The sequence below is a fragment of the Diceros bicornis genome, chromosome 26 (assembly GCF_020826845.1).
Source record: "Diceros bicornis minor isolate mBicDic1 chromosome 26, mDicBic1.mat.cur, whole genome shotgun sequence".
NCBI lineage: Eukaryota > Metazoa > Chordata > Mammalia > Perissodactyla > Rhinocerotidae > Diceros > Diceros bicornis.
Window position 1 is genome coordinate 2,405,481 of NC_080765.1, and position 65,718 is coordinate 2,471,198.

General features: G+C 56.4%; 3 protein-coding genes and 1 long non-coding RNA gene across 4 annotated transcripts; 1 reads left to right on the forward strand and 3 right to left on the reverse strand.

Annotated features, from left to right (window-relative positions):
- Positions 1-31,492: 31,492 nt before the first annotated feature.
- TMEM270 (transmembrane protein 270) lies at positions 31,493-34,117 on the reverse strand. Its single transcript, XM_058570547.1, has 3 exons — positions 34,046-34,117; positions 31,935-32,372; positions 31,493-31,828 (listed from the first exon to the last, which is right to left on the reverse strand). Exons 1-3 carry the CDS (start codon positions 34,115-34,117, stop codon positions 31,493-31,495), a joined length of 846 nt encoding a protein of 281 aa, XP_058426530.1.
- A 4,822-nt stretch (positions 34,118-38,939) lies between these two features.
- LOC131422923 (uncharacterized) lies at positions 38,940-43,021 on the reverse strand. The gene is made up of 4 exons (XR_009224152.1): positions 42,706-43,021; positions 42,018-42,087; positions 40,828-40,991; positions 38,940-40,018 (listed from the first exon to the last, which is right to left on the reverse strand). It is a non-coding gene; the product is annotated as an uncharacterized LOC131422923 (long non-coding RNA).
- Positions 43,022-47,800: 4,779 nt separating this feature from the next.
- Positions 47,801-53,022, forward strand: METTL27 (methyltransferase like 27). Its single transcript, XM_058568974.1, is given in 7 exon segments — positions 47,801-47,902; positions 48,200-48,326; positions 48,828-48,956; positions 49,161-49,296; positions 49,653-49,745; positions 51,525-51,645; positions 51,647-53,022. Coding segments are annotated over 6 exon segments (924 nt in total). The 5' UTR covers positions 47,801-47,902; positions 48,200-48,203; the 3' UTR covers positions 51,969-53,022.
- On the reverse strand, positions 52,799-54,591 carry CLDN4 (claudin 4). Its single transcript, XM_058568975.1, has one exon. The coding sequence runs from the start codon at positions 54,359-54,361 to the stop codon at positions 53,732-53,734; it is 630 nt and encodes a 209-aa protein (XP_058424958.1). The 5' UTR covers positions 54,362-54,591; the 3' UTR covers positions 52,799-53,731.
- Between the last annotated feature and the right edge of the window lie 11,127 nt (positions 54,592-65,718).

The following is a 65,718-nucleotide window of genomic DNA, read 5'->3' on the forward strand; positions in this document are numbered from 1 at the left end:
AAGCAGAAGGAGACCCTCTACCACCTACACCCCTCAACGCTCCCACCCTCTCCATCACCCAGGAGCACATGGACATGTTGGGAGGGGCTGGAACAGACACTGTGTGCTGTATGGAGCAGGGCAGCAGCATGTGGGGCTGAAAGGGCCTCAGACCAAAGGCAGGAGGCCTGGGTTCAGCCCGGCCCTAGCGCTGACTCCACATGTGACCTGGCGTAGACCCCTCTGCCCTCTTGGAGCCTCCACTTCCCCACCTGCAGATGGGGCCTTAGTGTCAAGGTGCCGTCAGAGGGGTGCAACGTGGCATTCTATGAATCTTGCCTTTCAGACCTGTGGAATTCCAAGAAATCAATACTGTATGATTCCAGGCTCCTAAAATTCTATCATATAATTTCTGTGTTGTCACCAGGGATGGGTCAAGCAGACATCTCTCCCCTCAAAATTGCTCTGTCTGCCCATCCCCGCTGGCGGTTCTCCTTCCCTCCTTTCTCCCCATCAACTCTGGGCACAGCCAGCCTCGAACACGAACACATCCCAAGTGAGCACTTGGCAGGCAGGGGCCGTGATTCATGCCCCTCCAGCAGGCTTCGTGGCTAGCCCGGCCGCCAGAGTATGCAAGACATTCTTGGCCTCGCTCTTTGCTGGGGATTATTAGCAGGGCGGGGGTGGCTGGGGCTGGGGGAGGCCAGACTGTGTTCTCCGTCCTTGCATCCTTGCGAGGTGGGGGGCATCCAGGCACGAGCATGTCTGAAGTGCCTGCCAAGCTGGCCAGGGAGGAACCTCGTCCCATAAACTGAGGCCACGTCTGGGACCCAGACAGCAGGGCCGGGGCGGGGACATTCGAGGAAGCCTGCCACCTGCTCCGTGTCCAGGGACTGAAGACGGGCCAGGAGTCCAGGGCAAGCGAGGCTGCTTGCCCCAACCCCCTGCGCCTATTTCCCTCCATGATCCCCTTCCTGCCCCCACGCCCCTTCCTCCCAGGGGCAGCCTGGCCCACCCCATCCCCACTGCCCAGATCCCAGGCTTGGCTGAGAGCATGAAGCCTGCTCCTGGACAGTCAAGGAGCAGACAAGCTCGGCTGCCTCCCGTCTCTCTCCCTGCGCCCGCTTCAGGCCCCAGGGCCTTGCCTTCACCCTCAGATCATCATTTCAGAGCAAGATTATGTCTCCCTAAAAGCAAGTCTCCAACATCAGGGCTGTGTACAAACACACACATACACACACACACGTTGAGACCAGCGTCCCAGGACACGGCCTTACCCCGCCGGACCATTATCCCAGACCAGGGCTATACCTCCCCCATCAGACCAGAAACCCCAGGTCTCGTCTCTCCCTCAGGGGTGACAGGAGAGGGTGGGATCGGGGACCATGGGCAGCCCAGAGAAGAGAGATGGAGGAGGGTGCCAGGTCACAACCCACCTGTGAGCTCAGCTGGTTCCCGGAGGAATTGCTGTGCCAAGGACAGGTATAAACAGTCCCAGCCTCGGGACAGGAGGCCTGAGCTGGACCGGTCAGAGAGGGGACGCTTCCCTGGGCGGTGACTGAAGCAGAGTGTGTGGGCGGGGAGGGCCGAGCTGGGGCAGCTGGCAGCGGTTTTGTCTGGTGAGGGGCAGTCCTCTAGCCCCTCCCCCCAGGCTGTGGGTGATGCCCCGTGAAAATGCCTTCTCCACCTCCTCCAGGGCTCAACAGTGCTGGCCCTGAGGCGGTCCTCACCCCAGACCCGGGCTCTGAGGCTCTGTGGGGGCAGAGGAAAGGGCTCGAACTTTGGGTCAGACCCATGGAATTTAACCTCTGACCCCAACCTAACACTACTCGACCTTTCTGAAGGCAATTATGCTTGTCTGGAAAACGGAGGCAGTAACCCTACATCAGGGGTCCTCGTGGTCATTGGGCAACATTTGTGAAGACCCCTGGCAAACACACTGTTGGCCTGACCCACAGTGTGTTCTTTCCCTAGATTGTCACAGGTAACCCCAGGTGACAACAGGGCCAAGGCACAGGAAACAACTAATGCGAGTCCAGCCTCTCCCTCCATCCCACATCCAGCGCCAGGTACTCCAGGAAGTCGCTGAGACAAGCAGAGTGGTGGGGCAGGGAGAGAGCTGGCTCGCTCAGGAGGGATGGCATCAGTGGCCCGTGGGGGAGGACGGGGCCCCTCCAGCAGAACTGGAATCCCTGGCACCTTGAGTCTCCCTCAGGAGTCCATCCTCTCCCCAGGCTCTGGCTGAGCTCCTGGCCAAGGCCTCCCTGTAGAGGACAACAGCACGGACCCAGGATGACCCAGACACGGCCATGCCCTTCCAGAGCCCCGGGGCCTTGGGGAAGTCAGACCCCACAATGCAGTGGGGCAGAACTGGGCAGTGGAGGGTCCGAAGGTCTGAAAGTCACTCGTGGGAGCCAGGGACCCATTACCAGCCCACAAGGGATGGGAGCAGGGGAGGCCATTCCCAGACTCTGGGGAAAGGCAGGGCGGGTGGAGGATGGGAGGCCCAAGGTTTGGGCACAAGGCCCCGAGTATCACAATGATGCTGGCCAGAGCCTCTGGACCTAGGGGACACAAGCATGTGGCTCAGGAGCCATGTGCACAGGTGGGCAAGGAGCCACCCAATGGCCCAAGGGTGGGTGGAGTCACCCAAAACTGCAGACAAAAGAGAAAGACCACAGGGGACACAGAAGCGAGGTGTCACTCTACCTCTGCCTCATCTCCTGTCCCCCGAGACTGGGAGACAAAGGACTGTGTCTACATCCTGGCTGTAAGGCATTGGACAAGGTACTTCGTCTCTCTGAGCGTCAGTTTTCTCATCCATAAAATGGGAATGACAATAAAACTCAGGGCCCTTGAGAATGACGTGGGCTGAGTCAGGAAAGGGCTGGGCACCACCGCGAACGGTGGCTGTGGTCATGGGCACCCTCGTGGTCATCATCTCCAGGCCCCCTGAGAAGCACCCAGAGGCCCCAGCTCAGTGTGGGCAGTCCAAACCAGAGGCCCCGAGGTCCAGGCCTGGAGCCCCTACCAGAGAGGGGCAGGGGTCCTCAGCCACCCGAGTGGGGACAAAAGAGGGACAGAGGCCCAGTCAGACGCAGCATGCATCCAGCCCCGGTTCGTTCCTGATCTCAGCGCTGAGACCTCTCCCCACCAGGGCCCCCAGCCAAGCCCCTCCAAGCTGTGGCCAGATCTGGAGGACAGCTCAGCCAGGCCAGGGATGGAGCTCGCTCCCTGTTCAGTCCTTAAAAGTCCACTGGACTGAGCTCCTCTCCGTGGCGGAGGGGCCTGCCTGTGCAGGGGCTGCATTCCTGGCGTGCCATGGAGGGGAGCCGGCCATAGGGCTCCCCAGAAAACGCCTAGCTCCAGGCCAGACCCTGGAGGAGGCCACAGCGCCAGGACCTGGAGCTGCTTGCTGCTCAGCAACTCGGGCAGGGAGGAGCTTGCGGAGAGAGGGTGCAGTTAGGACGGGACTTAATAAGAGGGGGGAGGATTGCATCTTAGACGTGACAGGGAACAGACAGAGGGGCACAGGCAGAGGGGGGACTGCCTGGGAGAGGGTCCCCAACACTGACATTCTCCCTGAGGAGTAGGAGAAGGAAGCTGTCCACCCCAGGGTTGCCCCTTTGCCTCCTCAGGCCGAGGGAACTTCTGGACTCTGTGCCCCCCACACACATGTGGGCACACACACAGTTTGTTCATGGAGGATGCGTTCATAAGGGGAGGGCGGAGTGGTTCATGCAGTATCCTCAGGCTCTGTCCAAGATCAAGGGTGAGACAGGCTCCCAGGCCCCAAGTCCCATAAACCCAGAGGGGCCGTAGGTCACGGGGGCGTCACAGTGGGACCTGTTCCTCCCCCATCCTTCTCCCCACCCACCCCCTAGGAATGCAAGTTGCCCTGGAAATACTGTTTAGGTACAAACACTTCTTCAGGAGATATCCTGAGGGAAAGAGGGGGGAGGAGCAGGCCAGCTGGGGAGAGGCCAGGAGGTGGGAGGCCTGGAGAGACCCCTCCTGGTCACCAAGTGGCTCTGGTCCCTGAGGCAGCGCAGGGCAGGACTGAAGCTGCCTTTCCCACGGCCCAAAGGGAGAGCTAGGGGTGGAAGGAAGAGTTACGGCAGATGGAGGAAGGGGCAGAGGAGAGTTTTGCATCAGCGTCCCAAGGGCTGGATTCTACACCCTGCTCTGCTACTGGCTCTGCACCTTGATTTCTCCATCTGTGAAATGGATGGGTTGTCCCAATGGCTCTTTTGACCCTGGTTTTCTGGCTCTCTTGTTCTCTGCCGCTGTCAGGGCCTCCCCTGCGGGGAGAGGAATCTGGAGGCCTTTCCTGCTCAGCCCCTTGCAGAAGCCCCCTCTGTCCACCATCACTTCCCCACTCGGTGTGGCCAGTGTGAGAAGGAGCAGCTGGTCATGTCTACAGGGGTGCTGCCAGGGCACAGAGCTGGGGAAACAGCGTGGAAGGACAGGGTGGGGAGGAATTTGGAAATTTTTAGAACCTTGACAGCTGGAGTCCTGTGAGTCAGTGGGGCAGATGGAAGCGATTAGGCGCTGGCAGGAGGCACAACGGGGCGGAGACAGGAACCAAGCATGGGGAGCTCAGAGCTAGGACCCCGGTGGGCAGCTTCCTCCCAGCCACGCGGCCACCAGGGGCCCGGGCTGCTGTGCGTGTTTGGAGGCACCAAGCCAGGCTTGCAAATAGGTTCACATGCTGGGGGCCCAGGAGGCTAGAAGCAGGATACCCAGGGAAGAGAGAGGACCCCAGGGCAGGAGAGAGGCATGGGATACAAGGTGGGGGGCCTCCTGCTACTGGACCCATAATGCTTGCTGTCTAGAGGAGGAAAGGTTCTCAGAGCTGGGCCCCTCATATCCACTACCCCCTCCCAGAAGGTCCTAGGACCGCCCCTAGTGAGAATGCAAACACCCCCCAAAATCCAATCGTACACTCCCCCTCGAGAGGCTGCTTTGTGTCCCTCAAACAATATCTCATCTCTGGGCAAGAGGAAAGTAGAGAGTAAGTCATTTTCCAAATAATCCATTTTAAACCATTTATCAAGCCCATCCTGGGCCAGGCCCGTGCTAGATTCTGAGGATGCTGAGAAAGCCCACTGAGCCCCTGCCCTGGAGAAGTGGCCAGTCAGGCAGGGGAGACTGCTTGTTGCATATGGCCATGGGGAGTCAGAGTGCCTGAGAAGGATCCAGCACGCAGGACGAGGAGGCTGTGAGGTAGGGGCCTGGTCCTGGGGAGCTGCTGAGGAGGAAGGTTGGAGAGGTGGGAGGGAAGCCAGGAGGAGGCAGGAGGGGCACTGTGCCACGCAGCTCAGCTGCTCAGATTGATGAGCGGGGAGGCCCCTGTCTCCACGGAGCAGTGGGGTGGGAGCCAAATTGGAGTGGACAGAGGGGCAAGGACAAGGAGAGGAAGTGAGGTGACCAGAGCCCGGCAGCAGGGGTAAGGGGTGACTGACAGAGGTAAGTCCTGAGGGAGAGGGGTTGGGAGGGTCTAGGACATACATGCACAGCCTCTCCCAGGGCCCGGGGTCCTCTCGGGGCAGCCAGAGCCTTGTCAGCCATCCGCAGGCTCTCCCCACAGACCCACCAGCGACCCCTCAGATCACCACGGCGCTCAAACATGAGCCTGACTGCGGGGCACCAGACCAGCCTTTTCCAAAGCATCTCATGGCTCCATTCCTCCCCAGCCACCTCACCCTCCTCTCAGCGGTCAGCAAACATTTGCCGATGGCCACTCTGTTCCAGGCTCCTTCCAGCTCTGTGACACGCAGGAAAGCCAAGCATGGTCCTGGCAATAGGGAGGAGACAGGCAGAGTGTCCCACATGCCATGGCTGACACCTGGAAGGAGGGATCACTCCATCTGGAAGGCGGAGATGCCAAGGTACAGAGGTGGCTCTGGAGGCGAGTCTGGCACAGGGAGCAGGAGTTTGCCCACTTGAGGAGCTGTCCTGGGCATGGAGATGGGGGATCTGGATGGGACCTCACAGAAGGTGCAAGGCAGGCCCAAGGAGAGGGCAGAGGTGGGCAAGGTCAGAAGGTCAGCACCTCGGACCTGTCCCTGGACACCGTGGGGGGTTAACAAAAGGTTTTAAGCAGGGAGGATCTATGTTATAGAAAGGTCACTCCAACTTAGTGGCCATCCCTGAAGAAGAGGGGACAGACACGAGAGGGCTGAGGAGGTGAAATCTGTAGGATTTGGTAACAGGGTGTAGGGAGTTGAGGGAGGGAGAAGGAGGCATCTGGAAAGCGAGGAGGATGGAGATGCTGTGGGTGGAGACAGAAACGGCGGAGGAGGAGCTGCTCTGGTAGCATTGCAGAGCCTCCTGTGATCTGACGGCTTTGCAGCATCTCAGACATCTCAGTGAGGATGTCCACAGGGCATCAGCACAGAGCTGGCAACAGCGGTTCTTAATGAGGAGGAAAGGTCTTAAACAGAAGGCCAAAGAGCTCACAATTTTCTCATGGATACAATGGGGAGCCACTGGAGGTTTTAAGCAGGGAAGTGACACAGTCCGATTTATAAGAATCATTTGGGCAGCAGGGAGGAGGCTGGATAAGCAGAGAAAGTAGAGGCAGGGAGACCTAGGATGAGGATGAACTGTCCCCCTACAGGCCAGGCCCCCAGCAGTGGGTCATAGAGCAGGCCCTGGGAAGGGACTGACCTAGGCTTGAGGGTCACAGGTGGATCTTATGTTTACATAAGTGGGGTCTTGACAAGTTGGGTCAAAACTCATGCTTAGGGTGATGCTTTATGCCAACTCCAGTTTTAAATGACTCAATCCAAACATGAAATTAAGAAAACAATTCTATTTACATAGCATCTTAGGAATAAATTTAACAAAAGAAGCACAAGCCTTCTACACCAAAAACTATACAACATCACTGAAAGAAATTAAAGATCTCAATAAATGGAAAGACATTCCATGTTCATGGATTGGAAGACTTAATATTGTTAAGACGGCAATACAGTAGTCCCCCTTATCCATGGTTTCACTTTCCTTGGTTTCAGTTACCTGCAGTCAACAGAGGTCTGAAAATAATTAAATGAAAAATTCCAGAAATAAACAATTCGTGAGTTTTAAACTGGGCCCTGTTCTGAGTAGCGTGATGAAATCTCACACCGTCCCGCTCCATCCCACCTGGGACTTGACTCATCCTTTTGTCCAGGGGATCCATGCTGTATACCCTCCCCTCCCATTAGTCACTCAGTAGCCGTCTCGGTTATCAGATCGACTGTCAAGGTACTGCAGTACTTGTGTTCAAGTCACCCTTCTTTTACTCAATAATGGCTCCAAAGCACATGAGTAGTGATGCTGGCAATTTGGAAACGCCAAAGAGAAGCCACAAAGTGCTTCCTTTAAGTGAAAAGGTGAAAGTTCTCGACTTAATAAGGAAAGAAAAAAATTGTATGCTGAGGTTGCTAAGATCTATGGTAACTTTTATTACAGTATATTGTTATAATTGTTCTGTTTTATTATCAGTTCTTGTTGTTAATCTCTTACTGTGCCTAATTAATTTATAAATTAAGCTTTATCATAGGTATGTATGTATAGGAAAAAACATAGTCTATATAGGATTCGGTACTATCTGTGGTTTCAGGCATCCACCGGGGGTCTCGGAACATATCCCCCTACGGATAAGGGGGGACTACTGTACTACCAAAAACAGATTCAATACAATCACTACCAAAATCCCAATAGTGTTTTTTGCAGAAATGGAAAAACTCATCCTAAATTCATATGGTATTTCAAGGGACCACAAATAGCCAAAACAATCTTGAAAGAGAAAAACAAAGTTGTAGGACTCACATTTCCTGATTTCAAAACTTACTATAAAGCTACAGTCATCAAGATCTTGTGGTACTCCCATAAGGATATACAGATAGACCAATGGAATAGACTTGAGAAATAAACCATCACATTTATGGTCAATTGATTTTTGACAAGGGTACCAAGACCGTTCAATGGGGAAAGAATAGTCTTTCCAACAAATGGTGCTGGGACAACTGAATAGCCACTTGCAAAAGAATGAAGCTGTATCCCTACCTCACACCATATACAAAAATTAATTCAAAATAGATTGAAGACCTAAATGTAAGAGCTAAAACCGTAAAACTCTCAGAAGAAAACATAGGCATAAATCTTCATGACCTTGGATTTGTCAATGGTTTCTTAGATATGACACCAAGAGCACAGGGAAAAGATAGATAAATTGGACTCCATCAAAGTTAAGAACGTTTGTGCTTCAAGGGACATTATCAAGAAAGTGAAAAGACAACTCACAGAATGGGGGAAATATTTGCTAATCATATTTCAAATGACTTAAGAGAATATGTTGTATAAAAGGCTCCTCTCAGAAACTTCTCCCTGGTAGGGACGGAGGGGAAGACCCCTCCCCAATGTACAGAGTTCAGGCACCCTGCCCTGCCCTTCATGGAGTGAGTTTGCCCACAGACAGGAGATCTGCCCATATAGAAAAGTAGAAAAATGAGAGGTGGGGGAGGGTGGGAAGAAGCAGGGGCTCTTGCCCCCGGGACAGCCACAGTTCCCTGGGAACTTGCTTACAAATTCCCCGAATTCCCCCATATTAATTTTAGAACAAGTCCTCGAAACCCCGAGGAGTCCGGGGCACGGCCCGGCGCCAGTGCAGGCAGCTCTCAGAAATGGGGACAGCGTGAGGGAGAGGCTGTCTGGCCTGGCCTCCACTCCCAGCCCTGCCTCGTCCATGGGAAGGTTACGAGAGGCACGAGCCAGGGCCAAGCCCCGTGCAGGGCGCGGACCCAGGCAACAGGCCAGATGGTCCTGGGGCCTGAGGCCCCTATTCCCACTGACATCAGTGCAAGGTGTCAGGGGGCCTGACTCATCAGGCCAGGGCCAGCCCCCTCCCAGGGAGAGAGCATAGCAGAGGTATGAGGCAGCCCCAGCCAGGCAGGCGGCCCCGGGTTAGGCTGGACACGGTGACTGTTTTATAGAATTAGCAAGTGGGACTCGCCGCAGGGGGAGGTGGAGATGTCATCGTCCTGGATTCCAACAGGCTGCCCCCCCCTCCCTTCTGATTCACAAAATTAATTTCAACAGCTAGAGAGAGAAGCCTGTCAGCAGGGCCAGGGGGTCATAAACAAGAAGAGTATTAATAGCTCCAGCCAGGCTGCCTAGGGGGCTGGGGGGCCTGCCAGAGGGACTGACTTATTTAGTCTCTTCATTAATGATGTGGGAAGAGGAGAGTCTGCGGGCGCCTGGGCCAGTGCTGACCTACATCAGGGCAGGGATTGCCCAAGCTGAGGACAGACCACTGGGGTCCAGCCGGGGTTCCGCTTCCCCCAGGGAGGGTTCCTCCTTGCACTACCGGGGGACCCTGGTCCCACAACCCAGCCAGGCGGGAGCGAGGTGCACCAGGAGTACTGGCTAGGTAAGAATGAATCTCCTTCCTGAACTGGAGGCTCAGGAATGACTCAGGTGTGTGAACGCGTACCAACACCCACACCTTTGCACATTTCTGACCATAGGACTAGCTGTACCTCCCCTCTCTCCAGCCAGGTGGGCCCAGCCTGGGCACATGGGAGCAAGCAGGGTACAGAGGGTCCAGCCACTCCAGAGGTACATGCGGGCCAGGTGAGGATGGCCCCCCCCAGGACTGGACCCCTGACCGCCCGAGCCCTCTCCCAGCCTTGTCCTGCAATTAACCAAGTCTAGGGATATGTAAGACTGGGGACTCAAGAAAACCCCATGCACGTGCACACACACACACACACACATCTATCTACATCTCTGACACCCACTCCTCCACACACTTAGCAGAGCCCATTCTGTGCACAGCCCATCCCACTAAGGGGAACAGAAATCAGGGCAGTTGGCATACTCTGCCCCCACCCAAGTCCCTTAGGTCCTGAGAACATCATTTTGAACAGACCTCAGGGTCCCAGGGCAAAGGAGTTTGTGAAGAGAGACAGCCGGGAAAGGGTTTGCAGAGAACCAGTTGGGAGGCCTGCCCAGGGCCCCCTGCAGACGGGCTGGGAGGACCCCCCCGGGAAGCCCCTCAGCTCCCAGCTGCATGGCCTCTGGCTGCCAACGCTGGGACAGACACAGACGAACTGGGACTGGCAGCAGCTGGGGCTGGGAGCCTGCCGAGTCTCGAGCTGGAATGAAGGAGAAACCTGTCCAGCAATGAGATCAAGGAGATGGCACCAATATCTCCCCAGGGAGCCGAGCTCTGCGTCCCAGGACATTCCAAACTCTGCGAACAAAACATGGGGTGGGAGGCCAGCCAGGCTGGGCCAGTGCCAGGTGGCCCCCCACCCTTCCCATCAGCAGGGGGGCTTGCCCAGCAGTGGGACTGGCTGGGAACGTAGCGGGAGCTGCCGGGAATGCTGCCTGCACAAGTCTCCTGGGGACGCAGCGTCCAGACACCTGCCACGTTCCCTCGGCCGTGCGCCACGTGTGGTCATCGCCCGGCCTCCGCTGAGCTGGGCCCTGTGTGGAGCCTGCACATCCACCTGCAAGATGCTGTTCAACTCAGCAAACACCTTCAAAGCCACGATCGCACTGAATCACCCCTGGAGGAAGCCAGGCCTGGCGGGTTTCCCTCATTTTGCAGGAAACTGGGGCCCAGAGCGGAATTTGCTTGAGGTCACAGAGCGATTAAGAGGCTGGTGCAGATTCCCACCCAGAGCTGCTGCCGCCCACTCCCGGTTCTTTCAACTACACTTTGTGCTAGCAGCAGCGGGCCACCAACACTCTGGGCTTGACTCCATGATCAAACCCTAATTCCACAGCAGAGCCTCAAAAATCAGCAAGATCAATGCCTTCATTCTGTAAATAAACTGGGACCAAAAAAAAAAAAAAACGACATGGGCTTTCCCAAGTTCAGAGGGCACCAGAGGTGAAGGTAGATTCTGACAATGGTGCTCACAGGTACCATGCCAAGAAGCTGATGCCAAGACAGCTGGACAGCAGCCAGTGTCCATGGCTCAGAGGGTAGGAGAATAGGGGGGAAATCATGGTGGCTTCCTGGAAGAGGTGTTCTCCCCAACAGCCCAATCCTCTGTGAAGCCCACTCAGATGACCCTAGATAGAGACAGTGATCGATCAACAAAAGGAAACTTGCAGAGGAGAATCAGAGGCTATTGCGGTGCACTGTAACTGCCTGTGTGAGCTTGGGACTGTCCCTTCCCGTCTCCAGGCCTCATCAGTACAATGAGGGCAAAGGAGGTTAGCTCCCGCCAGACCACACAGTGACTCACCAGCTCAGACACACAGGATGCAGTGCTCTGAGGGCTAGCCCAGGGCTGCCCAGACACTGACCACCACTTGGGAGACCTCAGGTTCCAGTGGGGTGCCGGGGGAGCGCAGGGGGCAGGTTGCCCCCCGCTTGGCCAGGATGTGAGGCCTGAGGAGGAGCTGGATGAAGGCGCAGAGATGTGCGTGGCACTGGCCGGAGCTGGAGGAGCCACGAAGGGATAGGGGATGGAAAGCATGTGCGTGGGGGCTGGCGTCAGCAGCTTGGACCATATTCCATAAATGATAAGAAACCGAGGGGATTAAGCAAGGCAAGGTCATGGTCAGATTGACCATGGTGTGCAGGACACTGGCCCAGGAAAGGGGTCATCCGTACAGCCTGGCAGTGGCCACGAGGCTGCAGCAGAAGTCGAGAAGGCTCAGGGTGAGAATCAGAGGTTGAGTCTTTTTCTCCTCATCCATCCTGGATCATGGCCGCTCGAAGACAAGAGAGGGGCTCTGGTGTCCAGGGCAGGCCTCGGGAGGTAGGACATGCCTGATGACCGTGTGCTGACCCCAAGGGAGCCTGGCCATCACAGCCGTCTGCACGGAGGGGCCACCCCTGGGCTGGAGCAGGTCAGGCTGACCGAGGGCACCATCCACATCTGGATCCCCAGGCTCCTCCCAGCAGCCGCAGCCTGCAGTGCAGAATGGTTCCCAGAAATCAGTGGTTTAAATGTCGCATGAGGGAAGACAGAGCTTCAGGAAGGAATGCATCCACTTGACCCAGCAAAGGCTCGGGAGCACCTACTGTGTGCCAGGCTCAGGGCTGGTGTGGGGGCACAGAGATTAGGAAGACAGGGCCTGAGACTGGGGGGTGGGGGCACCCAGAGATCCATGAACCACAAAGACCCTGGGGGACTGAGCTGTGGGCACTCGCCTGGGGAAGGACCCTGAAGATCAGGGCCTTGGTCAATGGAAAGGAGATGGGGTAAGGAGAAGGGGGCGGAGGGCCGGGGGGCAGGAGCCTCCAGGGACAGCAGAACACGGGTTCCAGGGTCTGCAAGGGACTGGGAGGCAGAGGAGAGGGGAGGGGACCTCAATGAGGGGAGGGGCTCAGCAGTCCAGTCCGACTTTGGACTAGGACCAGGACCCCAGAGCCCACCTTCTCCTAAACCGCCCATCCTGCCAGGTTTCGGGCGGGGAGACACAGAAGCAGAACTATGGGCCATTTTCACCTTTTAAAAACCACAGACATCTGACGCTGGACACCAGAGACAAATTTCTACAAGAGACAGAGGCCCTGCGGGCGCTTCGCCTGACGTCAATCCGGGCTTCACTCTTGTGTCTGCGGCTTTGACAGGAGGAGGCCAGAGTAGGGGCTGAGCTGAGAGAGGAGAGGAACTGGAGGCCAAGTGCAGCCCCCATTCTTCTGACCTGCCCTCCCGTGGGCAAATCCCTGGTCGGGGTTTTCGGGGGACACTGCTGATGAGCAGGACAGGCGTCAGTTACCAGACAGGGGCTGGGGGCGTCTGCAGTCAGGCGCCAGGATCAGGACCCCTCATCTGGCTCCCGGTTAAAGCCACACCCCACGTGGTCTGGGAGGATTCATGCTGGGGAAGCAGGCCCTTTGACTACAGAAGTGGCACCATTGGTGTCTCCTTGGCTGCAGACCCTCAGCCAGTGGGCTCCCAGGAAAGTCTGTCCTGCCCGCCCCTCCACCCTCCCCTGCCCAGTCCAGTCCCTCCCTCTAGGCCAGAGCTCCTGCAGGGGCCCCCAACTGCCCTCCCCCTTCCGATCTTCTTGACACAGCTCCCCATGCTGCCAGGTCTAGGGTTCTGCAGCACAGCACAGCTCCCCAACACCGAGCTTCTCAGATGGAAACTGAGGCCTGGACAGGGCTGAGGGGCTATCTGGCACATCCAGTGTCCCCAGGCCCAGCACAGGCATCACGACACATTTTGCTGAAGAGAGAACCAGACTAAAGCCCAGCCCCAGCCCTCATTCTGCCTCTGGGCCCCTTACAAGGCTTGAGGAGTCGGGGACCAGCTGGTTGTGGCGGTGGGGGAGGGGAGACAGAGAGGAGGGGACAGGCCACAGATCACCTTTAAACATACCTGCCTCAGTCAGCTCCACACAAGGGTCCTGTCCCCATACCCCATACACACTGAGCGCCTAGTCTGAGGTCAGTCTGAACTCGACCCCAAACCCAGAATGACCCCAACACCCAGCCCAGGCCGAGGCCAACTATGACCCCAGACTGAGCCTGACACCAAATTGAACCCCAACTATACCCCCAGACTGAACTCCAACCTGAAATACAGGGTAACTCCTGAGCCCAGCCCAGGCTGAGCTCTGACCCTAATCCCAATCCCAGATTAACCCCTGATCCTTACTCTGACCCCAGATTGAACCTTGAACCTGACTCCAAGGCAGAGTCCTGACCCAGCATGAACAGTCCAGGAAAGGCTCCGGAACACCAGGACATGAGCCCCAGCCCCTCTGCTGCCACGCAGAGCAGCAGGTCCCTCTGAATGTTGGGGCCACCCAGCTACGGGGAAGGGAGAGACAGTACAGGCCCCTGGCATATCATGTCACATAGGCTAACACCACCTTCCCTGGTCTCAGGTTTTTCAAATTGGTGTTAGGCGGGTGGTCACAGCCTGCCCACCTCTGTGCGAGGCAACCCTGGTGGGATGAAAGAAGGGCTGGGCAGGGCTGTCCAGGAGGGGACACTGGACCCATACACACCCTGCGTACAGGTCTTTCAGGAATGGTGGCCTGACCTGGGGGGAGGTCCGGTTCCAGAGGGGACCAAGGCCTGGCATTGAGCCTTCCTCTATGAAGAACAGACCATGCCCAGGGCCAGCTGGACCAGGGCCACGCTCTGCAGAGGGTACGGCCAATGTGGCCGTGCGTGAGACTAGGGCACAGGGGCCGGGGACTTAGCAGTGCAGGGGCCCCCCATCTCCGTGCCTTGCCAAATAGGAGGTACCAGGTGGGGAGAAAGGGCTCCAAGTTCTCAGGGCTGGTGGGTCCTCCTCCCTCCCCCAGGTGCCCTCTGGTGTCTGAACACGGGGCCAGAGCCTCCAGGAGACCCGCCTGAGCCCCACTTCCTCCCTGTGAGAACGTGCGCTTGCAGCCGCCGGGAAGAAATCAGCATGAAGGAATGTGCTGTCCAGAGGCCAGCAGCCAGGATGGGCCCGGTGGAGAGGGAGTGAGCAAGGAGACCGAGGGAAGATCGGAGCTGGGAAGAAAACAGAGATGTGCTGTGGCAGCGGGCCAGCGTGCCGGCCCAGCCATTGTTCCCAGCCCCACGGGTCAGGTGCACCGGGCCTGCGGCCGAGTCCCAGCCTCCGCTCAGCATGCCCAGACTTCCCTAGGCCTACCTGCCCTCTTCCGTGCCAGGCCCGATCTCTGGGGCCCAGCCTAGCCCAGGAGAAAGACGAAGTTTGTCCTGCATGCCCCCAACCAGCTCTATGGGTCTCTGTCTGTCTCTTGGCGTGTCTCCCCTCTCCCCTCTAAGGTCCAGATTCTTCCACAAGCCTTACTCTGTCCAGACCTCCCATGTGGGAGGAAGCTTCTGGTTTCATTGTCCTGACAAGCAAGTCCACATGTGGGCGCTCATAGCTGATAATGACTTAGACTTGCCCTCTCAAACTGGTCCCCAGACCAGTACCATCCATATCTCCTGGAAACTTGCTAGAAATGTAAATTATCAGGCCCCACCCCAGACCTGCTGAATCAGCAACCTGTGCTTGAACAAGCCTGTGACGCACACTCAAGTTTGAGAACCACTGATTGGGGTGTGACCATGATCAACTCCACAAACGTGGGTAGAAATAATGAGAAATTGAATGAATGAACAAGCGAGTGAATGAGTTTCAAGAGGCCTGGTCTCATCTCCGGGCTTGAGTAGAACAGTTCCTTCTTGCTATCTGGGATCCAAGCCCAGGGACAGTTGAGAGCTGCAGACTGGGACAGGGAAGGACTGAGCAGCTGGACTCCCTCTGAGATGGAGTGGGCTCTCAGACAACGTCCCCTGAAAGGAGCCTGCCCGGCGGGTCGAGCCTGGGCCCAGGCAGATGCAAAGAGGGCCAGCCGGAGTTAAGGGGAGGAGGAGGCTCAGCAGGCCAATGGGGTGTAGCGACAGGATTCCTGGACCTGGAAACCAGGCAGGAGGCAGAGTGGGGAAGTCCAGGGGCAGGCAAGAGGGTCACCAGCACCTGGGTGGGGTCCAGGGTAGGGCTGTTTTGCTGGGGAAGACCTGACGAGAGGGGCCTTGGGAACAAAGCTGAGCCTCCATTAGTAGAACTGGATACAAGATCGGATGCTGGCCACTTGAACATTGACTTTGTCTCCTTCAAAATGCCCTAACTGAGGTCAGGCGGGGCTCCAGAGTCTGGGCAGAGCTGAGCCTGCCGGCGGGGTCCAGGGCCTCCAGCTGTGAGGAGGCGACAGGGAGCTGTAGGGGAAGAACCCAGCATGCTCTGAGTGTTTGTAACATCCCAAAATCAGGTCTTCGACTCAGATCTCTCCTGAAGCTGGGGTTGCCCTTTCCAGAACTTCATACCAGCTTGATGAGGGAAGTTCTCCCAGCTTTCCCAGCTGCCTGGGACTTGCTCAACCTTGGCCGCAGTTGACCTAATCGTGGCTCACATTTTCAGAACAAGTTAGAGAAACGGACAAGGTGTGTCCTAACCTTCTTGTTCCATCCACCTGCCAGCTCATCTTCCTTCAGGGCCAAGGAAGAGAGGACAAACCGTGTGGTTGGATCTCTAGCTTGACATCAGGGAACCTCCCGTGCCAACTTCGTCCAATGCTGAAAGGGCAATTTCCCACTAGAAGCTCTTCACCCACAGCCGCCACCTTTACTGGGTGACTTGGCATTTCAAGTCCAGTAATCCCTGAGGTGTCCTCTAAACCTGCATGGCCCAGAGTATATCCCACTTGTCCTGAGAAAGATTCCATGGGGAAAATTGTACTGGTTTCAAATAAGCCTGGGAAACACTGCACACCAGGGCCCCTTCTTAGAAGATCAAACTCCCTATTAACAATTAAAAGTTCTGAGAAGTCCTGCAAGAGAGAAGCCTGTCTGACTTTGTCGAATCCAGTGTTTCCCTGGCTTATTGGATCCAGAACCTTTTTTCTCTCCCAAAACAATAGCCAAGGAGCATCCCTGGGGAAATACATCCAAAATGCAAAGTGGCATTGCCCGCTGCCATCTTGACACAGGTGAGCTTCATTCCAGAGTTCCAGGGAGGAAAAGCAGGAGTCGGGAGTGTCCAGGTAAGAGGCCCTGAGGCCAAGAAAGAAGGAGACTCTGGAGACCCACCGGGGCTCAGCGTGGACACCCCTCTCTCAACCTCCAGGAGACACCATCTCCAGAGCCACTGTCTGCAGAAAAGGTGTCATTGAGCAGAAGCCTCAGATGAGGGGCACGCTTAGCTGAAAGGGAGGTCGGCTGTCTGCTGCATCGTGGAAGGCAGAGCCACGGGTAGGCTGGAACACCCAGCCAGCAAGGGAATGACGGCATCTCTGGGCATCCCCTGAGGCAGGTCCAGCCTCATCTTTTGGCTGGACCTGAACCAAAGACCAATTCATGTCTACACCTGATGCCCCAACCCTGCCCAGCTGGGCTCCCCATTCTGTCTTCTAGTTCCTTTGCATCCCCCAGGGCCTGGGACAACCTCCCAACCCCGCCTGTGTGCTGTGAGGCTCCTGTCCTCTTCGGGGTGGAGGGAAGAAAGCTCCCGCTCCCGCCCCCCAACCTCGGCCTGGAGTCTTGGCTGCCTCCTGGAGCTGGACAATACAGGGAAACGTTTGCACCCAAACAACTCCGCGGCTTCAGGAACTGCCTGGCCCTGCCCAGGAAAGCAAACTGCTGCAGCTCCACCCTGGTGCCCCCTCGGTCTGGGCACCAGAGACCACGGCCCAGCAGAGAGGTCAGCAGAGCACGAGGGGTCATAGTCATCCCCACTGTGGCCAGAGGGGAGCTCAGGGGTCACCTCTCTCTGGGGACTGGGGCTTTCCCTCCTGCCGAAGTCAGAAAGGGAGCTCTGTCCCCAACGGTGGAATATGCAAAAGCCAGATTGTCAATATTTATCTGGAGAGCCACGGCTCCGGATTAATCTGGCCTGAAGATAATGAAAAGAGCACCCTGATGAGATTTGAGAAATGTATTAATTCATTCAACAAGCTCTTGCTGCACTTGGGTTCTGGGCTAAGCTCCGTGAGGGCACTGGGGCTGCAGGAGTGTATGAGCCTCACCTTGCCCTGGAAAGACCCACGGTCTGGGGGGCGGGCAGGCAGACACCCAAAGTGGAATAGGGGCACAGGTGGGGGCCTGCTCTGCCCAAACGCCAACCTGGTGTTGGCTAAAGTGAGGGCTGGCGGGATCAATGCACACGTGGGTGGGATGGGCGGGGGGGCCCATCACCAAATGCACCCGCAGCCCTGGCCACCTGGCTCAGGAAGCCACAGAGTCAGTGCAGTTTGTAAAAGCAGAGGTCCCAGTCCCCACGTTTGATACAGACCGAAATGCCCTCTAGTGGCCCCCCTCCCAACACCCCTTCCCATCCACTGATTCTGCCCTCACCAACCCCAGCACAGCCCTGAGGTGGCGCAGCAGGGGCAAGCCAGCAAACCTTGTGAAAAGCAACAAGCAGACAAAGCAGATTGGCGTCCCCTCGCTCGTTGGCACAGACGCCGCCAGACGTGAGATTGCCACAGGGTGACCTCCGGGCGGTCCTGCATGCAGACCTCCGGGCACATCAGCTTCCTGTTTCCAGCACTGGGGGGTGGAGGGGAGAGATTCAGGGATCCCAGGCTCCCAACTTGGCCCCAGTGGAGCTTGCCCAGCAGCCCGCCCCTTCTTACTACCTTTGAGGAAACCGAGGCGGAGATGGAAGGAGCAGGGAAGACCGGGGCGGGGCGGGGGCTGGGCAGGGGGCAGGCAGCGGGGGGCAGCTCAGGTCAGGGCAGCCGGCCTACTTGTCACAGCCCCTCACACCCACCTGGCCCGCGTGCCAGAGACCGTGTGTTTTTGTCTTTCTTGGGGGGAGGGGTGTGGCTCCAAGCCTTGAATGATGAGTTAACTGACAATGAATTTGAACCACATGGAGCCCGGGCTGAAGGGGAAAATGTTTTGGTGAAATACAGCTGGGATTTCATCAGCCCCCACCCCCCCAGACAGTACAAAAATAGTCTGGGCCAGGCAGGCTCTGACCCACAGGCCTGGCCCGATTTTGCTGCCCGGTGTCCTGGAGAGAGGCTCACAGTGGCCTCTTTCCCTGAATCTGCGTTTCGTAATCTTTCCTTGTTGTTTGGGCCGCCTGTTTGTTGACTGGCCTGTTTGTCGGGGAGAATTTGCTGCTTGGCCCCAAAGAGAGTGAGGCGGCAAGACCCCCTCCTGTTGGCAACAAAGCCTGCTGGCTGGAGCCTGGAGAGGCTGCCACGGTCACAGCCGGGGCACTGGACGGGGAGCCCTGTGGCCCTGGGAGTGTGGGTGGGTGATGACCCCCAGACGCCGGGGCGAGAGGTGGACTTCACCCAAGAAAGATCTGGAAGGTCCTGTCAACATCTCAAGTCCAACCTCATTCCTCTGGGGGGACACTGAGCCAGCGGCGGAAAGTGAGCCATGTAACGCACCTGGTTAACAGCACAACCAGGACTCGCCCCCAAACAAGGACTTCTGCATCCCGGCCCAGGGCCTGGCACCAAGGAGGCATCCAGAAGTGTTTGTGCATGGAGACAATGGTCAAAGCCCTTCGCCCTCAATCCTCAGCTCAGAGGAAGGAAACAGAGAGGGCGCTGGGCCCCCGGGGAAGACCTAGAAGGCGGGCAGGCCCCCACTACCCAGAGTGCCTGTTAGTAACAATGTCCTGCCCCCAGCTGTGAGTGGCAAGAGCCGCTCCTGAGGGTGCTCCCAGGGCTGGGACAGGAGGAGGGGTGCTAACGGTGCCCTTGCCCTCGCAGGCCCAGCAGCAGGGCCCACTGGAGGCAGCTCAGCTCCAGGAAAAGGATGCACCTGCAGTGAGGCCGGGGGTGTTGGGATGGAGAGCGAGATGCGGGCACCCCAGGTGAGGGGCCGAGACAGAGCCATCAGCCACGGGTGTCCCTCAGACCAGCTGACAGAGCCGCTGACCTGACAGTCCAGAGTCATGTCTGGAAACCTTGGCCCAACCCAGACGCCTAGACCAGGGCTGGACCCTGCCCTCCTGGGGCTTAGAGTGACGGCCCTGAGCGAGCGAGGCTGCGGGGCTCAGGCATTGCAAGGCCACTTTGAGAACCAGTCTCCTATCCCAGGCACTCAGGCAGGACCCATCCTCCCAGGTCACCCACCAGAGCACTGGCCTAGAGAGATCCAGCGCTGGAGACTCCAGGGGTGGACACAGAGCAGGTGGTCTGGGCACTGGGACCCTGCATCAGCAGAGGGCTCTGGGCTCTCCTCCAAGCTCCTAGCTGAGCCGCAACCCCGCCACCTGTAACTCAGGCCTAAATACGTAACCTAATGGCTGTCAAAGCACAGCACCCCGGGGTGAGGGGCCCCTGGAAGTCCACCTGGTGAGCCTGTGGGGGAAGCTAGGCCTGCTGGGGGTGCAGCCCGAGGCAGGGGCACTGAGGCCCCCCTACTCCCATCACTCCCAACCTGCCCAGGGGCAGAGGAGGTGCTGTTGGGGCTGCACGAGCAGCTTCATCCTCTTGCCAAACTCCACAGTGTAGAGTCAAGTTCATCTGGGTCTCACCAGGACATCCTCCACTTTCTCCTCAGGCTGGGGCTCCCCAGGGAGAGCCAGGGCCCCTGTGACCACAGGACAGGACCCCTGCCTTGGTCTCCCCATGTAGGGTCAGGCCAGAGCACCTCAAACGTACACAGGAAGCGTGGCCTGGACACCCTCTTGCCCCCACCGCTGCCCCCTGTCCCGGGGACCCCCGCTGGTCTAGAAGCCCCTGCTGGCCTGGCCTCCCGCCCCCTCACTTCCCAGAGCGTTTCCGCTCCTTTCACTCCCATTGTTCTGCTCACACTGCCCACTCCCTCTGCTCCCGCCTGGCCTGCAGCCAGCCCCCGAAGGCCAGGCTGAGCCCGGCAAGCCAGCCCAGCTAGGGAATGGGGGCGTCAGGCTGGGGCTCTGGGAAGCCCGGCCCTGCCCCAGGATTTTGGGTAATCGGGGGAGGTTTCTTCCCAGCCCTCTTGGCAAGGATGGGAATTAGGGGCTCAGTGAGGGGGTCAGACGGGCCTGGATTTGAATCACTTGTCGGTTGTGTGGATAAGTGATTTATCCTCTCTGAGCTTCAGTTTCTTCATCTGTAAAATGGGGGGTGATAACGACACCTTCCTGCCGAGGTTGTGGGGATTAGGTGAGATATTACATCCTGGTGAAGCCCTCACCGTGGTGCCTCAAATGAAGGAAGTACCCAGTGAGGGTGGCTGTCATGTTCCATGCCCAAGACGGGCAGGAGCTCTGGGTGGGGGAAGTCATCGTGAGAAGGCACCAGCAGAAAGGAAGGCAGTCAGAGTAGTCCAAAGGTGATGCCAGTGGCCCAGAAGGCCCTCTCCTCCTTCTGTCTGCTTAGTTCCTCTGGCAAGTCAGATGGCAGCAGAAGCAGATAGAGGGAAGCGCCCCGCCCTCACCCCAACACATACACACCCATGGAGACCCCCAGCCCCAGGCCTGGAAGCTCTGACTGCCCATCCAGACAGCGCCCCCACCTCAGGGCCAGGAGTTCCTCCAGGAGACTGGGCACAAGCAGGTGGGCCCAAGGCTGACCCTCACAGCCCCCAGCAGCTCCAGACTCCTGCCTTCTGGAAGAGCCAGGGGAACCAGCTTCATCCCCTGGCCAGCAGGACTCCGATAATGCAAAGCCTATCTCTGTTTGATTTCAGAAGACTTGACGATGCGGGGGACTGCCCTTTCATGCCCAGACACCTCATCCAAAGGCCTGGGAGAGACAGGACAGAGTGGCCCTTGCAACTCAGCTGAGTCTGCTTCTCCTGGGCTGAGGACAGCAGCATCACTTCTCAGGACCTAAGAGCCATCCCTCTCTCTGTCTCGCTCTGTCCATCTCGATCTCTCCTCTCTTTCTCCCCCACCCACCCCGCTTGCAGAGAGGCAATGGGGAGCAGTGGTTAAGGACACAGACTGCCTGGTTTGAATCCCAGCCCGGCTACCCAATGACTCAGTGGACTTTAAGCCTGAGGTTCCCCATCTATAAAATGGGTTAGTAAGAACAATGGCACATCCCTCACAAGGGAAGCTGGAATGAGTTAATACAAGCAAAGCCCTCAGAATGGTATTTGGCTAGAATGAATACTCAATAAATGCTAGCCCTCATTATTTTTTATTTGCGTCTCCATCTTGCATGTTTATTGACTCAGATTTTCCAGGAGAAGGAGGTGCAGAAGGAGGCATGAAGCTCTGTGGTTTAAATTGCCTGTTGCTCCAGGGCCTCCGGGCTGGGGGCTACAGCAACAAAGATTCCTTTCAGTTGGGGCCAGTGATGCTCTGATAAAGACTGACCACAGGATGCAGCGTCATGGGCTCTGTGCTCACACCCCAGGCCTCGGAGGCTGGGCCAGAACCGCAGCTGAGGCCATTCTGGGCAGGGATGGGGCAAAGCTCTAAGCCCCAGGCCACAGCCTGGCCACACTTCTCTGCGTTCCCAGGGCCCTTCTCCCCCTGCTTCCCCACCGCCCTGCATGCTGAATATCTGGCTTCCTGCCATGGCTGTTTGTACCTGCTGTCATAGGAGGCTCCAAGTCCAAGAAGGCAGCATCTTAGAATCTTGGAATTATAGGTCTTGAGTGTAGCACTAGGAGGTTGTCCAACACAGCTTTGGGCTCCTTGTGAGAGTAGCCTCTGCCATCTTCCTGACAGTAAGCAGCCTTGCCAGCTTGGATCCCTCTTGTGACAGGGAGCTCACTACCACAATGACAGTGATTTAAGACTCCCAAATGCTTTCACTCATTAGGGTCCCATGTCCCCAGTGAGGTCAGAAAGGCAAGGTCTTTAAGTCCATTGAGGAGGAACCAATCCAGACCACTGCTGGGCAGTTCCCACAGCTCGAAAGTTTCCTCCAACCCAGACCCGCCTCCCTTCTCTTTATGTGTCTCTGCCCCGGCACCCCCTTGTCCCAAGGTGGTCTTTCCCTCATGCCAGCTCCAGTTCCCTGAGGCAATCTGCTTTTCCAGGTGCTCTTTTCTGAGTCAGGGGCCTCTGGGCTGCCATAGAGCCCCCATCCTGCCAAGCACAGGGATTGGCAGAGGAGGAAGGAGGAGAAGGGAAGTGACAACTGGGCGCATCGTGTGAGGTGGGCTCTGTGAGGGACCCAGTGCAGTCCCCCACAGCTGGTGGCACACCCTGCAGCACCCCAGGCACCCGGGAGGGGGTGGGTAGGCAGGCGATACTGGGAGCCCTACAGGCTCTTTCAAACGATGCCACGCGGCTGCCGGGTGAGTCAGTGCAGAGTGGCAGCTGTCACCACTCCTCGCAGGGGACGTGTATCCACATTATGTCAAAACTAAGCTATTCCCAAGGCAGCCCCAGGGGAGGCCCCGTGAGCTGTGTCATCCAGAAGGAAGAGCGAGCCTTCTGCACACAGGACCCCCGCCTCAAGGCAGGGAACCCCAGGCCATGCCAACTCCAGACCCAGTGGGGCACAGGGCAAGGCGGGGTAACCACAGGGCTCCAGCCCTCCAGATGTGCGGCCAGCATTCCTCTGTGGAGACGGGGCGGAGCAGCAGCCAGGGGCCCAGATGGGCTGCATTAATCTGGGAGCAGGCTCTTCGGGGCCCAGATGCTCCGTGTGCAGCCGGCGAGCCGGCTGTGGGCTCCAGATGGGGGCCTGCAATGGGGAAGCGACCAGCTCCAGACACGTGCAGTCTGAGCAGCAGTGGCTGCAGGCCTCAGCACAGCACCCGGGCCTGGGCCCTCTCCACTCATGTCCTCTCCAGGACCCCCACCCCCAGCCCACAGGCCCCAGGGCCAAGAGGGGTTCAGGGCTCAAAAAACTGCGACTCAGGATGTGCAGAGCCCAAAGGCTCATGCTTCATTGCATGAGCAGGGACAGAGCCCGGGGACCTGCACAGAGTCACACAGGCCAGGGACAGGCTGGAACCCCAATGGGAGCAGAGGGTCCAAGGCCCCTCAAGCCACAGGCAGCTTCAGGGCGGGCGCTTTGGGGCCAGATGCCTACCTCTCCACACCCCCACACAGACACCCTCAGCCCCACGCAATTAGGTGACCTGGACATGGTTGGCCGAGCAGTGGGAGGGGGCACTGCCCTGACCTTCGAGGCAGGGTTTGTGGGGGGCGGGACAGAGTTCAGCCCCAGGAATCTTGGAGGATGCAGCCTTGCCCTGGGGGCCCTGCCCCTCAGCCTCCCCCTACTGCCAACAGCGCTGTTCCACTGGGAAGTGGAGAGGCAGGAGCCCAGCTAGGCAGAGGCCTTGGGCCGACCGCTAACCCCCGGCCCCAGGCCCTCACCCCCAAAACTGAGGTGGTGGAAGAGGCACTCCCACTCACTGAGCACCCACCAGAGGCCGGGCCCGTGCAGGCCGCTCACCTGCCATGTCAGTTCCCCACAGCTTCTGTGTGAGGTATGGTGTCCCCATCTCCTAGATGGGCAGCTCCCACAGGAGCCAGCCTGTCTAGGGCCACCTGGCTGGGCCAGGCAGGGCCCAGCAGGGCTGGCGGAGCTCCAGGGACCTGCCCCTGGCCCGGGCTTGGTCTCAGACTTGGGGCTCTGAGGGCTGGTGGCTCCACATGGGTCTGGAGAAAGCCTTCGTAAGGAAGCCCAGAGGAGGCGCCCTCCGCAGGACCTGGCTCCCCTTCCCTTTCAGCACATCTGCTTCATATGGTGGGACAGCTGAGAGAAACCCAGAAAAGACAGAGTCCCGGGACTGCAGCAGACCCTCCCGCCACCCAGCGGCCTCCAGCTAGAGAACTGGAGTCTCCCAGCAGCCCTCCCTCAATGACAGGAGCTTCCCCCCACACCCCCCACCAGCCCCTAGAAGTACACTGAGAGGACAGGGATGAGGGCAAAGGGCAGGCCCTCAGGAGAGCACCTCATTCTCTAAGCTTCAGTCCCCAGGTCTGCACAGTGGCCCCAGCCCTGGAGTCTGAGCCAGGAGGGCATGGCAGTCACAGTGGGCAGAGGTGGGAGGTCAGGCCCGCCTAGAAGAGGCCTCCCAGTGGACAGCAACCCCTGGACCCCAGCTGAGAGGCAAGGTGAACTGACATGGCTACGCCTGCGGAGGGCGTCCACGGACTCCTTCTGAACCTGCCCTGACAAGGCAGCCGAGGAGAGGGACAGCAGGACCGGCACAGTCTGGCCTGGGCGGGAGCTGGCTGGGGGGTGGGCTGAAGCGAGAAGCACTAATAGGTTATGTCAGGCGAGAGGTCTGGGGAGGGGGCCGCGCCTCTCAGCTCTGGCAGCCCCACCTGGGGCCTGCGCCCAAGAGCTGAGGCCTGGAGAGTGATGCTGGCTTGGTTCTGAGTGCGGTGCGAGGGCCGCTGGGCCTGGAGTGGGGAAGCCTCACTTAGCCACAGTGGCCAGGAAGGCAGGATGAGCCTTCCTGGTGGCTGGTGAACACAGAGACACTCTCCATGGGCCGTGGCGTCCTATGCAGAGGAAGCTGCAGGGTCTCTCCAACCCTGCACGGAGCTCAGCTTGGTGGGGAGCAGAGCTCTGGTGACCACCCCCAGGCTCAGAGGGCCCTCTCACGTCCCCTCACTTCCTCCTCTGCCCAGACCCCTGCCCCAGGGCTCCAGGAGCCCATCCCCAAGTCAGGGGACCCTGATTTCTCAGCCCCTTACTCTCGCTGCTCTGCCTAGGGTCTGCCCAGCACTGCCCCATCCTCCAAGCTGTGCCTTGACATCCCCCAACACCACTGTCTCTTCCGGGGTTGGGATGGGATCAGGAGCTGGGGGACAGGGCAAGGCCTGAAAATGAGCCCCTCTCCCAGGGCTCAGGGCTGTGGGCTCAGGGGGTGAGTGGGCGCCCAAGGAAGCAGAGGGGGGCTCAGTGCAGGGGGGGTCAGTGAAAGGCCAGAGACTTAGGCCTGTGACTGAGGAGGGGGCCCCTCGCAACCGTGGCAGGGTGGCCAGGGCCCTGTGTGTCTTGGCTGAGTGGGACCCCTGGGCCGCCAGGTATGTAACAATTCCAGCCATTTCCTGCCCTATTAATGAGAAAGGGGCTGATATAAATACACGCTCAGCATAAACAAATACAGGCCAGGCCCGGACTGCATAGCAGACAGATTGCGTGGAGCTGCTGGCCAGCCCTTCAGCCGGTTCCCCCACCCTGCCCACAGCCCCCCCATTGCCCCCCACTTGTTTTCCTCCAGCAGGCCAGGGCCCCTCCACACTCACAGGCCTGAGACAGACAGACTGACTGCCCTCACCCTTGGCCTCAGAGTGGGGTCCTTATAGCCCCCAGGAAGGCGGCAGGCTGGGAGAGGGAACTGGGATCCCCGCCCCTTCCTGCTGCAGACCTGAAGCGGGACGGCTCGTGCACAGAGCCATGACATCCCTGTGAGGCCCCGGGTGCTATCACTGTGCCTCTTCACAGGTGGGGAAACTGAGGCTCACAGCGTTAAGGAACTTGCCCAAGGTCACACGGCTAGGAGGTGGTGAGTCCAAGATTCAAACCAGAAGCTTTCTGATCCCAAGCCCTCTGATCTGCCCACTGTGTGTGAGGGACAGCCAAGAACAGATGTCACCCTCCTCCCTCCCTCCCAAGCCCCAGCCCTGGAAGGACTTACGTTCAGGGCCTGGAAGCATGAGCTTCAGGGAGCCACATCTCAGTCCCTGGAAGGGCCCTCTCCGACAGAGCTGCACGTGCAGGCCCAGCTCTTGCCAGCCCGAGACCACCTCCCAGCCGGGGCGTCCAGGACATTGAGGTCCCTCGTATGCTGACTGTCCCATCTGGGAATCACTCTGTCACCCCACATTGCACAGACATGGAAACTGAGGCGCAGAGGGGCCAGAGCCTCACTCAAGGTCACACAGAGAGGCAGGGCCGAGTTATGGAACCCAAGCATCTGGCCCCAGCCTGGGGACTTCTCCTCGGGCCTCGGGCTCAAAGTGGGAGGGGCCGTTTCCTCTCACCAGCCTCCCCTGCCCAGTGCCACCCCAGCTCCCCAGCCTACACACTTCAGGTGTCGGCCTACGACCCAGAGCCCAGCCTTGGGCCCTACCACAGCAACAGGGGCTAGAAAAACCCAGGTCCAGACCGGTAGAAGCCTGACAAATTTCATACAGCAAGGGGCAGGTCTGGGGCCAGCGCCCAGGGTCTCGCCCTCTGGCTGCAGCACATTCCTCTCTTGCAGACCCAGCTCAAATGCCCCTCCTTCAGGAAGGTTGGCCAGCCACCCCGACCCAAAAGAACGGCTCCCGGTCTGCTCCCGGCCCTCCTCTGCCTTCAAGCCTTTGAAGTCTTCTCTCACTGGTGTGTCTCCTAAGTGGGCACTGGCCCAAGGCATGGCCATGCTGGAGTGCCCCCTGCAGAGCCCTAGTGTGGAAAGTAGGGGCAAGGCCTTTACAAAGTTACAGTCTCATCACCACCAGCTCCCAACGATTTGGGAGCCTACTATTCAAGGGGATGAGTTGGGCAGGGGGCTCCCTCAGAGCAAGAGGTCCTAAGCCCCAGCTGGTCTCCTGGCTCCACCCCACCCCCAGGTCCAGGGCCCAGGCTAGCCCCTCTCCCTGTTGCAGGCTGGACCCGTGATCTCTTAGCCCCCAGCCATGGTCCCTTCTTCCCATGCTCACCCGAGCCATGTGAGGTCTCAGCCCCGGGCCCCCAGGGACGTGGCGGGTGGGTGTGGGAGCATAGCATGTGGAAGGTCAGAGAGGAGCTCCCCAGGGCAGGGGCCACCCCCCAACCTACACCCCTCCATCCCCTCCCCAGGCAGTTCCTCCGAGGCCCACCCCCTCCCAGGCTTCAGAGCTATATTGTGGGAAAAAGCCAAACCCAATGCAGCCATTAGAAAGGATGAGACATCCATGTGGATTGACTTGGAAATGAGTGGGTGGCATATTGTCAAGTGCCAAAACGCAATTCGCCTAACAATATGTATAGTATGATCAGATCTCCATCAGCACAATCTCTAGGTATACAGTCACGTGAGCATGCATGCAGGTTTGCATTATGCAAAGAATTGTGGCTGGAAAGATATACAACACAGTTGACCCTGTTTTTCTCAAGTTTAGAACCAGAGAAGAAGGAAACATTTTTACCTTAACATCTCTGCATTTTGGTACATGAGGCAACAAAAGAACCCGAATAGTCAAAGCAATCCTGAGAAAAAAGAACAAAGCTGGAGGCATCACAATCTCTGAATTCAAAACATACTACAAAGCTATAGTAATCAAAACAGCCTGGTACTGGCACAAAAACAGACACACAGATCAATGGAACAGAATTGAAAGCACAGAAATAAAACCACACATCTACAGACAGCTAATCTTCAACAAAGAAGCCAAGAACATACAATGGAGAAAGGAGGGTCTCTTCAATAAATGGTGTTGGGAAAACTGGACAGTCACATGCAAAAGAATGAAAGTAGACTATTATCTTACACCATACACAAAAATCAACTCAAAATGGATCAAAGACCTGAAGGTGAGACCTGAAACTATAAAACTCCTGGAGGAAAATATAAGCAGTACACTCTTTGACATTGGTTATAGAGGGATCTTTTTGAATTCCATGTCTACACGGACAAGTGAAACAAAAGAAAAAATAAACAAGTGGGACTTCATCAGAATAAAGAGCTTCCGCAAGGCAAACAAAATCAGGATAAAAATGAAAAGACAACCCCCCAGCTGGGGGAAAGTATTTGCAAAGCATATATCCTACAAGGGGTTAATCTCTATAATACACAAAGAACTCACACAACTGAACAACAAAAAACCAAACAACCCAATCAAAAAATGGGCAGAGGCTGGTGGCGTAGTGGTTAAGTGTGCGCGCTCTGCTTCAGCAGCCCGGGGTTCACAGGTTCAGCCCGCGCACGCACCAATGCACCGCTGGTCAAGCCATGCTGTGGAGGCGTTCCATATAAAGTGGAGGAAGATGGGCACGGATGTTAGCCCAGGGCCAGTCTTCCTCAGCAAAAAGAGGAGGATTGGCAACAGATGTTAGCTCAGGGCTAATCTTTCTCACCAAAAAACAAAACGGGGGGGCGGGGAGAGAATATGAGCAGACATTTTTCCAAGGAAGATAAACAGATGGCCAACAGGCACATAAAAAGATATTCAACATCACTAATCATCAGGGAAATGCAAATCGAAACTACACTAAAATATCACCTTATACCCATCAGAATGGCTATAATCACCAAGACAAAAAATAACAAATGCTGGCGAGGTTGTGGAGAAAAGGGAGCCCTCATACACAGCTGGTGGGAATGCAAACTAGTGCAGCCTCTATGGAAAACAGTATGGAGATTCCACAAAAAATTAAAAATAGAAATACCTTATGATCCGGCTATCCCACTACTAGGTATTTATCCAAAGATCCTGAAATCAACAATCCAAAGAGTTTTATGCACCCCCATGTTCATTGCAGCATTATTCACTATAGCCAAGACATGGAAGCAACCCAAGTGTCCCTCGACTGATGACTGGATAAAGAAGATGTGGTATATATATACCATGGAACACTACTCAGCCATTAAAAAAGACAAAATCGTCTCACTTGCAACAACATGGATGGACCTGGAGGATAGTATTATGTTAAGTGAAATAAGCCAGACAGAGAAAGACAAACACCACATGATTTCACTCGTATGTAGAAGATAAACTAACACACGGACAGAGAGAACAGTTTGCTGGTTACCAGGGGGTGGGCACAAGGGGTGAAGGGAGGCATTTATATGGTGACTGACAAACAATAATGTACAACTAAAAGTTCACAATGTTATAAACTATTATGATATCAATTTTAAAAAAAAGCTTTAAAAAATGGAAAATGATGCAATTCAACCATAACTTTGTATATGTAAACTATTTTACATTGTATTGCAATATTTTGTTTCCATTTTTGTCTTTTCCACTAGATGGCGAACTCTTTGAGTGTATGGCCAGATTTACTTATTTTTTGAATCTTTATCACTTAGCCCATTATCTAGCGCATAGCTCCCCACTAAAATGTTCAATAAGTAAGTGGCTAAGTAAATACACAAATAAATGAATGAGTGAATAGATGAGTTGGGCTATATGATCTCTGAAGTCACTTCCTGCCTCCAAGACTCTAGGTGTCTAAACTTTACATACTGTGGCTATTCATTAGTCGTTTAAAAGAAAAATTTAGTATGATCTTAGGAAAAAATGGGAGTGAAGTTAAATTCCAAAGCATTTTTCATGTGGAATAAAATTCATTCATGAACCTCAATACAATCCTATGGTTTATTTCAGCAAATTCAGCTTTATCTAGTGTAGTTAAAAATGTTCTGATTAATTAGATATTCTGAGAAGTATATTAGGACACCACTAAGCATCATAGAAGTGGAGGAATACCGATTAATGTATAGGAGCGTGGAGATGATAACATTTTGGCCTACAATTTTAGGGCACATTATTTCAGGCCTTATACCATACAATAAAATTTACTTTACAAAAAAAATTTAGTAGAAGGAAAAAATACCAGTATCACATACACAGTCTCGCCTCTAGCCCCACCGCCCCGGGCTGTGCGAGCTCCCTGCTGGTCCAGACCTCCAGCCCGTCCCCCAGCTCCATCCAGGCACTTCCCCTCCCCTGTGGCCTTTGAGGCCCCTCTCCACTCACCCTCCTGCCCCTCCAGCACCCCAGGCCCCACAGGCCCAGCCCTGTCAAGCAGCAGCTTGGTCCCTGGCAGCTCAAGGCCCACCCAGCTCCACACGGCTGCTCCGGGTTCTCCACCCAGTCCCCCTGTCCCCACCCTCAGCAGAGGCCAACTTCACATACTTCTGCACTCAGCCTTCCCTGTAAGCTGTGTGTTCTGGAATCCCAGTCATGTTTACCCCTTCACCAGGATCTTATAAGGCCCTCCCCAGCAAGTGTTCTGCCTCGTTCGCCAGATAGGAGCCCTTCAGATGTCTCCCCTCAGAGGCAGGCTGGGCCTGCTCCTCAGACCCGGAGGAAGGGCCTAGAAGTTCACCCCATACCCATCCGCAGGTCCCTATGGGAGGCAAGGCAGGAATCTTGCCCCCACTTCCCTGGGAACCAGAATGGAGAAGGCGAAAGCAGGGCAGAACTCTCTGGAACATCTTCTCACACTCCCAGCACCCTTGGGCTTGGGAGTGAGTGAGGGGTGATTGCTAACCCCCAAGAAACCATCCCTTCCCCTTCTCTCACAGAATCACTCCACTCAGGGTGGCAGCTGGGGCATCTGAGCCCCTGTAGCCTGAGCTTGCATAGCTCCATCAGCCATTCCCTCAGCAGAACCTGGGCAGCTAGGGGTGAGTCTGAGATACTGGACGCTTCCCTCCCCTGGAGGAGATGGATGGATGGATGGATCTGTGGAAGGACTTGTGGGTGAGGAGGTGGATGGGTGGATAGATGGATGGATGGATGTGTGCATGGATTTGTGGGTGAATGGGTGAATGGATGGGTAGGTGGGTGAGTCAACAAGCTGAGGGATGGATGGATGGATGGGTGGGTAGATGGGTGGGTGGGTGGATGGGTGGATAGGTGGATGGATGGATGGGAAAGTGAGGGGCTAAGTGTATAAATGAACGGATGGACTAGTTGCAGTCTGGACCAGGAATAACTATTTCTCAAAGGAATTTTCTAAATCTCTGAAATATGAGGCCCTGGCACCCCCCAGAGGCTAGAGTCTCTAACTACCCATCTCCCCTAAAGCCCTGGACACCAACAGTCCTGAGAATCAGCAGCATGGCCCTGGAGAAAGTTAGGGGTTCTGGGAAACAAAAAACCTAGGGTCCAGTGCTGGCCCTTCGCCTAACTTACTCTGGGACCTTGGGAATGTTCAACCTTCTGAGGCTCAATTTTCTCATCTGGAAAATGGAGCTAATCAAACCGGATGCCTGTGTTGCTATGAGATTTAAACAAAATTACGTGTGTAAAGTGTCTGAGATGGTTATCTGGCCGTATCAGGTGCTCCCAGAATGTGATTTCTTTTCCAGGGGCAGCCCTAGGGCACGCATGCGCACACACACACATGTACATACACACACATGCGCACACATGTGCACACACACACATCCCCCCAGCCCAGTAGGGAAAAGGGACAGAGAGTGAGCCCCCAGGCCAGACCAGACCAGGAGAGGCAGATGGGGAAAGATTTATTCTCCAGGGGTTCCGTGCTCTGGCAGGACTGGCCCAGCCTGGGGGACCAGGGGCTCAGGAAGCAGGGACTCTGACAAGGGCCCTGGGGCCTCCTGGGGCTCAACCTCCTGGGCCCGTGCCAGCTGGGCCGTGTGCTCAAAGGCAGCGTGCAGCAGGTGGGAGGCGAGGCAGGTGGTCCAGGTGAGGAGATAGGCCAGGTGCCAGGAGGTGAGCACTGCCGCGCTCTCCAACCTCCAGTACAGACGCTTCAGCAGGGCCAGGAGCTCCCGCACCACGCGCTTCTCCAGCCCGGCCTGGAGGGGGCAAGCGGATGGCCAGGTGGTCACCAGGAGCTCACATGGCTGCACTGCCTGGCTGCTAGCCCCCTAGCCCAGCCCTGGCCATGCCCAGTGCCCCAGGCCTGCCCTCAGCGGCCCAGCCCATACACCGTCTGCCCACCTTGCTGGGCAGCCAGCCCAGGCCACAGCGGTGGGCTGTCCAGCACAGCTTCCAGGTCAGCAGCAGCAGCAACAAGACTGCCAGCATCAGGCTGTGTAGACATGACAGAGACAGGTCTGTCCAGGTGGCCACAGACAGGCCCGGCTGCTCCCAGGCACCTAGGCGCTTTGGGGCCAGGCCCAAGGCCTGGGCACAGCCCAGCATGCCCGTCCACACCAGCCTGGGTGCCCGCAGCACCAGCCGCACAGGAACCTCCATCAGTGCCAGTCCAGCCCGGAGAACCCGGCCCATGGGGCAGGCTGTGAGTGCCGGGGGCAGTGAGTGGGCCTGCCAGCCACGGGACCCCTGGGCCTCCTGGGCCAGCCCCGACAGCCAGTGGTTGAAGAGGACGATCTTGAGGAGCAAGAAATTATAGAGGCGGACCCGGTTCTGGACCAGCTGCAGGAGAAGGAGAGACAGTCACCACCCACTGTCACTCACTCGGGGAGGAACCCCACCTGCTCCCTGTTTTACTGTGGGGGGCGCTGCCAGGCCACCTCATGCCAGGCCTTCCCCATCTCAAGGCCTCAGTTTCCCCACACACAAGAATGAACTTTATCTGTCCACTTCTAAGGACTTCACTCTTAGGGAGGGAGATTTAGAAGATGTTTCATATTATATTTGGTTTTTTGTGTGTGTGAGGAAGATCAGCCCTAAGCTAACATCCGATGCCAATCCTCCTCTTTTTGTTGAGGAAGACGGGCCCTAGACTAACACCTGTGCCCATCCTCCTCCACTTTATATGGGACATCGCCACAGGATGGCTTGACAGGTGGTGCGTCGGTGCGCACCCGGGATCCAAACCTGCGAACCCCGGGCCACCGAAGCGGAGCGCACACTTAACCACTTGCGCCACCAGGCTGGCCCTATATTTGGTTTTAAATGGTTATTTATAATACTCCAGACTGAAGGAGGTGGATTTATTATTATTATTATTATTATTATCATTGTTATTATTATATAAGGAATGACCCTTAGCCCTTTCATCCTGTGGGATTTGAACCCAGGTCGGTTTCTTCTCACAAACACCTGGGCTTTCCTGCACATCAGTTGCCTCTTGGTTTCATGAGGGCAGCTAGGGGTGAAGGGGAGTGCCCTTAGGGGTAGGGAGATGTGAGGCATGGGGGGCAGTGACAGCATTAATGACTGACCCACTGCAAGAGCTGAAGGAGAGGGAGGGACCCAAAAAGATATCCAGATTTCTGTCCTGGGTGACAGGGTGGATGTGATGGCTCCCATCCACTGGGAGGAAGAGTGGGGTTGGGGGGGAAGGGTCTGAAAACGAGGAAGTCTCACCTGAGTCCTGGAGCTGAACAGCCCCTCCTCACAGCCCTAAAGCCCCCAGCCCCTAAGTAACGCCAACCCACCCATCTGGACCCCACATGCCCCTTTCCACAGGACCACCTGGAGCCCTAAGTGACTGTTGTGGGAGGCAGACATCTGGGATTGGCTGTGTGCCCCACCATGGGTGGGATCAGCAGAGCTGAGGGGGTGGGGCCATGCTGGGAAAGGAAGGGAACCCAGGGGTTCAGCTAGGAGAGGAATTAGGATGGAGGGAGGAAACAGGAGCTGGCCGCCAGCTTATGATGTTGAGACCAGGGAGGAGAGAAACATACGGTACCCCACAAGATCCATTATAGGAGAGGAAATAGCCTCAGAGAGGTGGAGTAATTTGCCCAGAGCCACACAGCTAAAGAGTGGAACAGCCGAGATTCAAATCCAACTGTCTGTCTCTTTCGACTGCACCGTGTAATCTCCACTTCCTATGCCACAGTTGAAGACCCAGGGGACCCTCTTCTGATAACTCAGCCCTCTGAGGAGTTGTGATTTGGAGATGTGGCCCCGGTCATCAGCATTTGCATGTTTGAAAAAGACGGATGGGAAGGGCAATGCTTAACCCTATATAGAGAAAATACGAGCACTGTGGCTTGGGGGTGGGACCTCTGGGAGCCGTCAGACAGGCAGTCAGCTAGTTCCACGGTCGGGACAGGTCGGCAGGATCCAGCAGCTCTGAGGTGGCTGTGAAGGGCCAGGTGTGTGGCCTCCGCCCTCTGCCCCTCACCCCCACTCACCAGCACTGAGAGCTTCCCCACCAGTAGCAGAATCCCCACAAGGCTGGATCTCACAGGAGGGACAACCTCCATGTTCGGCCCTCCTACCCCTCCTCCAGCTGGGAGAGGCAGGGTGACCTCACAGATGCCACAGGTGCGGGCCAAGTTACCGTGGGGACCCAGTTGCCACAAGAGACCCCCTTTCCCTCCCTCCCCCTGGAGGAGGTCCTCGGCGCCCGCAGGAGACCACGGAAGCAGCAGTGTGCACGGAAGCTGGGGCAGAGGGTGGGCGGGCACTGCGCCTCCCACATCCCTCCAAACCCCATGATAGTAAAGGCCTAGGAAATAGAAATCTTCCCCCAGGGCCACAGGTGCCGAAATGTGGACAGGCAGACAGAAGCCTCAGCTGCCCGAACCTGAAGGCCCTACCTAAGCGCCCCCATTCATTCCTGCTTTTTGCTAAAGGTTGGGCCCCAGTCACAAAGCAGAGAAATTAGGTTGTGACCTTTATTCTCAGGTCTTAGTAATGTCTCGGTGGGTTCTGAGACCAGGGAGAGAGAAAATGTGCCGACATAAAGGCCTCGGAGTGTCCCGGAGAGGGGCAGGTTCTGAGCGAAGGAGGGCAATTTGCTGAGCCAGCCCCCTCGGGGCCACGAGGGGCCAGAGGAGGCCACAGGCGGCCTGCAGCATCTTGGAGAGGTGGCAGAACCTGGCATTAGGGTCAAAGAATTAGAATTCTGGGAGAGCCCAGAACCTTGAGCACAGTGTTTCTTACCTTGCTTTCCTGTCTGGGTCCCGGCAGGTGGCCCCAGGAGGCTGCAGGACCACGCTCTCATGACATTCAGAAACTTTAAAAAGCACGCACTCTGGTGGAAAGGGCGCTATGAGAGCAGGGCTCTGTGAGGAGAGGCCCCCTCTGTGCAGATTGGAAGGTGGGTGCTGCCCGGGCCCTTGCTCACAGTGTGATTTCAGTCCTCACTCACTCCCTCAGCCAGGCACACTTGTGCAGGATACAACCTGCCCAACTGTACAGGGCAGCCTGCCATAACGAGTCCCTGGAATGTCAACCATGACTTTTGCCCAGGGCAGTCCTGTTCGCCCATTCATTCCCTCCCCTGGAGCAACAGCTGGAGGGTGGAATGTGCAAAGTCCCTCCACTCTGTCTTCTGCCCTGGCCCCTCCCCCACCCACTCTCTATGTCTCCAACACTATGGCACTGAGAGGTCACTGGGGCTTTAGAAAGGCCTCCTTGAGCTAAGTTTTGAAGCGTGGGTAGGAGTTTTCCAGAGAAGAAAGTGTGGAGCATGGTTGAGGCAAAGGAAACAGCATGATTCAAACAATTCAGTATTACTAGAGCGGGGAGGAGCACAAAGTAGGTGGTGAGGTCGGCAAGGGCCACATAGGTCATGGAATATTCTATTAAAGGACAGAAGCCATTGAAGAACGGAGGATGAAAGGCAAGTGGAGATCGCTGGGGGCTTTAGAACAGTCCCTCCAGCTGCATGAGGAGGCTAGACTGGGGGGAGTGGGGGCCTTGGGGGAGATCAGATAGGAACCCACAACAATAAACCCTCCAGGCATGAGATGATGGGAGCCTGGACCAGGGCTGTAGCGCTGGGAATGGGGAGAAGCGGACAGATGCCAGACACGTGTGGAAGGTGGAACTGACAGAGCCCCACTGTCAAGAACAATGAAAGGTCCAAGACTGCACCCTGCTTGCGCGCTAACCCGTCAGCCCGGCAGAGTTCCTCGGATGCCGGGAGAAGGCACAAGCCTCCTGGGTCAGAGCAGAAGGACAATTTACTACTCACAGCACTAGCAGTAAACTAGAGTATACGTATTTTGCATTGGTTCTTTGAGGCCCGAATCCCACGAGTGACGTGAAAAGGGTCAGAGGACACCTGTACACAGAGTGAGCATATCACAGAAGAGAGACTCGGAGCCTAGGGAACCCGAATCTTTTAGAACGGGCAGTAAGCAAGCCTGCCCTTTGCTCCAGAGGTTGACACTGTGTCTTCCAAGGTGGTTCGATACACAGACATCCTGGAAGAGATCCTCCAGAACAAAGAGCAAGAAATTCCCGTGCAGAAACACGAGAGACCAGTGGAGAATCATCTCCCAACAGAGAACTGACTAAGAAGAGAGGTAAAGTGAGGCAGGGGTCGAGGATCCCCCTCAGAAGGCTTGGGCAGAAGGCAGATGGTGGTGCTGCAGCCCACCAAGGTGGGGCGGGGAGGAGGAGCGGGTTTGGGGAAGGGTGTCAGGTAGGGAGGGCTGAAACTAGAATTTGCAACTCGTTTTCCCTCTTCTCTTTGGCTTGCCCCGCCCCTGCCATCAGCCAGCATTGCCATACCCAGAATTCCACTGTCACCAAGGCTGAGTTGATGGTCTTCAGCCTCATATTGACCCAACTCCCTGCACCTCGTGGTCCAGGCTGGAGCTGGAGTTGCAAAGACCTCACTCTGCACCACTGCTCCCAGGGTGGCTTCTCAGGGTGCCTCTCAAGTCCCATTAAAATGCCAGGCCCAGGTCTCAGGCTCAGCGCCACTCAGCTGTCCCCCACCGACGCCAGAGCCCTCATCGTGGTCCCCAAGCTGGATTTCAGCAAGGCCTCTCTGTGGCTCTGTGGCTGCCTAGACCACAGGTGGGGAGGGACACAGAGGGGCCACAGGGCTGGAAATCTAGTGACGGATATTGGAGGCCTCCCCCGGAGTGTGAAACCCACACAGGACCTCCCCCTAGCTAGCTTGGGGAACACAGCCCCAGCCATGCGGTCCCATGGGTGGGAAACCCCAGCATGGCCCGTCACCCTCCTTCCTCATCTTCACTTCAAGCCGCCTCTGCAGGCCAAGACCATGAATCCTGTTCACTACAGTGCCCCACGCCTAAAAGCGTTGAGTTCATAGTAAGAGCTCCGTAAATATTTGTTGCATTAATAAATGAGTAACGGCCTCCAAGATCCCTCCCTGCCAGGATGGACATGAGGATGGCACAGGCTGCTGCAGAAGGCCCCCCGACTTTGGATCCTTCAGCAGGCAGTCATCAGCCCCTTCTCTTTCCTACTCAGTACCTAGGTTCAAGGCCATCCGTGCACCCTTGTGCCGCGTGGCCTTGGGCAATACCTCCCCTCCAGGGTCTCATCTTGCAAGGTAGCAGGGAGGACCAGGTGGGGTAACCCAGTTATCAGTGGCTGCTGCCTTGCCCGACGCCAGAGAGCGCCATTCCCCGGCCCCTGCCCGGTCCGCGGAGAGCCCCCTCCCCTGCCCAGGACGGAGGGCGAGAGGAGAGGCGGGAAGCCCCCGCGACTTCCGCGCAGCCCGGCGCCCGAGGGGCTCCGGCGCGCTCCCCTGCGGGTGCGGGACGGCGGCGCGCCGCGCGGGGGCAGCAGAGACCGGGGGCGCGCCGCACAGTGGTGGAAAGTTTTCGGTTGGCTGTTTGTTTCTTCTTAGCCCGCGAGGCCGGTTTCCCTGCGACAACAACCGTGCGTCACCCCGAGGAGCTCACCTGGTGCAGCTCGGGTCATGCCTGGGTTGCTAGAGGTGAAACCACCGAGAAAGGATCAGGACCCATATTCTCCCTCCTTCTTCCATGTTCCAATGTTAAAACTTCACTTTATTTCAAATCTTCATTCATTTTTTTTTCCCCCAGAAGGACACAAAAATGATAAATATGCCTTCGTACTTATTGGAACTTGTATTTTTTTTTCCTTCTAAAGATGGCTTTATCGAAGCCACTTAGGTGCAAACATAATGATTAAAAACTTAAGAAAGCCTGAGGGTCCCACCCTGGTTCAGGGAAAATGTTCTGCAGTTGGCCAGACTTGGGTTTGAACTGACCTCTGCCGCTTAATTACAAGTCTGTGCTCCTAACCCGAAGTTCCTTATTTGTACAGACTTTGTAGAACCTACCAGGTGAGGTTGCGGGGCAGAGTCAATGAAATGGGGTCTGTGAAGTGCTGTGAGTGTCCCTGGCCCCACACCCATGCTCCGGGGCTGGTGGGTAAGTGAAGTCAGCATCTGTGGGTGAAAAGGCACCCAAGAATTTTTAACAACAAACTACAAACTGGAAAAAATTGCTTTAAATTATGTGCAAATTTGTAAAAAGAAGTCACCCCCAGGTTGCACCAAAATTGTATGAATTGGTAAACCAATATGTGAAGATACTCATTTCAAGCAAACTGCTTTCAGGCAATTCACTTGGAGCCCAAGACTAGATTTTTAAATTCCAAAAAACACTGCCAAATATAAAGAAGGATCATTGCTGCCTTAAAACTAATTCAAAATTTTTTAACACAAAAATGAATGAAAATGCTTTAAAAGTGTTCTTTAGGGCTGGCCTGATGGCCTAGTGGTTAAGTTCATGTGCTCTGCTTCGGCAGCCGGGGTTCGGGGTTCAGATCCCGGATGCGGACCTACTCACCGCTTATCAAGCCATGCTGTGGTGGCATCCCACATACAAAATAGAGGAAGATGGGCACGGATGTTAGCTCAGGGACAATCTTCCTTAGCAAAAAGAGGAAGATTGGCAACGGATATTGTTAGCTCAGGGCCAATCTTCCTCACCAAAAATAAAAAATAAAATAAATAAGTAAAAGTGTGCTTTAAAAGGATATAAAGTTGCCCAACCATCCCTTTGTTCAAAAACATTATTCACCCCCAAAATAAAAGTTTGGATAAATGGACAAAAACGTATAAATGTCAGCCACAAATTGCAAAGTCACACTTGTGAGACACAAAAATCATCAACATATGAGAAAACAGCAATGGGAAATATGATTTTCACCAACTTATTTATTGATCAGTTCATTCAGAACCAACATGTTTAGTGCATTTGTTTTCTGCCAGCTCACCAAACCTCTCTCTGGAATGTTCTCCCACCCACCGCCCACCCATCCTACCACTCCCTCTCTCTCCTCGCTCTTTTCTCTACCCGGCCTCTTGAGTCCTAAAGAAAACATCCCTCCCTCCGTTGAAGGGTATTTAAGTTGTGCCCCTGTCTTGGCCATTGTGAAGAAGGCTGCAGTGACCACGGGGTGCAGCTGTCTCGTCCCCACCCTTATGTCAGTTCCTTTGGATAGACACCCAGAGGTGGGACTGCTGGGTCACATGGGGGTTCTATTTTTAATTTTCTGAGGAACCTCCATACTGCTTTTCATAGCGGCTGCACCTACTTACACTCCCACGAGTGAGAGAGAGACAGCGATAGACAGAGCTGGATACACGCGCACACGATGGGCTGTTATTCAGCCTTTGAAAAGAAGGAATCCTGACAACATGGATGGAGCTGCGGGACGTGATGCTAAGTGAGATAAGCAAGATACAGAAAGAGAAATACTGCATGATTTCACTTTTATGTGGAATCGAAAAAAGCCAAGTTCACAGAAACAATAGAATGGTGATTACCAGAGGCTAGGGTTGGGGGAAATGGGGTGATGTTGGCCAAAGGGTACAAAGTTTCAGTTATACAAGATGAATAAGTTCTAGAGATCTAATGTAAAGCATGGTGACAACAGCTAACAATACTGTACACTGTATTGTATACTTGAAATTCGCTAAGAGGATAGACCTTATTCAATCTTCTCAACACACATACAGATGGTAGCTATGCAGAGGTGAGACATATCTTCATGGATCGTGGTGGTCATTTCACACTGTATACGTATATCAAAACATCAAGTTGTACACCTTAAAGGCATAACATTTTTAATAAAAGAAAAAAGAATGGTTCTCAGTACCCCCTCACCTGACCGTTTAAGCTGTGCTGTTGAAAGAAGTCCTGCCGCCGCCTCATCACCCCACCAGCCACTGGCCAGCCAGCTTCTACTCCCCAGCTCACGGCCCTGGCCCAAGTCGCCGATAAACTCCTTGTTGGTGAATCTGTGTAGAGACACCATGAGCAAAGCCAAAAGGCAGTCACAGCCTGGAAAGTATGTTTGCAACCCATGAAACAGTCCAAGGATCAGTATCCAGAACGTACAGAATATCCCAGGAACTCCTACAAATAAAAGAGAAATAAGATAAGATCAAGTGACTCAATAGAACACATAGGCAATGGCAATTCACAGGAGAGGAAAGAAACCCAAAGAGCCAACAAACACATGATAAGATGTTCAACTTCATTAGCAATCGAGGGAAATGCAAATTAAAACCACAATGAGATGCTATCTCACACTCATTGGAAAAAGCAAAAAAGTCTGACCTTGCACCACACGCTGCGGCAACCAGGGCGTCAGGCGCAGCCAACGCCTGACCCGGCAGTGCCATGCTGGTTTTTCAGATCCTGAGAGCCACCCACGGTAAGAAACATGTTGTACTAAGCCGCCCATTACACACACATGTGAAACCAAACAGGAAGTTAAAACAGTAATTACCCTTACTACGTGCAATGTGCTCTTTTAGTTTCTATTCATTCTATTTCACAACCAACTGAATTGTTTTCACTCACACTAATGAGTTGCAAACCCCAGCCTGGAAAGCACTCCTTCCAGAAGCATCCACTTGTGAACAAAGAAATATGTATGAGGCTATTGTAGCAGCATTTTTTCCATCAATAGGGAAATGGATAAATGAACTGGGTGTATCTGTCTGAGGGATGACTAAGCAGTGATTAAAATGAATGAGATCTGTACACACTGCCATAGAAAGATTTCGAAAACAGTGTTAAATGAAAAAGTAAAGTTACAGAGTAATAGCTACAAAATGATAGCATTTATATAAATTTTTTTAAACCCTGAAGCAATATTATATGTTGTTCTGGACACATATGGAGTAAAAATATAGAAATGAGACCTAGAAGGTCCTCACCCATTCGTGGTGTCAACTGGTTCCCTGAGACAGCAGATGGAGGAGGGAGGAGGGAGGAGGGAAAGTCAGCTTCATCTGTAACGCTCTCTGCTTTTTCTACTTGCAAATATTCTGAAGCAATGATGACAAAATGCTAACATTTGCTCATTCTGGGTGGTGGATACCTGAAGGTTGAAAGCAAGCCAGTCAAGCAAAGATCTGAGGGAAGAGTAATCCAAGCCCCAAAACAGCAGTGCAAAGGCCCTGAGGTAACCATGGCATGTTCCAGAAACAGCAGAGGCCAGGATAGCGAAGAGAGGAGGAGAGAGGTTAGGGATGTAGTTGGTAAGAAATTTGGATTTTAGGTTTATAAGCAGGGGAGTAAGCTCATGAAATTTATACTGTAAGAGTGTTATTCTAGTTGGACATGTTTTGGTAACTATTGAAATTGAGTGATGAACAAATATATAGGAATTGTTGTACCAATATCTTCTTTCGTGTGTGTTTGAAATTTTCCATAAAAAGTTTTAAAGTAATAATCAATACTACCTCCGGCTACTGTGAGGAAAATGGACTGTGGGTAGGGGCAATGGGGGAGGCAGGAGGCCAGTGAGGAGACCGCTGGATTTTAGGTTTGGGTGAGAGGGAAGGGTGGATGGGGCCAGAGAGGGAGAGATGGAGGGGAGAGACCACAGGATCCGCCGAATGCCTTGGGCTGAGCCCCTGGGTGCACAGTGGTCCGGGGCATCTGCTGAGTCAGGAGGCGGAGGAGGGGCAGATTTGGGCGGGGCGGGGGGGAATGAAAGCCGGTTTTGGGCGCATTGCCAGAGAGAGGCCTGTGGCCTCCAAGGGGAGATGTCAGGTGCTCGAGTCCAGAGTTCAGGGGCGAGTCGGGGCTAGGAGTCACCATTTAGGAATCCCTGGCATATAAATAGTACTTAAAACTAGGGACTAGATGAGATCACCTAGGAAGTGGGTGTTGATAGAGAAGAACAGAGGGCCCAGGACTGAGCCCGGGGGCTCTCCTACGTTTCCAGGTGGAGAGGAGGAGGAGGAGGCAGTGAAGGAGAGCAGGAGGAGCAGCTTCCAAGGTAGGAAGAAACCAGAAGGAAGGGAAGATACTCTCTTGTCCCCCAAACTCCACAACCTATCAACCCCAAGGCACCCCCTCCATGGCAGCCCCTGACGCTGCTCAGTACTCCAGCTCTCACCCGAAGAATTGCAACAGACTCAGAATTTGCAGGCACCCCGTCCACTTGCCACGCTGCCTTCTGGAGCCATCTGTGCAAAATGCAGATCTGATGCTGTAGCCCCACGTAGCTCATTCAGGATTAGAAAGCAAGCCCACAGCCTGGTGACCACGATCCCTGTGGCCTGGCCCCACCCTGGTCAGCAGCCACACCTGCGGGCGCTCCCGCCCTCCACAGACACACACGCGTTCACACACCCAGGAGCAGGTGCTATAGCTTGCACCAACAGCTGTTCCCCTCTCTCTCCTTCCCAGAGGCCGGGCTCGCTTCCCACACCGAGTCTGGAAATGCCAGACCATGCTTTCCCAGCCCCTAGGGCTTCTGGGAAAATATCCTCCCTCCCAAAAAAAGAGAGAGAGGCAAGGAGACAAGGCCCATCCCTAGCCTGCCTTGGGGCTTTGTATGTGAGGACACACAAATGCTTGAGGTGCTACCACCATCTTGTGACCAGAAGGAGCCAACAGGCAAACGCACAGCATGGCAAACGAGAGAATGGGGTTTGGGTCCTTGGTGAAATCGGTGGGCCACTGGGCTAGCCTTCGTACTGCTGACCACTGGGCTTCTTGCAAGAAGAAATAGCGAACCCCTACTATGTAAACCACCTCGGCCTGGGCTTCCGACACCTGCACTCCGGAGCATCCCAACCGACCTCCACGTCCCTGCACAAGCGCACACGCCACCGCATATGCCAGGCCCCCTGAGCGTCGTGCCTTCCCCCAGAACTCGTGTCCGTCGGCATCACCGAGTCCTGGCCTGGCGCGGCCCCCTCGTCCGCTCACTCTGGCCTCGGGGTGACTCTCGCCTCTCCTTCTCGGCACCGGCTGCCCCTGGCATCTGGCTTGTGCCTCTGTGAGATGGGACGTTCGCTGTGAAACATGAACTTCCGCTTTTAACATGCCTCCTCACCCCCACACTATTTCCTGTTACCCAACCCGCCTCCCGATTTTGGCAGCAGCTGGACGGGGTGGTGTCCACTGCCCCAGGGGAGGGTCATTTTCAGCAAAAGACAGAAAAGACTTTTGGGTTCCAAAAGCTTAGGACTTCAGGGAACTGAAGGGTTAGATGAAACAAAAAAACATGATGAGTTAGAGAAAGGCCTCGCACCCAAAGCTAGAACAGGTTCCTGGTCTCCAGAGAGGAAGGAATAGAGTGGGCTGTGGGGAGACAAGTCGGTGGGGCCTGGGGTCCATGCCTGGGAGGAGTAGAGCAATGTCCAGAGACCACCAGCCCCCACCAGTGTCCCCGTGGCAAGTTTTGTCCTCCATCAAGGCCCAGGAGCCATCACTGTAGGAGCCATGTTGGTACCCAAAGACTGTGCAGCCCCGGCCAGCCAGCAGACACCACCAAGGGGCTGCGGGGGCAGCTATGCAGGCCCCCTGAGCACCCCAGGGCTTCTCCTGGAGCCACTCAAGCCACCTTCTGATGGTCCAACAGGACTGCCTTTACTGAGGCCATCCATCTTACTTGAAGGGTCACCCCCACAATGACATTTCTCAACACTGTCAAAATTGACTTTAGCGGAGCCATTTTAAAATGGAGTCAGAGCTGCCTTTCCAGAGAAACTGCCTTGCTGTCTTGAACCTTGGACTGGGCCAAAACGGCCACTGTTTTACAAGTAATTGTTTGAGAAGTCAGCAGAGAATGGACTTCCCCATCACAAAGACTGAGGGTTGTGGACTTTCTGAAGATAGAATCAATAGTCAATCAATGTTTAGCCAAGACTAGCTCTCTGCCTCCAACGCCAATGAAAATTCTTTGTCACACAACCTCCCTTCTTGGCCTTTAAAAGCCCCTGACTTTCACTTCCTGGCGGAACACTGTTCAGCTTTCTACCTGAATCTCTGCTCCCCGAATTGCAATTCTTTGATCCCAAATAAAAGCCGTGCCTCTTAAACTGGCTTCTGTTTTCACAAGTTGACCACATCATAGTGCCCACCTACCCCCACCCTAGACAAAGTAGTGGTCTTGGGGTAGGGGAGGGTGTTAGCCGGAAAAGCCTGCATGTGGATACTGAGGAGACAGTGACCAGAGCCTGGGCAGGAGAAGACACCCCTCCCCCTCCTCCCCCACTAGTGGGGTGGGGGGCTATTTCTGACATCTCTGTGACTCCAGTGCCCCACCCAGGGCCTGATAAACAGTAGGTGCACAATAAATATTTATTGGCCTAAATGGAATATGAGGCTGCAGAGATGGGGCCCACACTGTCTCTCCCAACGCCCAGGCTCCCCCTCCCCACTCACCCTCCACTGACAACTCAGGGGTGACCATATGACCCAGTCTGGCCAAGAGGATGAAGCGGAAGTCACGAGGTGGGGCTTCCAATAAATCTGCTGTGAAGGGATAGACTCAGCTGGCTAGCTTTTCCCCTTTCCCCTTCATCCTGTCAGGAGAGGTAGCAGCCATAAGGATGTGACAGACAGGAGGACAACAGCCTCCATGCAAAAGGTGGCAGAGAGGGAAGATGACAAGAGCCCAGGTCCCTGATGGCATAACTGAGCCCCAGACCAGACTGCCCAGTCTCAGCTTCCTTTATTAGACCCGTAAATCTCTCTCCCCGTCTGTCGACTGTCATCCTCTGGCGGCTGCATGTTGCTGTGATGCTGAAAGCTGTGCCACCGGTATTTCAAATACCAGCAGGTCACCCATGGTGGACAGGTTTCAGTGGATCTTCCAGACTAGACAGACGAGGAAGAAGGACCTGCCCACCAACTTCCGAAAAAAGTGGCCATGAAAACCCTGAGAATAGCAGCAGAGCATCGTCTGATACAGCACTGGAAGGTGAGAGGATGGCACAGAAAACCAGGCAGGGCTCCGTTCTGCTGTCCACAGGGGTGCTAGGAGTTGGAATCCACTCAACAGCACTAACAACAGAATCTCCCTCTGTTTAAGCCACTGCTATGCAGGTGTTCTGTTATTTGCATCTGAACACAACGGGTCTACAACATGTTCCCTGTACGCCTTTGGACTAAGATTGGGGTTTGGATCCTGGCTGGTGACAGCTGAAATCTGGATCTCCTCTACTACCTCCACTCTCCAAGAAGTGCTCTTGCCAACGTCACTGTATTAATTAAGGGAAATGACAATAGCTATTATCATAGATAAATCCTGAAATCTTGTAGCCGGAAAAAAGGACCCTGTCACCGTAGCCAAATCAATGAACACAGTGACAAGGGATCAAGGAAAAGAAAAATGGTTTAATTTTGGCAGCAAAATGAGGCCGCAGTGGGCTCATGCCCCAAAATCCACAGTCCTCCTGAGGCATTAGGAGTTGGGGTTTTTAAAGGAGAATCTGTGGGAAAGAATGTACCCTTGGTGACTGATTATTTGTTGGAGGAGAGAGCCCAGCTCTCTGGCGTCAAGCCAGCTGTTATCTCTATCTACAGCAGGAGATTTAGGGCTCCATCAATCAATCCTCCCGCATCACCTGAAATCGGGCCCTGGGAAGTGGAAGGAAATTGCCGCCAATTAAAGCTTTGCAGTCCGGTGTCCTCCCATCAGCCTGCGTTTGGCCGAGATAAAGGACGCTGCAGGTGTCCTCCGTTTCTCTGTCCCTGTGATGAGGGTGGATTCCGCGCCAGGAACCCAGAGTTGGGAGCTTCAGCTTCTTGAGAATTTCAAGATCTCAGTCTCCCTGTAACAAACCTCAAGAACTGGTAATTAGCCAGAGTTTCAGTTTGTAGCCCCCTGGGCTTTTAACAATTTATTACCTCCAATTGTCTTGTGGAATTCAGGGACACAAAGGATAAAACAACCAATATCTACATGTGAATGTAACTTAGAGAAGCAGGGAAGGGGAAATGAGTGCCTTCGGTTTTAACCGCATATAAGCTGGGTTTAATGTAGGGGAACTGACAGCGGGGCGGCATCAAGAGAGAGGCTACAAGGGTTTTTAGTTTTTCCCCTGTTACAACCTCAGTGGCTCAACACAATGAAAGTTCATTTCTTGTTCATGTTATGGTCCCACACAGGTTGGTGGGGATGCTCCACGGAATCATTTCAGGTCCCAGACCCCTTCATCTTGTAGCCCCACTCTCCTCTGGGGGCTTGGAGCCCACTCCACAGAGGATCATACAGGAAGTGTTTATGGTCCAGGTCCGGAAATAGAGCACTTCACCCCCATCCACATTCTACTGGCCAGAATTCAGCCACATGGCCACACCCACACACAGGGGAGGCTGGGAAGCATAGCCTAACTTTGCAAGAGGCAAACTTGGCAACTGGTGTACACTAGCAGGGTCTACCTCCGCCACCAAAGACCTCCACACCCTACAACCAGTGCTCACTTCCTAAGCCTCATTTTACACCGGCTCTCAGCAGCATGGGGCAGTGTTGGCCATCCCCCAACTTTTTGAAACCCTCTGTTCTCGGCACCCTTACTAACTTTCTCTGAGTTTTCTCCAACACTCCCAGACACTGCCCTTCTGCCCTGAGCCCCTCCTCTTTCCTTTCTCTCCCTGCACAGTCTCACCTTTACCAGCTGCCTCAGTCACCACCAGTTATACTCACGACCTTGAGTCTGTCTCCAGCCTGACCTCTCTCCTGAGCTCCAGACTCTGGCGTCCAACAGCCTCTTGGGCCTCTTCACGCAGACACCTCAAACTCGAACCCCCAACTGTTAATACGCTCTTCACCTCAAAGCTGCCCCTCCTCCTGGACTTTCCCTGCTGTCAGTGGCACCACTGTCAGCCCAACGGCTCAAGCAGAAACCTGAGCACCACTCCTAACAGCTTTCTCTTTTTGCTGAGGAAGACTGGCCCTGGGCTAACATCCGTGCCCATCTTCCTCCCCTTTATGTGGGACGCCGCCACAGCGTGGCCTGACAAGCGGTGCCTGGGTGCACACCAGGGATGCGAACCCCGGCCGCCAACAGCGGAGCGTGTGCACTTAACCGCTACACCGCTGGGCCGGCCCCTACTCCTGACATCTTGCTTCGCCGTGCCACGTGCTCTCCACCATCAGAACCCTGCTGCTTCTGCCTCCTAAACATCTCTGAAACTCATCCACTCCTCTCCACATCCATGACCTCTAGTCAAGCTCGAGCTACCATCACCTCCCGCCTGGACAACTTCAACAGCCTCCCAAGCCCCGCCTGTCCAAACACTGATCCCCTCCAAGGATTCTCCAGGCTAGTGCTTCTGAGACTTTAGCTGCATAGAAATCACCTGAAGAGTTTGTTAAAACGCAGATTTCTGGGCCCCCCACCCGACCCCCCGCAATCTGATGCTGATTCAGTGGGTCTGGGGCGGGGCTCAGGAATCTGCATTGCTAACAGGCTCCCCAAGGGCCGCGCCTGGAGCAACCAGAGCTGACAGGGCTGGCGCAGATGCCGCCAGGAGGCACCGGCCGCAGAGGGTTACACGGATTACTAAAACAAAACAAATTGTAAAATTCGGCTCCTCAGTACCGCTAGCCACATTCCAAGTGCTCAACAGCCGTCACGGAAGAAAGTTCTACCGGACGGCGTTGCCTAGATCTTGGTGAGCGTCCTACAAGTGAAGGCTGAGCCTAGGTCCCTCTCTTGCCCGTAAGAACGCTGAGGCTCCCGGCGCCTGAGAGCGCACGCTTTCAGGAAGCACAAAGGACGTCGGGAGCCGGGAGGGCACAGACGCTCCTAAATCCGGCTACGTCGAAACCGACTCCGACAAGCCCTGGATCTTCCCGGGCTGGAGGAAGGCCAAGACCTTTGGGCTCATTGGCTGGGGGTGGAGGGGCGGGCTGCAGTGCTCTCCTTTGATTGGGTATTTTCTCTTAGCGGAAAGCCAATCATCGAGGGCGGTGGGGCGGGGCCAGGCTCGCCGTACAGGCCGTGGCCCGAGTTCCGGCGCCCACCCAGCCCGGCGGGTTAGGTAGGCGGTGAGTCCTGACCCTCACCTGGTTAGAGGCCCTTCCGCCCTGGAAGCCCGCTCACTGCGGCCGGCGGCCAGGAGCGGGGAGGCAGGTCCTCTCTCGCACCGCGGGGGACACCCGTAGCCCCAGCCCTGAACCCCAGGTGTCCAGCCTCGCCCTCTTTGTGCTCAGTGTTCCCACCTGTGAAATGGGATTGCAACAGCGGCCTGACAGCCTCCTCTGCTGGGCACGACGGGTGGGAGAGGTGGAGGGGAGATCGAGGTGGGCTTCAGGACACGGAGGTCATGTCCCCACAGTAGGATGGCTCAGGAGGAGGCCGGGAGCCTGCCCGAGGTGCGGGCGCGGGTCGGGGCCTCGCATGGCATCACCGACCTGGCCCACAAGCTCCGCTTCTATGACCGCTGGGCTTCGGACTATGATCAGGTAAACCGGCCCAGGTTCTCGCCTTCGCCTCCCTTTTCTCACCCACTCTCAATTTTCCTGTCTGTAAAGCGGGAATAGTCAGTCTTGCATCCCAGGGCAGCTTGTGAGAATGAAGTGAGACCTGGGTCCTGTAGGTCTCACCCTGCAGCCCTGGCCCCGCATGGACTGGCACCTCTTCTGCCCACCCACAGCAGCCCTGCTCTCTGACCGGCCCCATCTCTCCAGATTGGCAGCCCCTAAAGATCAGGGGCCAAGACCTCCCCACCCTGAGACTGCAGCCTGGGTGCTATTGAGGGGCCACTGTGGACTAAGCAGAGAGCACTGCCTTGTCCAGTGGAGAAGGCCCCAGCAGTGGGCTGGGGGCTGGCTCTGTAGTCTCAGCAGGGCCTGGGCACCCAACATACATACACAGCTTGGCCTGGCCTACTCCTAGACCACCCACACGGAGGTCCCCCAAACTCTGGGGTCAGGGTGTCGGTTGGCTCAGCACTCTGTCCCCAGGATGTGGCTGCCCTGCAGTACCGTGCCCCCCGACTCGCGGTCAACTGACTCACCCAAGCCCTTCCGGGCCCGCCCCACGCTGCCCTGATCCTGGATGTGGCCTGTGGCATTGGCCTGGTGGCTGCTGAGGTGAGGCCATCCCAGATCCCCTGCCCTCTCTTCAGCCCCCCACTTGCTCAAATTTCCTGCCACCCCTGGCCCCAAAACTCTGCCTCCCCCCTCAGACTCACTGGTTCCAAGCACTTGGGCTGCAGGGCCCACTGCCCTCCCTGAGTGCAGGGACCCAGCTGGGAGGTGGCAGGTGTGAGCTGTGACTGAGTCCTCCCACCCCAGCTGCAGGCTCGGGGCTTTGTCCAGCTGCACGGGGTGGATGGGAGCCCAAGCATGCTGGAACAGGCCCAGGCCCGCGGCCTCTACCAGCGCCTCAGCCTCTGTACCCTGCGCCAGGAGCCTCTGCCCAGCTCTGAAGGTACTTCCCCTCCCACCCTGACACCCCAAGGCCCACCCTCTGACCAAGCCCACTGGATGGAGCCCGTTCTCTTGCCAAGCTTCCACCGCCCTTGCAGAGCCCTCCACGGCCCCTCCCACACTGAGCCCCCAGTCCTCCTCTGAGCTCACCAGTGCCTTCTTGAGACTCTCTCTGAGCCCTCCCTCCCGTGATCTGACTCAGTCTGGGCTGGGCCACACCTGACCTATCCCCACGGGATCTGGTCCTGCAGACACTGGTGGCTCCCTCCCCAGGCCCACCATGGGTACCATCCTCCAGGGTGGTCTGAGGCCACAGCAAAGACAAACTGCCACACCACATCCCCACCCCCCACACAGGGACCTTTGACGCAGTGCTAGTGGTTGGTGCCCTCAGTGATGGCCAGGTGCCCTGCAGTGCGATAGCTGAGCTCCTGCGAGTTACCAAGCCCCGTGAGAAGCAGCCTGTCCAACCCCCCATACCCACGCCTTCCCCTCTCCATACCCACAGACACAAGCCTCAGAGCCCCTCAGGCCAAGCGAGGGGCAGAGGCCTGCCCGGGGTCACACAGCTTGGCTAGCATCCCAGCCACCATCTGCCAGCCCAGGGCCCAGCCTCAGCTGCCGCCATCAACAGAGCCAGACAAATGGGCAGGGTGGACAGGTGGCCAGCTTGCCTCTTATCCATTGGGTGACTCCTCTCTCCTCTCCGGCCTGTTTCCTCGCCTGTAAGCAGAATGGCATAGTCCCTTCCCCGTGGGCTTATGGTGAGAATTGGGTGAAATGATGTCTCTAAGGCCTTTGCTTCAGTGCTGGCATGTGGGAGGGGCTCAGTTCAGTTCCCTCATCCCCCAGCTTCCTCACTAACTCATGGGCAGCCATCAGGTGAGTTTCTTTCTCTTTCATGGTCTCAGTTTCCTCATCTGTGAAATGGGGCTGCTCAGGTGAGCACTTTTTGTAAACTCCCCCCATGGGGCTGATGTGCAGGTGAGGATTGTGTTCCTGTGCTCCTACTATGCTCACCTCTGCCCCGGAGCACACCCTGCTCTCTGGGTCCCCATCACCAGCCCACCCAGTAGGGGCCCCTGGGGAAAAGACCAGGCCAGAGCGGGGCCCACGAGGGCCAGGAGTGCTCAGTGCTCTGAGAATTCAGAGAAGGGAGGCATTTCCGAGGGCTGGGCTGAGGAGTGAGGGCAGGCCACCCAGGAGCACAGCTGAAGCGAAGTCACAGGCAGAAAGGAGAATAGTGGCGGGTAGGGACCCTGAGGCCCTGACCTGGCTGCGGAACAGGAGCAGGAAGCCGCAAATTTGCCCCCATAGCGGCAAGATCACGTCCTCTCCCTGCCCTCCTCACCGGGCCCAGCAGGGGCTGTGGCTAAGCCTGGGCAGGTCTGGGCAGGCCTCAGCCTCAGGGAACCGTGGGGGCTGACAGATGCAGGGACATTGGTGGGGTCAGAGAGAGAGGGAGTGATTGGGCTCTGGGGGACAGCAGTCTCCCATCGCCAGACCCTGTAAGGACCAGGGCTTCTAGGCACAGGCTGTGCCTGGCAGGCCCCTTAGCTGGCCAGAGCCCTGTCTGCCTGCCCACGTGTCACAGGCTCCCCTGCTTTGGAGCTTTTCCTCTCACAGAGCCCCCTCCCCCAGCAGGGCCCTGCTTCTCCTCACCCCTTCCTCCAGGAAGCCTTCCAGGCACCCGTCTCTCCTAAGTGTATCTGAGCCTGCACTGGGCGTCCTGTAGGTGCCTGGAGAAGACCTGAAAGGACGAAGTTATTCTTTCATTCAGCCAGCTCTTGCTAACTGTGCCAGCCTTCCTGTGTGACAGGGCAATCATTCTTGTTCTGCAAGCTGGGAAACTGAGGCTCAGAGAGGTGAAGGGACTTGCCCACGTGCTTCCTTCCTGTGCATGCAGACACAGCCATCTCCTCCAGCAGAGGGAGGGCTGGTGAGCAGTGAGAAGGCAGTCACTGCTGTGCAGGGAAGTGAGCCTGGAATCCCAGCAGAAAGGACCCCTGGGCTTTGAGGGTGTACAGGAGGCCATCACACGGAGGAAGCAGAAGGGTGTTCCTGGGGGAGGGCTGAAGGCACCAAAGGCATGGAGATGGGACAAAACTGGGAGAACTGACGCCCTTGAAGACATGAGCACGAAGGGGACAACCTTCCCCGGGCAGGGCGGGCCTGGAACATGGCTCCTGCCCCGCCCCCACTCACCTGTCCCTCCCCACGCCTCCCCAGGTGGGATGGTGTGTCTGACCACCAGGGCCAACCCATCCAACCTGCGATACAAGGAGGCACTGGAGGCCACCCTGGACAGGCTGGAGCAGGCCGGGGCCTGGGAACGCCTGGTGGCCTGGCCTGTGGACCAATGGGAACTGGCCACCTCCGAGCTCGAGCTGGTGCCTGGCACTTCTGACAGTGATGGCTTCATCTCCGGCATCATCTACCTGTACCAAAAGCAGAAGGCGACCCAGTCGAGGGAGTGAGGCCCAGTCTTCAGCCCCTGGTTGGCCACTGACCCTCCATGTGGCCTCAGCCAGGCCCATCCTCAGGCCTCCTCTGCTTTGTAAAATGGGGCCACTGTGCCAATCCTGCCCCTCAGGAGAGCTCAGCTTATTAAATGAGTCCAGAAGGGGAGGCAGGACTCTGGCTCTGTGGATCTCTTGCCCCAGGAAAGAGTGACCTCTGTCCCTGAGAAAGACAGAAGTGAGAAGGGACAGGACAGAGAGGGCCCCCGAACGTGGCCGTCCCTGAACCAGGCATGCTAGGGCCACAGATGTGACTTGATGACTCCTCCATGAGGTCCGGGCCCTCCCACCTCTGCCTCATGGACCAGGACCATGCTCACCCATCTGGGCCGTGGCCGTGCACTTTCACATGTCCAGTATTCGGTCTCCTCTCTAAAGGGGTGGGAACGCTGAGCTCAGGGCGAGGCTTGGAGACTGCCCTCAGCTGGGCAAGTGAAAGGGCTTTGGTGACTGTCAGCACCGACGGGACGAGGGGACGGGGACAGGGGCCGTGGGAAGGCTTCCTGGGGGAGGCAGCTCCGAGCTGGACCTTCAGGACAAGCAGGATCTGGAGGGGTGGAGAAAGGAAAAAGGACATTCCAGGCGGAGGGCAGGGACAGCCTGCACAGATGCCGGGAGGCGGGACCTGGAGGGTGAGCAGACCAGCCTGGCTGCCCAGACAAAGCTGGGACCAAGAAGGGGAGAGGGCAGGTGGCCCGTTCCCCAGGGCCAGGTCCCCCTCCTGGGGTCCCCAACTCTTCCCAGGGTCCTGGGCACACACTGTGCCTCCTGTGTACGGGGTTTACCCTCTAGCAAATGAGGGGCTTGAACAGATGATTCCAAAGGTTGGGGCTGTTGCGATTTTTCTCAATTCCCCGAACCCGGTTTTTCCAGTGTTCCCATCCTGGCCACAGCACAGTGGTCCTGACCTCACTGACCCCCTGCCCAGGCCTCCAGCCCTGCACCGCCTACCTCCACAGCTGAAATCAAAAACGATACAGAGTCTTCCTGTGCACAGGTCCCATTTATTGTAGAAAATAATAGCAATTACCATGATGAATAGACCTTAAATTACAAAACAGAAACCACAAAGAAGGCAGGAAAAGCTCCAGGACTTCCTGGGCTGAGGGCCAGAGACAGACCGTTCCGCCTGTCCTCCCCAGGCTGGCCAATGACCTTGGCAGGGGTGGTGGATCCCAAGGCAGCAGATCCAGAGGTAGCCGGTCTCAAGGCGGGGGTGGGGGGGGCCGCCTTGAAGGGAGGGTCCTTCTGCTGAGGCTGAGCCTGAGGCTGGGGGAGGGGGGTGGGCACACAGCAGAGGTGCGGGCAGCCAGAGCTGCTTCTCTGGCCCCCTCCCCCACCACTACCCAAACCAGTTTGTAGCACCCTCCCCTCTAACCCGTCCATCAACTGCGTCAGCTCTGCGCTCCCCCTGCAGGTGGCTGAGCGGGCCCCAGGTGTTCTCATGACCTCAGGTCTCCATGGGCGCTTTACAGCCCAGGTGCTCGCTCACCCCCCCAGAGGGTGCAGGCAGTGGGTAGGGAAGACTAAAGAAGGGGACAGCACGGGCACGGGCGGGGCACCACGCAGACGCAGAGCCCCAGCAAAGCCCGCTGAGCTGCCCCGCCAGCAGGAGCCAGCGCCTGCTCCAGCGCCACACCCTGTGGCTTGCGTCCCTCCCCTGTATCCACAGACCATTCAGAGGTGGGTGGCACAGGAGTCTCTCCATTCATCCTCGCTAGTGTGGAGGAGGCCGTGGGCAGGTGTCCAAGAGGGCCAGAAGGGGCTGAGAGCTGCCGGCCAGTGGCCTGGCTCAGTCCCTGCTCGCCCAGCCCCTGACAGCCTGCAGCCCATGGCAGGGCCGTCCCGGGGTCTCAGGCTGCCCTGGGCTCAGTCCAGGGAGAAACAAAGCCGAGCGGAAGTGTCGAGCTGGACACCTTACACATAGTTGCTGGCTGGGGCGGAGCGGGCAGCCGAGTACTTGGCCGAGTAGGGCTTGTCGGTGCTGGGGGGGCAGTTGCAGCAGAGCAGGGCTCCGCCAAGCAGCAGCAGGCCTGAGGCGGCCCAGCCAATGTAGAGTGAGGCGCCCATCTCCCGCTTCTGGCCGGAGGCCACCAGTGGGTCGTAGAAGTCACGGATGACATTGTGGGCCGTCCAGGACACAGGCACTATCGACAGCAGGCCGGCCAGCAGGAACACCACGCCCGCCACAATCATGATCTTGGCCTTGGAGCTCTCGTCCTCCACGCAGTTGGTGCACTTGCCGCCCACCACGGACAGCAGCACACCCACCACGGCCAGGATAATGCAGATGACCATAAGGGCGCGGGCCGCCTGCAGGTCCTGCGGCAGCGCCAGCAGCGAGTCGTACACCTTGCACTGCATCTGGCCCGTGCTCTGCACCACGCAGTTCATCCACAGGCCCTCCCAGATGGTCTGCGATGTGACGATGTTGCTGCCGATGAAGGCCGTGACGCGCCACATGGGCAGCGCGCAGCTCAGTATGGCACCAAGCCAGCCCAGCACGGCCAGGGCGATGCCCATGACCTGCAGCCCCATGGAAGCCATCGCTCAGCGTCTGCGGGGTTCTCGGCCCTGGAAGACTGTGGGGATCCGGCCCAGGGGGCTGTAGGAATCCAAGTGCTGAGGATGGTCACTCAGTGTCTGCAGGGAGATCTCTCACTGCAAGTCCAGAGGCAAAGCCAGTCAGAGCAGCTGCCCAGTGTCTCTCCTGAGAGTCAGAAGCACCAGCCCAACAAATGTGATCAGTCCAGTTCCTTCCACCAACAGCTGCCTGGCGCTCTCAGACTGAAGACTGGCGCAGTTATAGGGCTCTGCAGAGGGCGGGGGCAGAGGAGGGGTTTCAGTCCCTGGGGCCTCCCCTGACCAGTTTCTCTGGATGCCTGAGCCGACAAAAGCACTTGAAGGCCCCAGCCCTGGGCCTCTGAGTCACCATACTGGAGAGCCAGTCTCAGAGGAAACTGCCCCCTCCCCCCAGCCCCCAGGCCCACGCTGAGGTCAGCCAGGAGACAAGACACTGAGTCACAGCCATGGGCACCTGGACCGTGTGCCCAGGGCGAGGGGGCAGCCAGGTCTAGCCAGGTTCAGGCCCTGAAGACCAGTGTCCCAAGCCCCAGGTCTCCCTCATTCCAGGCTTGGGTGGGCAGACAGGGATGGGGACCCTCAGGGAGAGGGTCTGAGGATGAAGTCCTGGGAACAGAGCAGCCCACCTTGATTACTGTAGTCACATCCTTTTTCCCTCATCACCGGCCTGATTACTACTATTCTGATTCTCATTGTCTGTGCCTTTGCCTCCCCAGCAGTCTTGGCATTGGCCTGATGAAGTCCAGTTTCAGGGAAGGAGAAGCTGGGGGGCTGGGACTCCTGGGTCCATCACTCGCCCTCCCCATCTCTCACCATCACCACCCGGCTTCCCAGCCCTGCCGGAGGAGGGGGCCTTGGAGGTGATGCCCTTTTGGCCAAAGGAAGGAAACCTGCCCTCCCCCGCCATGGAAGTTTCGGCCAGTTCCTGCTGGGCCGAGCCTGCTTGGCCAGAACTAGGTGGGGGAAGTCACCAAGAGCCGGCCATGGGCCGGACCCTGGGGACATCAGCCCAGCAAACGGGTGTTTACTCTGTGAAGACACACAAAACGGTCCTCTGATAAAGCCGGGCTGGGTGCAAAGTCCCATGAGGCTTTGTGGGGGGAACTCAGCCCAGGCGGGGGTGGGGTGCTGGGGAGGGGGCTCCACAGGGAAGGGGTGCTGCACGGCCAACTCCAGGGGCGCCGGCCTCGGGTTATGCTGCGGAGGGCACTGATGCCAGAAGTCTCCATGAATGGGTCCCCCTGGAGTTGTGCAAGGCAGCAGGACTGGGTGAAGGAGGACGTTCTGGAGAGGGAGCAGTGAGGGCAAAGGTGGAGAAAGGCAGCGAGTTCTGGAACTGAGAGGAATCCAGTCTGACCAGAGACCCAGGGAGGGGGGAGGGCCAGAGGGAAAGGGCCGGAAACCTCCGCCTCAAGCATCACCTAGCCCTGCACTGTGCACTGGGCGTTGGACGCCAGGCTGAGGTGTCCACACACCTTAGAAAGTGCCTCTGGAATCAGGTTGGAGGTCAAAGCAGGGCGGGGGGTCGAGGATCAGGAAGGGCCTGATTCAGGGCAGGGGCTGAGGGAACCTAGAGGAAGGGGTCATTGTGGGGCTGAGAGAGTGGCTGGGGCTCATCCCAGCTGGATCGAGGGGACCCCTCACCCTCCACAGGGCCACTGCGTGTCTCTCTTCCCCACCATGTGGGGCGGTGGGGGGGCCTCCGGCTCCAGTACGTCCCGGAGCCCGCAGCTTGTCCAGCACCGTGCCTGGCGCCCTGGGGTGGCTGCGTGTCCAGTCTGACCCAGACGTGTGGTCTTTGAGCCTCTGCAGGAGAACCACCGAGCGTGGGTGATTTGGGTTGAAGCCATCTGTGAGCCCTCAGCACACCGGGGGCTCAGCACACCGGAGGCGTTTGAGATGGGTGTGTTGACTGCCTGGTAAACCCCGGGGGCTGGCTGGGACAATCGAGCATGATGGGGAACTCGGGGTTTTGTATGGTGGTTGACTGTAAACACATCTGTCTCCCCTAAGAGGCTGGGGGCTCCTGGAGGTCAAAAGCAGCACCTTCTTCAGCCTCAGAGCTCGGCACAGGGGTTACGCGTAGTAGGTCTGCGATTAACGCTCAAGGTGCCCTCCCCGACTCTCCCGCCCTCCCCCACAGGCACACACCAACACACAGGAGGGTGTCCGCCTGCAGCACGCCTCCCTGGGGGCCCTTACAGGCTCTGAGGAACAGCATGCGCCCAGGCCTGTGGCTGAACAGCAGACGTCACTAGTCTCCCAGACTGACTGACAGTAAGTGCTTTCCTGCCGTGACCTCGTCACAGCCTCCCTGTCAGGAAGCAGGGCAGGACTCTTCCTGCCTTTGCACGGATGGGTAAACTGAGGCCCAGAGAGGGCGGGAGGCTTGCCCAGGACGAGGCGGACACTCCAGGTGACCCAGCCGCTCCAGGTGACCCAGCCGTTCAGCAAGCGTCCCAAGGACAGAAGTGAGTCGGCCAGATGGCGGGCACTCCACACGCACACACCACCGCCAGTTTCCTGCCCCGTTCTCCTGGGACACAGCCAACTGGCAGTTGGAGAAGCAGGAATGAGGGAGGCAGAGCATGCAGGCACTAGAACTTTCCACCTGTGGCCCAACAGAATTAACTAGGAAGCTGTCCTTCCCTGCCCGGCTCAGCCAAGCACATCCGAGGTGGGGGAGGGGCTGAGGGCAGGGGAGGCGGGTGCAGTCGGGCCCCAGGAAGAGGGCAGGCCCGGGGCAGGGGGATCTTCCGGGAGCTCAGCCAGGCTGGGGGCCCAGGTGTGGAGGAGGAGCAGGAGGGGCTCTGGGGGAGCCGGGAGCACCTCTGCACAGGAGTGGAGCTGGAGAGGTGTTTGTTGATGGTTCAGTTCTGCCAGGAGACCCTGGCCAGGGCTCTCCCACCTGCCGCAGGAAAAACCCCAGCAAACCTCTCCTGCGCCCCTTCTCGCTCCCTGAACCTGGCCCTCCGACAGCTTAGACAGTCTTTTACTGTGACACTTTATAATGTAGCTGCCATTTATCACCTTTGCTTTGGGGGCAGGGAGGGCAAGGTTAACACTCCTTTCTTTTTCTTTCTCCCAACGTACACTGTATCACTTGATGCCAATAGAATTGTGGGTTTTATCAAGGATAGCCCTTTCCCCCACCAGACCAGTTCACCTGCCCTGCCCACCCCATAACCATCTCGCCAGCCCTGTGACCTGGAAGAAGCCAGTTCCGTCTCTGAGCTCAACTTCCCTCTCTGTAAAATGAGGACGTGACCGCCCCTCCCCTATTGAAGACAGGTGTGAACTGAGAGGAGGCTACGAAAAGGCTTTGAGAGCTGTAAAGTTCAGTCCCGAGGAGGAAGGAGCCGTGTTTGCAGCACAAAGCAGCCACTCCTCAGCTCTGATCCCACTCCTCCCAGGTGGGAGCTAGGACTTCTCGGACCCCTGTGCCCAGAGCCCTGGGGGCTCAGCCCAGTCCTGATCACAACACAAACACCCAGTGCCTACGCCTGGCTCTCTGAGCACCCCTGGGAGAGGAGCAGATAGTGTCTACCACCCAACCCTGAGCCATCCTGCTGCTCCTGAGCGGGGGGCCTGTGCCCGGCCCGCCAGACCCCTGCCAGGGCCAGCAGAAGAATCTCAGTCGGCCAAGCAGACCTGGGTCCCAGGACCTTCACGTCTTATCTCTGGGAACTGGCAGATTAAGGCCAGGCAAGCCAGGGCCAACTTCAAGTTATTCCTGCCCACCAAACATACCATTTTTATCCTTATAAAATCCAGCGGCGTTTTTGAAGAAGAAAACAAAGCAACCTCACTCTGAGCCCAAAAATTAGTCTAGCCGGAATAAATAAAAACTATTTATTTTTGCAGGAGTTCACTGACTTCTCAGCCCACAGACACGAGTTATGATCCTGTTCTTTCTTAACTGGAGACGGTGCCATTAAGTTATAAAATTCTAAAATTTCAGTAAATAATCTGCAATGGGATGTCACAATCCTCTGTGAGTGTAAAGATTGTGCCACCCGTCACTTCAGAGCTATCTCCCTGGATTGTTCCAGAAGGAGGACCTCCTGGAGGCTTACAGCAAACAGGCGGTCACTTCCAGACCAGCCCGGTGTGGACTGGCCACCTCCTGCGTGGCTCTGGCAGCGGTGGGGTTTCCCCTGGGCGGACCCAGCACTGGCCGGGAGGGCTGGGTCCCAGGCTGGGACTTTCAGAATCTGGGGGAGGATGTAGTGGCCCCTTTGTGGCTCTCATCTGAAATGATCCCCAGCCCTCCCTAGTCGAGTCCCAACTCTGCCACTACCAGTTCTGTGACATTGGGCAATAGAATTAAATGCTCAATTTCCCCATCGGGGAAGGAGGATGACAACACCACCCTCCCAGGCACTGGGACATGGAGTCGAGGCCCCAGGAGCCAGGCCCACTAGGCCCACTGAGATGCTTCTGGCCGCCCTGGCAGGGGTCGGGTGGGCCCAGCACAGCCTCTAGAAAGCCACAGGCCCTGGGCTCAGAGGAGGAGGCCTGGTCCCAGGCTGAGCAGGTAGCCCCTAGCCCGCAGCCTGGCAGCCCGCACCAGTGGCCATTCTCTCCACTTGGCTCTGGACGGGGTAATGACGGGCCTGGCTCTACAGGAGGCCTGGCTGCCCAGCCTGGCCAGACTGGCTGAGCCGGTGCTGCCCTCAGGCTGGGCCCCATGTGGGCTGAGGGCGAAGGTGGGGGTGGGGAGGCGTCTCCAAGGGAGAGAGGCCAGGCCGCACAGTGCTGCCTGCTGGCTGCAGTCCTACAGCCCAGGCACAGAGAGGACAGGATGGTGGCCGGGTTCAGAGAAGGAGGGGCTGAGTGAGGGGATAGGGGCTCACTGAATGGGCTCGGCGAGAGAGGGGGCTCAGGCCGGGGGAAGGGCTTGGTGAAGGGGAGAAGACTTAAAGAGAGGATGGGACTGGGTGAGTTTTTTTTTTTTTTTAATTTATTGATGTTTTAATGGTTTCTAACATTGTGAAATTTTGGGTTGTACATTTTTGTTTGTCCATCACCATATATATGACTCCCTTCACCCCTTGTGCCCACCCCCCACCCCCACTGCCCCTGGTAACCACAGTCCAGTTTTCTCTGTCCATGTGTTGGTTTATATTCCACATTGAGTGAGATCATACAGTGTTTGTCTTTCTCTTTCTGGCTTATTTCACTTAACATAATACGCTCCAGGCCCATCCATGTTGTTGCAAATGGGACGATTTTGTCTTTTTTTATGGCTGAGTAGTATTCCATTGTATATATATACCACATTTTCTTAATCCAATCGTCAGTCGAGGGACACTTAGGTTGCTTCCACTTCTTGGCTATGGTGAATAATGCTGCAATGAACATAGGGGTGCATAAGCCTCTTTGGATTGTTGATTTCAGGTGCGTTGGATAGATTCGGGACTGGCTGAGTTTTTAATTACTTTCCATTAAATTATTGTTTCCTCTTTGGGCTTCTGTCTGTATTTATGTATGAACTTGGCCATCCTCACCATCCCACCCAGCTGTCCAGCCCTTCACAGGCCGCTCCCCTACCTCTCAGAGAGGCCCATCCCAGGCCCCAGACATGAGACCTCTCCCACCCGCCCCATCCCTCCCTCCTGCTCCCCTACCTCACTTGAGGGCAGCCCCCTTCTCGGCTGGGTGTGTCTTTATTCAATTTTCCCGAGGCGGTGGAAGGAAAGGACCAGGCCAGGGGATCTCCCAGGACCCTCTCATCTGATGGAGGAGTTGATCCTGCCCAGCCCACCCTCCCCAGCCAGGGGAGCCTCCTTCCACTAGACCCCTCCCCCGCCCCCTCAGTCAGTTGGTCAGCAAACATTGTTGGAGCACCTGCCCTGGGCCGGGCACTGGGTTAGACGCCTTAGTGTTACAAGAAATCATCTTAAGCTATGACAAAGCCATGCAGGGGCATCATCACCCCCATTTTAAAGATGAGAAAACTAAGGTTCTAAGAACCGATGTGACATTCCAGGGCCACCAGAATCTTGACGAGACTAGGATTCACACGCAGCCCTGCCTGATTCTGGGGCTTATCCTTTACCCCCACCCTCTCATTTAGCACTCTTCACTTGTTTCGTCTTGTATTCTTTCATGAGGGATGTCCAAGCACCTGCACTGGGCCAGGCCCAGGCCTGGTCATGGAGCCGCTGCCTGCCCTCAAGCCCCCTGATCTAAACAGAAAACTCCCTACAGCAGAGAAGCCAGCTCTGTATGAACTCAGCTCCACCTGAGGCCCGGGGCAGGCTTCCTGGAAGAGGAGGCAGGTGAAGAGGAGACCTGAAAAGCGAGTAAAAGCTTAGAAGCTTATGAAGAGGAGCAAGTTCTCCAGAAAGAAGAGTGACAAGGGGCAGAGATGGGGGCCGCTGGGGGGCCTGCGGGGTCTGGGGCCAGGCAGGTGATGGAGCTGGGCTGGAAAGCAAGTTGGGGACATCAGGAGAGGCCCCCAGTGCCCAGCCTAGGAGGTCAGGCTTTGAACAAGGGCAGGCCCAGCCAGCAGTGACTTGTGCGAGGCACGTGGGCCCGTGTGGTGGGTTAACTGGAAGGGGAGAAACGGGTGGGCTGCCCCACTTTTGGGTGGACGATGGAGACTCAGGATGAGGAAGGAGGGACTTCAGCCATTCACAGTGGGGTGTCTTGACCTAGGACCAGCCCTAGCCCCAGAGCAGCCTGCTGGCCCTGGGCCAGGACAGGCCTGTCTCCAGTGGGCAGAGCCGGGAGTCATCCCAGGCTGCTTCCTCTCTGCCCTGTGGGTGGGCGGGGCCCCAAGGATCCTGGAACTCAGCACCATTTCCCTGCAAGCAGCCTGGGCAGGGCATACCTGGTGACAACAGCCCACAGAAGGCTGTCTGCTTCTGTGACAACCCGAGAGGGAGAGAGAAACCGGCAGGCTGACCAGGGGACTCTCAGGGGGCCAGCCAGTGAGTCAGCAGTGACGGGCCAGGGACAAAAGCAAAAGTCTAGGCATCGTAAGTGGCATTCGGCCCCAGCCCCAGGTGACTCAGAGATCATATCACCCCTCCCTCGGGCACAGAGGCCCCCAGGCCTGGCCTTCCGGGCCTCCTCCAGGCTCTCTCCTGCTTGCGTGCCACCAACCATGGATGGGTGAACACCACCCGCAGAGCCCGACCCCTGCCTTCTTGGGGCCGGGGCTGTCCAGCTGCCGGGTCTTTGTCCCACTGCCAGGTGCAGCACTGACCCAGCCCAGCCGGCAGCCCTCATTCCCTGCGGGTTCCCAGCTCTAGATCCATCTAGACTCAACGAAGGGCACACTCCGCCCCAACGTGCCCCAGCCACTGGGGAGCAGGCTATGGGGCCGAGCCAGCAGCAGCCACACTTGTGGTTAGGTGTGAACTCTTTTATTTTTCAATGTTCTCTTTATAACACGGGTTAACCCACATGTTCGGAACTACCGATGCCTGAGTCCTCACCCACAGCACTAGTCACGCCCTCTCTCTCCCTCCCTCCCTCCCTCCCTCCACACACTCCTGTCTCTCTCCAGTGGGGCTGGGGGAGCTGCAGATGCCCAGGGGGCTGGCCAGCCACCACTGGCTTGATGTCACTCCCTCTCGGCATCACTCCACAGCTCTCCACCCCCACAGCCCACCCAGGCGGGGCCTCCCCACCCATGGGCGGTATGAGGCTCCCACCGCACATCTGGTGTGCACCGAGGGTCCCGGGGTTCTTTACTGTCTTTCAGTCACCTTATTCCGGTTCTCTGCCATTTCAGCAGGCTGGCAGGAATCTCAGCCTCAGTCCTTCCTGTGGCTCCTTCTCTGACCACGGATACTCAAGGTCCCAGGACACTGTTAGGTCTTTCCTTGTCCCATCAGCCATTGCCAAGCCCTGGCTGCTATGGAGACCTCCAGGCTCCAGACTGTGTGGACCCAGGGCCTGGGGCTCTGTGGCCTCCCAGCCACACGGAGGCATCAGAAATCATTGCCCAGAACCACACAGCCGTCAACTAAGAGTATCACCTTTTGTTCCTGTGAATAGTGCCTGGTGCATACTAGGAGCGCATAGTAGGAGCTTTCCCTGACGCCACACACTCTCAAGTGACCCACAGCCCCTCGTCATTGTCTCCCAATGGAGGAACCTCTCCCCTCGCTTTCTGTCCCCACTCCAGAACACCAAACTCCGGCTCTTCTTTTTTTTGTGTGTGAGGAAGATCAGCCCTGAGCTAACATCCATGCCAATCCTCCTCTTTCTGCTGAGGAAGATTGGCCCTGGGCTAACATCTGTGCCCATCTTCCTCCACTTTATATGGGACGCCGTCACAGCATGGCCTGACAAGCGGTGCGTCGGTGTGCACCCGGGATCCGAACCCAGGCCACCAGCAGCGGAGCGTGCACACTTAACCGCTGTGCCACGGGGCCGGCCCCCCAGCTCTTCCTGACCTTGGCCTTTCCCTCAGGGTCAAGCTCAGGGACAGCGTCTGCCTCAGCCCCGCCTCTCTTTCCACCCCTCCAGTCCTGGCCAGTCCCTGTTGGAAATGGGGGAAGGGGACAAAGCAAACACAAATTGTCACAAACACACACCGTAGCCATGGTCATCCTCACTGGCCTCCCATTGGCCTCAGCCTCCACACCAAGGCCATGGTGACCTTGGGACACATACCCGTCCTCCCCGTAGAAGTCTTCCCGGGCGTCCCCTGAGTGAGCCGGATGAAGTCCGACCCCATGCATGGACGCTAAAGTCTACCACAGTCTGGCCCGGCCTTCCTCTCCTGACAGGCTGATGGCCTGCCTGGCTACTGCGCCTGCCAGCCACCTGTCCCTTATCACCAAGCTTCAAGCACACTGTGTCCCTCTCAAGCCCCTAGCTTTGAGTGCCCACTCATCATCCGCCACATGACAAACCCCGTCCCATCCTTCAAACCCCAGCTCCAAGGCCACTCAGGGACTGCCCCCCACAGGCTGTGACCACCCCCATCAGAGCCCGTCCCTGCCCCACTAGGCTGGGCATTCCTCCAGGGCAGGGAGGAACACACATCAGTGACTAGCCACTGAGTTAGTGTGATTACTGAGCAAGAGTGAACAAGAAGGCAAGTAATGACATAAACAAGTGATTGAATACATAAATAAGGGGAAGAGAAGAGACAAGTCTCCCGTGCAGAAAAGTTCCCAAACATCTATGTGTGGAGCACAAGCGCCTCCTTCAGTGGGGCTGCGTGTGCCTCCCTTCTGAAGAGCACAGCATGGAAAGGCAGGAAGAAGGATAACTTGACGGTGGAGCACCCTGACAAAACTGCCTCAGCCCGGAGATCAAGGTCAACGTCAGCAGCCATAAATCAGGTTGAGAGTATATATGCTTGATATCTCCTGAAAAAAATGGCACTCAGCCTCTGTGAGACGTGAGGACTGAATGTGACGTGGTTCCTGGATGCGATCCTGACAGAAAAAGGCCAGCAGCTAAACAGTGGAAATCAATACAAAGGATGGCCTTTAGTTGATAATAACGTACCAGTCTTGGCTCGTGAGTTGGAATGAGTGTGCCATACGGAGGTAAGCTGTTAATAATAGGACAGCTGGGTGTGTGGCTTATGCGAACCCTCTGTGAGGGAGGGGAGAGGTGGAGCAGGACCGCCTCTGGCCTGGAAGGCAGGAAGGGCGGAGAGAGGGGAGGCTGGGCCAGGTGAGGCCCGAATTCTCGGGGCCTGGCAGGCCGGGGTGAGATGCTGAGGCACAGCTGAGCCCGCACAGGGACAGCAGCAGAAGCGAGCCAGCAGTGGGCAGGGAGCGAGTTCCTCAGGCCTGGCTCCCTCATCCAGTCCATCTCACCACGCTTCAAGCCAGCCTGTCCCTGCCAGGGCCCCAGAGCCCCCCAAGGGCTGGGTCACATGGATACTGCCCACCCCCTCCCCACAGACACACAGACAAGGGCTCTCCGGGCTCCTGTGTCCCCAGTCCCATGGCCGCTGATGCCTCAATTCCCTGGTCTCTCCTCAGCACCTGACCAAGAGCCATGTACTCCGGCCTCCCTGCTGTGGGGAAGCCGCTCCCCTATCCCACCTAACTCCCCAGCCCCAGGCCTCCCTTTGGGATGAGTCTGGTACACAGTGACCCTCCCAGCTCCTTCCCTTTTCCGTGTTCCAGAAAGGTGGGGAGCTCAGGCCTCTCTATCTTGGAGGGCAAGACCAATGACGTTAATAATAACAATTGCCTGAATGTTCACAGCAGCCTATTCCAGTAGCCAAAAGGTAGAAGCAACCCAAGTGGCCATCAGTGGAGGAATGGATCGACAAAGGGTGCTCTGTCCACACACTGGGATTACTTTTCAGCCGTGAAAAGGAATGAAGTACTGATAGACACTACCACATGGATGAACCTTGAAAACGTTATGCTGAGTGCAAGAAGCCAGACACAAAAGGCCACGTGTTGTATGATTCTGTTTAAGTGAAATGTCCAGCATAGGCAAATCTATAGAGACAGAGAGCAGATTAGTGGCGTGGGGCTGGAAGGGGTGTGGAGTAAGTGGGTAAAGGGTACCTGGTTTCTTTTGTGCTGTTGAAAATGTTCTGAAATCAGCTGTGGTGACGGATGCCTAACTCTGTGAACACACTCAACACCACTGAATTATACACTTTAAAGGGGAGAATTGTAGGGTGTGTGAACTATATTCCAATAAAGTGGTTTCAGAAATAATAATAATTAGCTCTTCTCAAATGTCTGTCGGGTGCCAGGCAAGCCCCCGGAACCTCTGTTAACCCTCAGGACGCTGTGATGGATAGTAGGAGTGGATTTCTGCCCCAACCAAACCCCATTCCTGTGGATTTTTTTTTAATTCAATTTAATTGGCTATGCCAAAGATTTTTTTCCTATTTTTAACGATTGGAGCCCTTAAGATGCACGATGGAATTGTGTTTTGCATTTTTTTGGCAAAAGGAGCAAAGCAAGGACCTGGAAATGTATGCTGGAAAATCTCCTTGGAAGGATTCAGCATGAGTAGAGGGGAAACATTTAAAAGGGGAAGGGGTGTTTGTTTAAAATAGTAAATTGGTAAGTCACTTCTAGATTTAAGAAAACAAAATTGGAGTTGAAGAATAAACAGGTTTCCAATGGCTATTGTTCTTTTTTTGGGAAAAAAACGTTTAAAAGAATGGATATCATCAGCTGATTCTGCCGACGAAGAAACCGAAGCTCGGAGCGTTTAAGCGGCTTCCCCAGGGTCACACAGCTTGTGGAGGCAGGATTTGGACCCAGAACTGTCCGAAACCAACGCCAGCGTGCGTAAGCACCGTAACAAGCGTCGGCTCTACTCAAGTTTGTTGCCAAGATGTTACTGAGCCCGAGCTCGCTGGAGCA

What these genes read in the sequence shown, in the direction of transcription:
- TMEM270 (XM_058570547.1), bottom strand. Translation starts at nt 34,117, where the DNA reads ATGGAGGTTGTCCCTCCTGTGAGATCCAGCCTTGTGGGGATTCTGCTA. An exon ending in TGGGGAAGCTCTCAGTGCTG is followed by an intron (nt 32,373 to 34,045) that starts GTGAGTGGGGGT and finishes CTTCTCCTGCAG; the next exon opens with CTGGTCCAGAACCGGGTCCG. An exon ending in TGGGCTGGCTGCCCAGCAAG is followed by an intron (nt 31,829 to 31,934) that starts GTGGGCAGACGG and finishes CAGCCATGTGAG; the next exon opens with CTCCTGGTGACCACCTGGCC.
- CLDN4 (XM_058568975.1), bottom strand. Translation starts at nt 54,361, where the DNA reads ATGGCTTCCATGGGGCTGCAGGTCATGGGCATCGCCCTGGCCGTGCTG.